The following is a 69,767-nucleotide window of genomic DNA, read 5'->3' as shown; positions in this document are numbered from 1 at the left end:
CTATATAAACACAGCGTAATTGCCCTCCGAAAATCTTCTTTTTCTTGTTCGTTTAAGAGACCTTGATCGAAACTGATTTTAGATGTCAGAAAGAATTTATTTTCTCTGTATTTCCTACATTGCTTTGTCAAGATTTTAACTTTATATCTAACTTTATATCTAGGCTCAGATTTCAACTATAAATCGTACAGTAATTAATAGCAGTAAATACTGATGTTTATACATAAAAAAGTCATGCCTTGGAGTATAGACCCCCAAAGGAATGCCATAGACTCAAACTGCAAAATAAACACATACAGAAAGAAAGTATTTGTATTGTAATTGCAAATCCTGGTACTGTATGAGTGATTGGTATGACTTTCCTCATTACAAATCTCTTATTAGAATTTAAATTTCTCTGTAACTCCAGGTCAGAACAGAGAAAATGTAACTGCCTTAAGGAGTTTACGATTATGAAAAATAGAAGGATAAGCATGATACGCATGTCTTCTGTCATTTTCTAAGTCATGTTACTGAGCACCAAATCTTATTGAGAATATGAATCCATTTAAGGTTTATACCATTAAAGTAACAGTTTATTCCATGCTGAAAATGTTTGTACCAGACTTTTTTGAGGCCTGTTTAATTGTGTCTGAAGTCTGATGTTGTAAATTTTATTGTTAAAAAGATCCATGAAAATGTCACTACTAAAGTTAGCTGGTACTGTTGGTACTGTAAGTGGCAAGTAGAGCTCATATTTTAGATTTTGTGTAGTTGCTAGCGTTGAACTGTGTGTTGGATGCACATGAATGAAGCGACGGACACAAGGCAGAATACACCCTGGACATAGCGCCAGTCCATCACAGGACAGACACAAACACACACACACCAGGGCCACTTTAAATCTAACCTCAGAACCTTTCTTTTCAGAAGACTTAGTGTCTGTATCTGCTTCATTTTCTAATTTTGGTAGCACCTCTACCTGCTTGTCTTTCTTATATGCATTTACTTTGTAATCTGTGGTCCTTTTATCTGTTTTTACATCTACTGTATTGCTTTGAGATGCCACCTTTAATGGTGATATATCAAATAAAGTTTTTTATTATTGTTATAGGGAAACATGATCAGATTGTCCCTGGTTCAGAAAAAAAGATCTAAAGTATACTAGTTTGTCACTCTTCTAATTCCCTTTGCTAAATGACTTTTCATACTAATCTGATCAATCTAACTGCCAGTTTTCTGTGCTTTCTCTATCCTGCTAGATTTGCAATTATTCTGAAAATTTTCATCTTGAAATAACTCATTTCTAAATACCTTTTTCACTGTTAACATCTTGCAGCAACTCTGCGACAAAATATACACTCTGACAGTGCATCCTGCTACCAACATTAAATAAAACAAATCTTAAGATTTCTATATTTATGTCTTTATTTAGTGGTTTCATTAGTGACAAAGGCTAAACTTTCTTGGAAAAATGTCTTTTATGTGTTGCGGAAAAAACTGACTTGCTTTAACAAAATATGTTTACAAATCCTTTCACCTGGCATTTTCGTAGTTAGAAATTATGGAGCGCTCTATTAAAAGCAAGGGAGTTTTTATGTCCGTTGCAGTTCTTTTGCAACATGAATATAATTATATCGTTATTAATTTCTTGAGATACGCGATTCCATATTATATTCCCTTTTAATCAAATTCTAAAAGTATGCTTGTTGACTCCGGTATCGCGGTAGTTAAAGACTTCGATGCTTAAAATGTTTAGGGAGAAATGGAATACTGGTGTGTATGTTTTCTTTAAAGTACCGATACCAGCCATATACTGTATGTTTAAGTTCCAAAATTAATATCGTTTATGGACTTCACACGCGTTGCAGTATGCTCCTATTCTTTTTATGCTCAGGCACAAAGTAAAAGGGGATGCTTCATATTGCTTGACTAATTTTAAAAACTAAGTTAGAAATGCAGACGCTCCCTCGGTGCGCTGCTCTGGTGCGCCGGCTCTTACACAGTGCCTGTCTGCCGTAAGCGTTACAATATACATACCCAACACTGCTTGTACCCATCTGTCATGCAAATAAAACACCTTGAATTGAATTGAATTGAGGGGAGAGGGGGGGAATACTAAAGCCAATACTGGCTCAATACCCTCGATGGGCTTTGACGTGCTAATGCGTTGGTTTAAGAGTCCGGGTGTGGCAGGCTTCCAATGTCAACTCGACTCGATTGGAAGACAATGAACATATTTTGTGATATTTAGAAATATAAATTTGTTTGGTGCGAGTGAGGTTTTATTTAATCTCTGACCAAGGGAAACGTTTCATTTTTTCAAAGAAATGTTTGTTAAAAAATTAAGTCATAGTTCTATGGGATTCAATCACAGACCATGTGACATGGGAGTCAGGAAACTACTGTAACACACAGCGCCACCAGATTTAATAACGCAATAAAAACGCTATAAAATAATGTGACTAGGCACAGAAAAAGTTTACAGCACAGTACGATAATAAATGCTGACCATGACTTTAGAAGCATAAATTACCTTACACTCAATTTAAACACAAGCTGTCTTTCTGTATGAACCTCTAAGCTGGTTCATACAGAAAATGTAGAAATGCATTAGCCTGATTATGATTAAAAAACACATAATTAAACACGCGTTTGCGATTTAAATCAGAACACGATTTAAATCAATATAAATGTTTATATTGTAACGCATACTGTCCAGCCTCCATTTCTCTATAAAAATTTACTCTGTTGCACACACACACACACAATAGAAGGAGGAACCGCTGTCAGAAGGGAAGATATGTTCAAAATATCGCAAATATCGATCATGTTGCGATATTTTGAAATATAAAAGTCAATTGATTGTCCATAATATCGCTATTCTATTTTTTCGAAGAAATGTTTGTTAAAAGAAAAGTCCGGTACCAGCTGGATTTGAACACACAACCTACCAGTTGCTAGGCACGCACCTAGACCAGTCGGCTACAACACAGCTCGCATGAACAGGCAGGCGAAACAGCCCTACACAGCCCTGTCGCAGCACACGAATACCATTATTAAATTCCTTAGATACGCGATTCCATATTATATTCCCTTTTAATCAAATTCTAAAAGTATGCTTGTTGACTCCGGTATCACGTTAGTTAAAGACTTCAAAGCTTAAAATGTTTAGGGAGAAATGGAATACTGGTGTGTATTTTTTTCTTTAAAGTACCAAGACCAGCTATATACTGTATGTTTATGTTCCAAAATTAATATCGTTTATGGCCTTCACACGCGTTACAGTATGCTCCTATTCTTTTTATGCTCAGCTACTAAGATTTCCCTTCATTGGTAAATTCAATATCTACAACGGGCACAGCAAAGATGTTTTTACTGTAAGTCTTTCTACGACAGACCAACGGACCACGAGTGCCCCTGTCGGTCAACCAATCACTTACTGCGGTGCCACGCGTCATCTTGCGTCATACTGAGCGACGTCACCTGCGGTACGTGTCTGTGACGCACACTTTGAATGGCTGCATCTGTATAATCCTCTCTGCTCCTGCCGCTGTCACTCTGCGTTCCGTAGGGCTACAGGTTGATTTCACAATGCCACATTTAATTAAATACAGGAGAAACCGCAAGGAAAACAATATGTTTTAATAAATCTTCTGGATTTATATTTCGGTCTTTCACCCTTGAATGCATAGCTTGTCGTAAATCTTTACTCGATTACAGGCAGCCCAAACAGTTCTTAAGGCAGAAATCCAAGCCTATTTGACTTTCTGCTAATAACCTGTAAGTGTTCACGAAGCATTTCCCTGCCCATCATGTGCCCGCAAACCGGTTTCTCCGTTTTTCTCTTCCTGTCGTTGTCAGCGAGCACAGCAAGACGGGAAAAATTGAAGAGAGGGAAAAGAGAGCGGCTGTCAGGAGATGGATTTGAACCCACGCCTTGATTCAGAGACCAGAACACCCAAGCAATAGAAAGACAGGAGACTTTGAAGCTGGCGCCTTAAACCACTCGGCCATCCTGACGAGGTATCTAAGTTGGTGTGTTAAAAGCACCAGTAGTTCACAAAACTGAGAAATGCTTTGCTGGAGAAGCGCCACGTTGCCTGTTGTTGCCTAAATGGATCGCGGAAATCAAATATTCGGATCGATTCAGAGTGTGCTTTACAGCCTTTGTGTAATATTTTAAATTGTTTAAAAAAAGTGTGTACTGTGTACTACGTTTAGGACTAGTTAGTGTGGTAGAATATGTAGATCATCTCCAGCTCTGAGCTCAACCGCAACAAGAAGTCGTGCTAAACAAGTGAGAACCCAGCTGATCGTGTGCTAAGTGTGGTGCTCAGGACTCAAGAGTATTGTTGTGGTTCTAATTTGGACGAACTGCAGGGGCTCTGAATCAGAACATTTCAATGTATCTCTTCAGTAAGTTAAAATGCAGGACACGTTAAAATAGGATTATTATTTTGTCTCTGTCCCGTTTGTAAATAACTGAACGTCCCTTACATTTTTAAGGACACATACCTACTAATGTGATACTCATTGCAAATAGTCCTAAAACAAGCACGTCCGGCAGCTGCGGGGTTAAAGGTGAACATGTATCATATTCTAATGGCTTCTATTTCCATGGGTGAAAGAGACAGATTCACAAGGAGATCCTTCACACGATTAAGCGAACACATTGCCTTTTCTGTCTGAAGTAGAGGCTACATTTGTGTCAGCAGTACTATACAGGTAAGTCGAATACACTTTCAGGGGCTACATCTGTAGCGCTTCATCTAAGAGGATTGTTAGAGCACAGTTACATTCACCCACCCAACTTATTCTTTGATCATCTAAGAGGATTTTTTTACTTTCGCACACGGTTACATTCGCCCACACAACATATAATCTCTGAATGTCCAATGGCTCAATAACCCCGTTTTCCCTTGGGAACCACCAGTGTACAGTCCCATCCCATTCAAAAATATAACAGATATACTCAATTGATATATTCAATTAAGAAATATAAAAAGATATTATGAACAAGAGAACTCATGTTCATATAGATCCAGGTTTACACAATTAGTTTCATGCATACTCGAAGTGCCTGAAGTCTTGCTCTGCTGTTTTAAAAATACCTCCAAAGCATTTAGTTGTGTTAACTACCAATTATTCGAACTAATTTAACGTCATATTCAGGAAATTCAGAGGAAGTCTTCAGACTTGTCATGGCTGTTGAAGAAGCCACCGGTTGAATCTCACCCGGGATTTCTTGAGAGATCGTTCAGCGAGCGAATTCTCCTTCTGCACTCCGCACTGAGCTGAAAGCTGCATCGTATAAAATATCCATGGTACAACTCGAGAAAAAACTGAAGGACTAAACAACGACTTTTGATGATTACAAGAGATTCAAGAAACACAACTGTCCACACACGGGCTTGGATCCTGAACGCTTAAGTTAAAAGACAAAACGAAGGATACGAATTGTAAACTCTCTTCACGTCTTACAGTTTATGAAATAAAACAATTTCTTACTTTCTTAATAATTTCTTACTGCTGATAGACGATTTATTGCATTTGAACAAAATCACAATTACAAACATTTTGGGTTAAACTGTTATTCACATACTCTAACAGAGAGAAACGTTAGTGTCTTCAGGTGTGTGAGCCCATTTAAAAAAAATAAAAAATAAAAGTTATATGAATTTAGTTGTTCTACTTTTTAGGCTTGCATAGCCTTATGAATGTTTCGGTTAAATCTTTCTTTCTGTAGTAATTTCAGTTGATATTAATATTAGTCATGATTTACAATTTTTGGACATGGTTCATCTTAAAAAAAATTGTAATTAGTTTCAGTTTTGGAAAATTGCACCCAGAAGCTACCAAAACTGGTAATGTTCATATAATGTGTAATGCAATAGCAGCATTTTGGGTGGGAAAACAAAAAGTATTTCTAGGTATGAATCCCAACACTTCATAAGCAGCGTTCGAGGACTTCTCGCTTCAAATAAAGCTGTCAATACATCATAGATTTTTACTCAATCAATATCAGCAGTGTTATCGCTACCGAACGCTAAATATAGATCCTGGCAATACTTCTTGAGATCTTCGTAAGAAAATCCAAAATACTACAGAAGCAATCAAATGTATACGCTTCTTTTGGATCGAGAAGAGGATAATTATGAGACTCAAAATATGCCTGTCTTTTCTTTTTTCGAGGACAAATGGATTATTGAGGTGTAAAGATGGGTTCAAAACCAAAATCATCTGCTGTTTCTTTAATAGTTTCTTCAAATCCTTCAACTGATCATCGATATCAATGAAAAATATTATACAAGTTGTGGTTTTCTGTTAATTGCCAATTTTATTGTAATTATATCTTCGTTTACAGATGTCTTGCATTTAGTCCTCAGCTAAAATGTTTTAAAAAGTACGACAAAAGTACAATATGCTTAACAACATTTATGGTTATATCTATATTAAAATGAAGGTAAATATACCAAGATATTAAAATACAATTTTACAATCCTAACCTAATAATGCTTGTGAAGTTTTCCAATACATCCGAACTGTAATTTTGAAATATTATTGCTGAGAATGCAAAGAGAGTACAACGATCAAATTCAATGAGTGAAAATACAACAGTAGTTCACTAAACTGAGTTTCTTCCTGAAGAAACACTTGTGAAGCACTAAGCAGCCTTGAACGGATCGTGGAATCAAATATACAGATGGATTGAGAGTGTGCTTTCCAACTTTTGTGTAACATTTTCTTTTGACAGGGCGGAGTTGTTTTCACAATCTGGGTTATATTAAAAGGAGTAACGTCGGTGTAAAAAAGCTTTCATTCTAATAATTTTGGTTTCAAGATCGCAATATAGTGTGAAACATAAATGCCAGCTTAATAAATCTGTTGCACGTCGTATACAATGGTCTTTCAACTAATAGCCCGTGTAGGGATCAAACCCCAGCTGTTGGGACGAGGTGCGTAAGGCTCTGCAACATGCAGATAAGAAACTAACCTTCGCTTTTACATTATATACACAGTGAGCTATGTTTACGAGCCTGCTGCCTTCTACGGGCAGTAAGTATTTGAATGCGGTACAAGACCGGCCATGGAGAAATGAAGTGAGGAGGGTGTGTTCATTAAAAGGCTCATAGTGTCCCTGGGAAGGCTCAAACCACCACCCTTTTGGTTAACAGCCGAGCCACAAAGACTCATAAACAGCTTAACACTCCTCGGTCTCAGTGAAAGTGATACACTCCGTAAAATTTTTACTACTGGAGTTTTTTACATTCTATACTGCGTTTTCTGAAGGGTACCCTGTGAAAATACGAGTTTTTACGAGAAGGGATGGGACATATAAGGTCAGCAGGCTTAGGGAATTGGACTTTAAGGTGAAGACTGTGGGTTCAGCAGCAGCAGAAGAACCTGATCTGTATCAGTTGACTCCCATGTACTTTGAAAACTTAATTTCGGGATTTAGAGTCAGACGTGCTACCATTCCACCATGGGGTACTTAATTAAAAAAAATAGAATAACAATCAGTGTTCCTGGATCTGTTATCGAGAACAACACCTGCACAAGGGCTGCGCAGGAAGAATGAAATGTGGTCTGGGAAGAAGATACTCTCTTCAGAAGAGCGGTGCTCCTCACAGGAGAGAATGAAAAAAAAATTTGCGACGCTGATTTTTCTCCTCTGGGGGTTTAAAAGATGAGGCTTGGTGTGACCTCGTGGCGCAGCGGTAGCGCGTCTGACTCCCCATCTGAAGGCTGAGTGTTCAAATCACGTTGGGGCCAGTTCTTAGATTTTCAGGTTCTGCTGGTGCTGAATCTGGAATTCTCACCATGCGGTTGAGTTCTGTCTGTACACCCCATAGATAATCTAAATGAAAGAGCAGTACAGGACACACAGTGAGGAGCTCACACAGCGAATACCCTTGAACACAAGAGAAAAGGCACAGTTGACATCTGCGAAACATCACGTCCGACTTGAAAGACAGCTACATCAGAAATGAAATCCTGGAAGTTTCAGATGCCTTTTTATTGCAGGTTTAAACAAACCTAAAAGTTAGGTTGTTTCAGGATACTTTTGTTTTATTAAAAAGTGTCTGATGCCTGTAAATGTCACTTGAAAAAAAAAACCTCTATTGGACTTGAGCTGGAAAGAAAACAGACCCAGCGTTTGCTTTCAGGTGCATTTCATTACATAATAGACATCTATTACTGAGGAGCTTGAATAACATTTACACGAGCCAGGTAGAAGCCTACAATCTTAGAAATTTACAATCTCAGTGTCGGGGCTGCTATGTAAAAGAGGCAATTTGCTCTGAGAGCAGGGTCAGCGCTTACTGAACGCAGAGCGGTCTGTCCAAGTGGCTGTAAAAGGACAGCAGCAAGAATACGTAAAACAGGTGTAAAATAAAAAAAAACAATTTAAAAATAAATACTAAATGGGTTTAAAATTCAGGAATGTGATTGGTCAGATGCTTACGATGAGTGTTGTTGGTGTTTCTTGTGACTTAGCGAATTGAAAAAAATATTCAATTTAAAAACGGCAAGAGCTCGTAAGGAAAAAAAAATAGTTTGTAAGTATCAAACAATAGTTTGTAAGCACTTGTAACTGCTGCCCCAGAACTATTCAGATAAATCAGAAAAGTACCTGAACTTGACTGGTTTATATTCAGTAATGTGCATTGGGAACGAAAGGAAGACTTACATGGATTTTATTAGGTTTTAGGAATCAGAAAAGTTATTTTTACACGTTATTGCCTACGAGCAGAAATAACTTCCTGCTTTCAACGCTTTTATTGTTTCTGCTTGTAACCTCAAACAGAAAAACCCAGTACTGACTCACAAAAACGCCTCGGAGTTTCTGTGTTTCTGGGATTTAAGAGGGATGTATGAAGACAGTAAAGGGGAGTTTTTTTCCCCCCTGTAGAGTATGAAGGCGGTGTGACAAGTCAGGAGGGAGGAGACGCGCATTCCGCACGGGGAACGCAGAGCAAAGAGTTTCACCTGCAGCTCGCCGAGTCCTGTCCTATATAACCGCTGAGCCCGGACACAGAGAGTCTCCAGCCAGTGTTGGAGAATTATAGGGTTAAAGCCCAGAAGTCGAGAGTAGAGTTTTTGTACGAGTATAAGATTAAGGGAATAGGGTTTGGTTTTTGTTTAGTTTTGACACATTTGTAACGGCCATGGCGGCCTGTAGGGTCGGCATGCGCCGTTACTTTTGCGCGCGTTTGGTGTTCAAGTGTGGTGAGGGCTCGGTTCACTCGGGTGATATTTCACGGTTGGACTTTTCAAGGAAGGTGTTACAGAAAGAGTTAAGGATTAGGGCATTAGATGTCAATTGCTTAATTACTTTGCCGAAGGGAATTGGTTTTGACGTTAGTTTCAAATCGGCAAAGTTATTGGAAGAATTTTGGAGAAAAATAGAAGAGAAAAAAGATGTGGGCCTGATTAGAATGTTTGAATGGCAGAAGCTGACGGATCTTTCTAATAGGACTGTGATTGTTCGCATGTTTAATGAGATGGTGATGAAGGAAGATATTGTGACATGGTTGTCTAAGTATTGTTTAGTGAAAGGTGAGCCTCAGAAAGTCTTGGATGATGATGATGGTGATGATGATCTGGAACTGTGCATGGAGAGTACCTGTTTCGTTGCATGAAGACAAAACTGGTTATGGTGGATTTAAACACATTCCTTCTTTGATTGGATTAGGTGAAAATAGAGGCCTTGTGTTCTACCAAGGGCAGCCAAAACTGTGCAGGAGGTGTGGGGAGCTGGGTCACTTTGTGGATGCCTGTACAAAGGTGGTGTGTGGTAAGTGAAAGGAAATTGGACATGCATATACTGAATGTACAAGCGTGAGGAAATGCAATCTATGTGAGTGTGAAGGTCATGTGTTTAAAGACTGTCCAAATTCCTTTGCAAATAGAACAAAACTGGGAAGACTGATGCAAAAGCAGCTTCAAGAGTTTGAAGAGGCATTTAGGGCTGGAGCAGTGGTTCTGGATCAGGAACTGGATGTGGTTGACGTTGAAGAAAGTAGTGGAAAAGAGAGTGAGGGTTCAGAATGGAGTGAAGGAGATGAGGCTGAGGTAGAAAAGAATGATAATAATGTGGAAAGTGAGGTGGACTCTGAATTGAGTGGTAGCATCTCTCCTGATCGTCTGCCACCCGTGGAGACTGAAAGCGCTCAAATGGAGTGTATAGAACAGAGGTTGCAGTCTAAAAGGTCTGCTGAGACATTTGATATAGAAAGTGATCTAACTCCGAGTGGAAAAGTGAGGGAAGATCATTCTCAGAGTCCTCAGATGGCAGGTTCTCCCATGGGATTAGTTCTCTCCAATCCTGCTGATCCAGCTTTAGAACTAGAGACTCAAGGAGGGCAGGTGGAGAACCATCCTATTGATGGCGGGGGTGGTGGAGGAGGAGGCAAGGAGAGCAAATGGAATAAGAAAAAGGCCTGTATAGTAGGTGTCACAGACTGAACGATTCTAGCCAGAGTTTTTAGTCTCCCCTGGTCTAACTTTAAGTATGGCTCTGAACATTGTGTCCATAAACGTGAGAAGCATTCGATCCAAGTTAAGGGCAAGGACTATATTATCATTTGTGAGTAAGGTAAATGCTGATATTATGTTGTTACAGGAGTGTGGATTACCTTTTAAAAACAGCTATAAGGATATGGAAGAACTGTGGACATTGGGCCCATCAATCTGGAGCGGGTCCAATGAGAATAAATCTGATGCTGTTTTAATTAAAAATAAGATGGTAGAGGTACGTCAGTACCTTGTAGTGAAACCAGGGAGAGCACTGGTGGTGTATCTGGGTTTCATGAATGTCAAATTTAAACTTTTAAATGTGTATTGTCCGAGTTGCCCACACGACAGATATGTCCTCATTCAGGAATTGAGAGAATATTTATTGGGATGGGAACCACTGGTTTTAGCTGGGGATTTTAATTGCCTTTTAGAAAGAGAAGGCAGAATGAGGGGTGAGAGACGGGTCCAATTTGATAAATCATCAATATTATTGCAAACGGTATGTAAAGATTTTAAACTGAAAGATGCCCTCAAACTTCATAGTCAGGGGAGGGCAGGTTTCACATGGCACAAGTCTAATGGGACCCAAGCCTCACGTATAGATTTTGTTTTGATACGTGATTTTACTTGCACAACTGCAGGCTTAACCCCTGTTTTTTCTTTGACCATTGTTTACTGTCATGTACACTTGCTATTCCAACGGTTGTTACTGTGGGGAAGGGTGTGTGGAAGCTGAATATTTCACTTCTGGAGGATGAGGAAGTGAGGAGCAGGTTCAGGGAAAGATGTAAGGAATGGCAGACTTTGTACGACCTGTTTGGCACAAGAGCACAGTGGTGGGAGGAGGTAAAGGAGCGTACAAAAGCATTCTTCATAGAGATGGGGAGGAGAAAACAGGCTAGGATACGAAGGGTTGAAAACGGATTACAAAAGAGATTGCAGAGGTATGTTAAGTTATTAGAAGAGGGCTGGGACTTCAGTGAGGAAATCAAAGAATTAAAGAATGAGCTTTTAAATCTCTCTAGAGAAAAGATTAAAAAAATCATGTTTCAAAGCAAAGTGAAAGAGCTTGAAGAAGGTGAAAAATGTACAAGATTCTTTTTCAAGAAAAGGGTTGCAGGGAGGGGACTAATGTCTGCATTGAAGGGACGAGAGGGGGTTTTGCAAACTTGTATGGAAGACATGTTGACTGTAGCTGAGGATTTCTATGGGGAGTTGTTTGGAAAGAAACAAGTGTCTAAGGATTTGTTAGAAAAATTTGTGCAAGTTATTCCAAAGAGTGTAAAAGACGATACTGTGTTATCAAAAGGCCTTTCTGTAGAAGAGTTAATGGAAAGTTTGAAGACCTTCAAAACGGGCAAGACTCCAGGGTTGGATGGTCTACCCATCGAGTTTTACAGGGCCTTTTGGGATAATTTAGCATTGGATCTTTTAACCATTTTTAAAGAATTTGAGTTTTTAGAAGAACTGCCGGACAGCTTTAAGACGGGAGTTGTGATCGTACTATTCAAAAAGAATGATCGCACGGACCTGGCAAATTAGCGACCGATAACTTTATTGAATTGTGATCTTAAACTGCTTTCCAAGTGTTTAACGCTTCGATTAAAATCTGTCCTGAGTGAAGTCATTCATCCAGATCAAGCTTGTAGTGTGGCAGAGAGGAGGATCACGGACAGCCTAATACTGATAAGAGATACCATAGGTTATGCGAGAGAGAGGAATATTGGATTAGCGGTCTTAAACTTGGATTTTGAGAAAGCTTACGATCGTATCTCTTATGAGTATATGTTTAGAGTACTACAAAAGATGGGGCTTTCAACCAGGTTCCTCACTTGGGTAAGGTTATTATATAAGGGTATAGGAAGTAGAATAATGATTAATGGCAGCATGTCAAATGTGGTTAATGTGAATTGCGGTGTTCGCCAAGGCTGTCCGTTATCCCCACTCCTTTTTGTTTGCTGCATAGAACCACTGGCACAAGCCTTAAGAATGGAGAATGGGATTGAAGGCATTAAAATCCCTGGGAGTGGGGCCCAAGAGGTGAGAACTGTACTATACATGGACGATGTAAATGTTTTTTGTACAGATTATAAGGGAGTCAGAAATAGCTTGGAGGTGACAACCCAGTTTTGCGGAGCATCAGGGGCCAAGCTGAATAAAAACAAATGTGTGCTGATGCAATATGGAAACTGGAGTGAAGAGGAAAATGTGGGAATCACAGTTCGTAGAGATGAAATAAAGATCTTGGGAATAAACTTTGACAGAAATGGGATAGGGAGTAGGAATTGGGAGAGGGTGGTAGGGAAAGTCGAAAGCAAGATCGGTCTGTGGAGTTTACGGGAATTAACAATGGAAGGCAAGGCTTTAGTTGTCAAGACTGTAATTTTACCATTACTGTTGTTTGTCAGTGCTGTTTTTATGCCATCAAGGTCTGTTTTACTGGTTTTAAAGAGGGCTATTTTTTATTTTTTCTGGAGGTCAAAATGGGAGAGAGTAAAGAGGGTGGTTGTAGAAAAAAAGGTGGAAATGGGTGGAAAAGGCATGCCTGAACTGTTCACTTTCCTAATGTACAAATATGTATCATTACATTTGTCTTTAGCGGTAGGGAACAGGGGGAAAGTATCCTTTATGTCTCGCTTTTTGTGTGGTTTTTATTTAAGGACATTGAAAGTTTTAGAGATCCCTTTAACAGCACCTGTTGCTTTTAACCTCCCATATTCATATTTTATCATAAAGACATTTTTAAGGGAATGGAATTTGGAAAATGAGGCACTGGATGTGTTGACAAGTGCAAGAAGGTTGGAACTTGTTGTGTGGGGTAGAGGTGCAGTATGTAGTATGTCATATTCGTGGCCTCGTGGCTGGGGATCCCAGCCATGTTTGGAAAAGGGTTGGCCACACGGTTTTGTTGAATAGACACAGAGACATGTGCTGGTTGATTGCACATGAAGTTTTACCAACAAGGGCTGTGATGCATTCGAGAGGCATGGGGAAGACATCAAGGTGTCCAGTGGAAGGATGCGGACAAGAAGAATCCATCCGGCACGTCCTATGGGACTGTGGCATCGCAAAAGAGGTGTGGACATTGGCTAACAGCTGGATAAGGTGCTTTCTGGCTTGCGGTATAAGTGACCCCCAGGTAGTGCTCTATGGATATGGACTTGAGAAGCTATTGAAATCGGAAGAAAGCAAAGCCTGGCAGGTCATCTGTTGCCTAAGGGAAGCTTTATGGAAGACTAGATCTACATTGGTATATAGAATGGAAAAAATTCGGCCTCTGTCAGTGATACAGAAGGCTGTGTCTTATTTGAGAGACTACATTTTGATCCACCGGAGAAGATTTGGGGAGAAAGAGACTGAGAGGGTCTGGAAGTTGACATTATGGCCCAAGCATGTTGCAATCAAATGGTGATGGATCAAAAGTCATGTTTCAGCAGGTCATGTTGGAAACTTTTTTTGTGATGCCTCTTGCCTTGCACAAAAACTGTCTAGTGTTTTTATTCTTCGCTTTTGTATCTTATTTAATTTTATGTAGAACTTAATACTGTAAATTGGTTTTGCTTGTGTATCAATAAAAACTTTAAAATGTATTTATTATTTTCCTTTTGAGCAGAAACTGGGTTTCTTTCTCTAGTTAAAGTTATTGGCGTTGTGGTTACTGTGCTAGACCGTTGGGAATAGCGCTTTTATTTATTTATTCAAGCAGTCTGCTGTATACTGTACGTGAAATAAAGATAAGAGTGCTTTCTTGATACTTCACAAGAGTATACATAATTCACGAGCTGTATTAAAAAAAATGAACTGGAAGAAAAGCAATAGGGCTGGAGTTTATAGACTGTGATGCAAATACAAGAGTAGGAGAGGAGGGGACTAGTTCAGGAGCACAACCGCCCCTCCCCTGCCCATTCTCCCACCAGGGTCTGTTGTAACCCAGTGTGGAATTCAGCTCCTTGCAGATCAGCTTTGGATCACTCAGCTGAGAAGCCCTGGGAATATGGGGCAAATACAGAAGATTCTCCCACCAGACTAGAGGGAGAGTTTGTATTCCCAAGGGATGACTTGTTTTTCAACATAAACAAAAACCTCTGTTCTGCTGCTCCAGGCTTGTTCCACTGGGAACAAGTGCGGCCAGGAGCTCATGAACAGTAATTGGGGGTTGTTTCCACAAGGGGGGCTGGAGTAAGTTGATGTAAATTGTCCAGTCTTGTTGAGGGCAATAAAATTCATTAGATCTGATTGACCAGTTAAAATGAATTGTTCTGCTTTATTCACAGAAGCCAGTGCTCTCTTCTCAATGTGTGGGTGAGTCTGTCAGTGATATAACAGCTAGGCAAGACTGCTACTCTTGTGTGATCTATTTCATCTCCTGTGACCCCATCTTCCAATGACAACAGTCCAGTCTAGCATGGAGTTTCCCAGACTGCTCTGTCAGTGACAGTGGGAGGTTTATCTTGTCTCTTGTTCAGCCAGAATGTGACAAATAGTGACCCCTTAATGGAGGAAACTTTAACTTTACACCACTTGACAATATTACAGGTGTTGGTGGGGGGGGATCCCCAGTGATCCCACAGTCTCACATAGACAATGGCCAGTCTACACAAACCTCCAGTAAACACAGCCCTGACCCCTGTTATGTCACCCAGGTCTTCACTGTGAGACAATGATTATTTATATTATTCAATGGAAGTATGGAATTAAAATAGTCAAGTCTTGATAAATAGAGTATATTGTCTATTTATTATACTTTTACATTGTGACAAAAATGAATTTCAAGTCCATCATGAGCACATGCAGCATATTAAAAACAGGTCTCTGCACTGCAAAGGAATCTCAGTTCACTTATAAAAACTTTAGCTAATAAACCTGAAATTTCATTTTTTTACTGCTTGTTCTTTAAGGTACTAACTCATTGACATTATGTAGATTAAAATAAGACTATTCACAAAGAAAAAGCATTTATCACAAATGTATCATGCCAAATACACTCTAGTAATCAAGAGCAATTAAGAAAAGAAAACAAAACCATCTTTTGAGGATGCCAGATAGAAATGTAAACACACACACTCGCACGTGGGGCCAATTTTACCAGAAACCAATTAACCCACCAATGATCTTGGACTGATGTCTGAAAACCAGAGCAAACAGAACAATATTAAAGTACTACAGCTATCAGTAGATAGCTTATCAATATAATACTTATGTCTGAACTTCATTGAATGGTGACACTTCAATCTTTAATATTCAATGTTTTTCACAAAATCAACAGCTGAGAAGAGACCGTCATATACATTTATCCAGTGGTTTTCAGAGAAGAGACATCCGTGTGGGCAAGAGTCCTTTCCCTGAGGTCCACTGCACTTCAGCTAGCTACATTCTGGCTGGGTCGTGTGTACTCCTGGGAACGTGGCCTTTAATGAATATTGGGCACTATGTACAAATTAATAATGTGAGCATATTAATATGATTTGTGTTGAAGCCAAACATAGACAATCACTGTTAAAACTTGAATTCAACCTCCAGTGTCTGCTTTTGAAATGCTGATCATCACCTGTCTTCTGGCTTAATGGATATTTCTTGTCTTCTTTTTTTTCCCCCAATATGCTCTTCTCTGTATTATTAAGTACAGTACTTCTGGGTCATCTCATGTACCTTGTGGCATCTTGGCTGGTGCTGAATGGCAAGCAGCTGCTATAAAAATAACATGCCTATTAATATGATGTTGAAGACAAAACCAAAACAATACAACTTTGTTTTATACTTTAAAATTTATCACAAGCTTGTCATATTTACAGTCACCAACTGATTTAGGCTGCTGTTCCTGTGAAAAATGTCCTTTGTTTAAGAAAGATTCAATTTAAAATCTTTAGGTTTTAAATATAAACCACTGGCAATATGGTAATCACTTTTACAACTTTTAAGAAGTTGCAAGATAGCTCTACAACTATGTTGTCCTTAACCTATTCAGAAACTACCACTAATATTATAAGAAATTGTTCTCTAGACTCATCTTGTGGGCTCTCTTCTCGATGAATTGGAAAGGTGTCGTTCATGAAGTCCAGTACTGTCGATGTCTCTCTTATCAAGAGACTACCCATCTAACGCTGCAGGAAACTCCAGTGCCTGGTCTGGGAATGCTGTGCTATTCAGATTCTATCAATAAATTTCAAGAATGGTTCACCTTTTTGTTTACACTGTGGCATTTCTTTGCAGTAACAATTGAGTGGGATAGTTATCTGCCTTCTATACTCTTCTGAAAATCATGTATCTTTTTAGCAGTCCCATATCCCTTCCTTATATCCTTGCTGATGAGAATGAGAAATGCTATTTTCAAGACATTAACACGAATATAATTTTTACATTAATTCCAAGGTACAAGAAAATGAATATCTTCAAAATATGAACTTTAATATACTTAGGAACAAGTAATAGGTTTATTCCATGCTGAAAAAAAGAAGAAAGAGAACACAACGTTTCGGCCGTGGAGCCTTCTTCAGGTGTGAGAGAGACAGGGCAGTAGGCAAAGGTAAAGTAGCGGGAGAACAAAGGTTAGGAGGGAGGAGGAGTGAGAGGCGGGAGTAGGGGACAGAAAGAGAGGCCAATCAAGAGGTGTGAAGTCAGAATGGCTGCAAAGAGGTGTGAAATGAAACTTCCAATGAATGGAGAAAATTTAAAAGAACATTAGTCTGTCGTTAAGGGAAGGGAGAATGTGTGATCCTAGCTGCAGAATAATTTTAGTTTCGGTGGTCTTTCTGATTTATGAGTTCGGAAAACCGTCTTTGAGAACACAGACGGAGAGATTAGAGTGGTCGTGGCCATCAGAGGTGAAATGAGAAACAATGGGCTTGGAGAGATCTTTAATCTTCACAGCCCTGACGTGTTCTCTGAAGCGGTCTCCGAGTCTTCTTCCTGTTTCTCCAATGTAAATGGCTGGGCATTTACTGCAAGAGATACAGTAAATAAGGTTGCTGGAGGTACAAGATGCTGTCTGGGTGATCCGGAATTGTCCTGAGGGGCCTTGAATGAGTGTGGTGGTGGCTGTGTACTTGCAGGTGATACAGCGAGTTCTGTTGCAAGGAAAAGTGCCAGGTGTGGATGGTTGTTTAGGGCGGTCAAGGGAGCTGTGAACAAGGAGGTTACGCAGATTAGGTGGTCGGCGATATGAGATGATAGGGCGATCAGAAAAGAGGGCCCCAATGGAGGGATCATCCTGTAGGATGGAAAAGTTGTGGTTAATGGTCCTGGGGATAGGAAGTGTGTTAGGGTGGTAAGGAAGCACCAAAGGAATGCGGTTGTTAATATACTTAGTTTCTTTTTTGGAAATGGTCAGTGAACCAACCACTCCAGAGCTTGTCCTTCATTTTGAAATGATTTCCTGGAAATGCTGTAATCACAGAGGAGCTCTTCTTCACAGACAAAATTATGACAGGCTGTTCGTTGATTATAATTGACTTTCTTATAGCCCTTACATTGTCTTTTCTCTTTGATGGATTTATCCATCTTCTGATTTGTCTCCTTATCCGGGAGGCAGGCTCAGTGTTTTTCACGAGCATCAATGCACAGTTTTTGTGCAGGTTCAAATTATTCTTACTGTCATGTTCTTTACCACCCCTGGGTGCTGCAGGTGCTTCAGGTGGAGAAAGGCCTGCAGGTAATACAGTACAAGAAGCTGCTCAGGCAAGGTGATGTCTTGCCCAGTCTGTGCAACACATCTTTCTCTTTGCAACCATCAACACCTTCCAGCAATCCTTCGTACTTGGTTCTGGACTCTGCAACTGTCTATATCTGTGGGAGAAATTAATACTCATCAACTTTTTTTGTATTCAGATTAAAAGTACAACTGAAAGAAGTTTTTAAAATGAAAATGACCTATTTTTAGTAATCTCTTGGCAACATTCTTACTGTTCTTCTTCTGAATATCCTTTAGGATACTTTGGAAGTTGATGATGAGGTTAGCCAGGCTGGGATCCTCTACTTTCACACTGATATCATTTACGATGTAGCCCAGAAAATGGTTTATGTTTTTAATATAATTAGCAATGATTTGGTGAGACAGTCCAGTGGTCTTCATTTGGTTACAATAATTGTTGTTTTGGATAGGCCCTTTACAAAGTTTAAGGAAGATGCAGATGAATCCATAAAAACAGGAATCTGGAAACATTTTCTACCTGACAAATTGTAGAGTCACTATGTTTATGGCTGACATTTCACATGGGTGAATTTTAAGCTAAGGAGTAAAAACATGTGGTATGGAAATATCACTGCTCAATTTTAAATGCCTTTAAAAAATAAATACCTCCTGAGAGCAATCTGCCACTCCAAGATCCTTGGTAAGGTCCTGTTTAAACCCAGCCCGGTGAGGAGCATCCAGGGAGTGCTTCCTGTCCAGTCCAGCCTGGGCCACCATCTTCCTGAGAGCCTGCTGATGGCTTTTAAGAACTGGGGGACAGTAGGAATACAAAATACACATTTAAACATTTTTACTTATACGACAAACTAGAATACAAGTATAAAACACGTTCCTTCTGTACGTTTCTGTGTGAGTAGGTGCAGTTTCAGTTGGTGAATGGGTTTCTGCTTTCCCTGCTGGGGATTATGCATGGACCATTTACATCTCAATAAGCAATCAGGGTCTTTTGTTTACCTGCCTAGTAGGACTGTGGGAGCTGTACGAGTTTCCATAGCTGATTGGTTTCAGTTATTCTTCTGTTTGGTGCCTAAGTGTTAGTATGGTGACGATGAAGAGTTCCAGTCCCTTTAGGATCTGGCTAGTTAGGAGAGGGAAACAAAGCTCTTTCTCCCAGATTTTATCCAAGAGGGGACCATCTGGGACAAGGAGAGCACTCTCCTTCCAATGACTAAAACCTTCCCAGTTCTTCTGATGTTCAGGCCTTGTGGAAAGATAGTATCAAGCCTTTTGATCTACTCCCTTTCCTTTTTCTTTCTGTCTTTGTCCAGTCCCATAGTTCCTGATGTACCTGTGTTGTGCCTGTCGGGTTCGGATGGAGTTACCTGTTTCCCCCACATAGGTCACCCCGCACTTTTTGCACTGGATGCTGTAGATGGCGTTATTGATGTTTTCTGAGAGTGCCCTTTGCAACTGGAAGATTTCTTTAGTTTTGTTGTCTTGGATCATTGTTTTCTGTTATGAAATGTTTGGCTCTTGGTGTATATGATCTGTTTTGTACAGGTTTTAGCTTGCTTTGGACTAATTCATCCTGAAGGTTTTTGTTTTTTTGTGCTCCCTCAGTATGTTTGTGTTTTCTAATGTCATGGTTTTTGGTTGGTTTTTAGGCTGTGTTGAGAATATGATGTGTTCAGGGGTATTATTCTGTCATCTGGAGTTTTTCTATTCAGAAATGTTTGTGCCACATTTTTGAGGAAACTTTGTATGTATCCTCTCTGGTGTAAAGCTTGGAAGAGTGTGTATTTGGCTTCCTCAAAGTCTTGTTGTTGTGTACAGATTTTGTGGAACTGTAGGAGTTGTGATTTTACCAGTCCTTTGGAAGTATGTTTTGGGTGGAAGCTATCCTTGTGCAGTAAGCCGTGTGAATGTGTCTTGGAAAAATACCTTGATGTCCAGTTTGTCTGTGTTGTTGAAGGAAGAAACCTTGTATATGGTGGTGTCTAGGACGTCTATCAGGCTACCATACTTGGTGTATTTGAGTTTAATGGACCTGTGGTGTGTGTTGAGGGTGTTAATGATTTCTTGTAAGGCTTGATATGTGCTGCCTATATGTTTATAGGCAGCACTGTCGCACAGTTACTCTAAACTCGGAAGTAACACAGTATTGTTGCCTCAGCCTTGGGGCCCTGGGTTCAATTTGAGCTGTCTGAGTTCTTAGTACTTAGTTTTGTTCTCCCTGTGTTCAAGTGGGTTTCAAATAGGAGCTCTAGTTTCCTCCCATAGTCCAAAAGCATAGTGGTAGATTAGTGGGCTTCAGGTAAACCTGGACCTCCAGGTGAGTGTGTTTGTCTTTGCCCTGTGATGGACTGGTGTCCTTTCCAGGGTGTAAACTGCCATGCATCTATTTCTTGCCAAGTTTAAAAGTAAAGTTACAATCTTACTATTTTTACAGTTTTAAATTGACATTTACAAATGTATATTAAAGCAGCTACCCACCTGAACTAAACTACGTCAGCATGTGTAGTCTTCAAAAGAACAAGTAATAGGTTTATTCCATACTGAAAAGAGAAGAGAGAAAACGCAACGTTTCGGCTGTGAAGCCTTCTTCAGGTGTGAGAAAGGGGAGATTACAAAAATTAAATAGCACAGAAGATCAAAAGCTGGGAGAGGGGAGGAGGCAGGAGCGGCAGAGAGGCCACTCAGGAAGTGCAAAGTGCAGAGAGGTGAAGAAAGGTGTGAAGTCAAAACCTGCAAGAGAATAGAGAAGATTACATTAAAATAAGTCAGTCATTGAGAGATCATGGCCATTTGAGGTGAAAAGAAAAACTATGGGCTTGGAGAAATCTTTAACCTTCCCAGCTCTATGGGCATATGTCCCGCCCCCTCCAGAGCAGCCCCGGGTCTAAGGGTCCAAATGCCCACCACCGCATCCCCCTAGATTTATAAATAAGTGTATGAAAGCACGTATTAGCAACGAGGGTTGGAAGGCAATCATGTCTGCTGCAGGTTTGAGCGCGCTCTATCATAACCCTAGGGAATCGGCGGTGTGGGAAGTCTGGTGAGGGCCACGAGTTCATGGGGTGTGAGAGCCAGCCGCGGCCGGGTGTCAGACTGGTTGACCCTGATAGCATGTCTCAAAAAACATCAAGCACACACACACACACTGACTGAGTAAAGTGTCACAGAAAGAACTTGCAAGACAAATAGCATGGACAAATAGCATGTGAAATGTGAACCACTTTATTTCATCAGTAGGTTTTAAAATAGAGAAACATCCCAGTATACACTTTTGAACTTTTCACACACATTACAGTGTAGTGGTTTGATGGGTTTACTGAGACAATTATTAATTGTAGCAGTAATCACGAGGTTGTTCGTTGGGGCTTTTAGAAAATCAATCGTCAGAACAACTAACAAGGCACACACACGGGTACAATACACGGGATACATTTATTAATATAAACTGTGCACCAAACATATACTAGTCTGCCTGGATATGAGTGGCAGACCTTACTGTGAGGGTTATCAATATACAAGGTATATAATCTCGAAGAGATGCCAACACAAAGAGATACACAACAGAGAATATATATTAATATATATCGTTCGGTTACCAAATCGCTAATCAGTGTTATTACCCACTGTTACTCTAAACTCAGAAGTAAATACATTACTCATGAATTAAATTGATAACAACTTGTTTTAAGGTACAATTGAATTCTCGAGACGCAATGTAGAACATGGGGTTTACTTATCCACTGTGTATGGATTTGGAATTTCCCGGCACGAACACCAAACCAGCTGACAGGCTCTGTTGCAGTCTCTGTTCCAGCGGTTGTCCAATGGGCGTTGTCCCGGCGTCCTCTGGCTACCGGCCAACCAGTCGAGGTGCAGCTCGGAGTAGGACGGGCAGAGGAATCTGACTGCGGCACGCAGGGCAGTCGTTGCTCCGAGGGGATCTACCAGCAGTCCGGCTGGCTAGTAGAAAGTCTCTATGCACAGTGTGTGACCGCGAGTCCTCACAAGTCACTCTTTTGCCTGGGAAGAAGCTGGTTCGTTCCCGGTCCAGCGCTGCTTCTGAATAAGCTATTCAGGTTGTCAACGAGGGTCCAACTGTAGGCTGCCGTTGATCAAGCGGCGCATTCACGTTGGTAGAATTCTGAGTACGTACGGGATCCGCGGCCTCGAGCTTAGAACAAAGTCCAAGTCCCTTTGCAGACAACAGCAGTTGTCACGTGATTGTCTCTGAGGATGCTCGAAAATGGCCAAGGAGAGCCCAGAACTGAGCTTGCGCTCCCTTTTTGACCAAGACCCAGATGTGTGCTGATTGGTTGAGAGTTTGGCGGGCATTGGAGACCCACGTGGTATTACCACGCCCTGCCAGTCCCTGATTGGTTGGTCAAGGTGAGATATGAGTCACTTACTCTTGACACTTAGGAATGCAGTCCAGATGTCCATTCGGCACTCCCTAGACAGATAGGCGCCAATGGATGACCATTGATCATGATAGCCAGGCTTAGCTAAGTGCATCCCCATCTGGGAGCTGTCCCTTATCAAAAGAAAACATCTTAAATCAGCCTGCATGAATACTTTCTCTGTGGCTGCACCACAGAGATGGGGGGTGAGATGGGGCCTCATTTAGGACAGCATACCACCGCTTAATTCTGTCTTATTAACAAGCATTGCTGCTACAACGGCATCTCTCCTCTCAAACTTCCTCCTGACGTGTTTGACATGATCTGGGCCGTGGTGAACAGTGGGAAAGACGTCCTGTGGAAAGTGAGGAACATGGGACTGTTCAAAGGCATCGAGGTCCCAGTCAAGGCAGCAGGTAGCCTGGCCCTGTTCATCACCCAAGAGAACTATTACCTCAGAGATCTGTGGAGAGAAGGGATGGAGGAAGCAGAAAATCTGTGGGAAATAGAGAGCATAGGTCAATATCTCAAGAAACTGTGAAAAACATTATCATGTTTAAGTAAAGAATGTGATTTGCACCAGAAAAAAAGAAATTGTTGCTACGCAACTGGTACCGTGTCAAAATGTAATGAGATGTGATTATATATACTGTTTTAAGTATGTATATTAATGTAAAGCTTTCTAATTTGTGATGTCCTGTATTTTTTTGTGAAAAGAAAATAAAGTTCTTAAAAAATCGATTCACCCAGAGCGAGGCTCGGCCATTGCACTCCGGCTGTGCTGACCCCTGCGAATTCCCCAAATGTGGGAATCTCGACTGCCTAATTTCTGGTAGTGGGGGACTGCGTTCGCGCTCTCCCCTGATGTGCTTGGTCCAATATCAGATACGGAATAGTTATGACACCACGAGCTGCGATAGGATCCCAGTTCGAAAGGAGTCGATGCCACTGCTGGTTCTCGGTTTCTTTTAGTTAGAGGTCCGGAGAAGCATTTCAAGCTGGTTACGCTACTCCTTCCGGACATTCATCCCTTTTCAAAGTCAGTCATTTTGCTGTAGTCTGCATTATTTAGGCTGATTATCGAGGTTAGCCTTTATTTGGTCATGGGAGCCTCGGTACTGTATGCTAATTCTCAAGACAGTTTCACCCATTTTCTGATTGCTAGGTTCTGTACCAGTGCAGACATGTCAAACAGTGAATGGCTGTACCTCTATTGTATCCGTGCTCAATGAATGAAATCAGTAATAGATGAATATATGTATAGTTATACGAAAAACAAGTGGTTTATCGACTCATCTTCATTTGCAGATTTAGAGGCAGCTTCGATATTCGTTTTACAAATGTTTTTTTTTTTATATGGGTCACACACATGCCATAGCAACAAAACATCTCTAGAGATGAGGCTATAGATCACCTTTCCATCCTCCAGGTTTTCCTCCCAAAACCTACGGTACCAACGGCGACCCCTGCTGGCCGAGAGAGCAAAAGCTTGCAGCACCTGATATTCCCAGGCAGTCTCCCATCCAAATACTAACCAGGCCCAACCCTGCTTAGCTTCCAAGATCAGACAAGATCGGGAACATCCAGGGTGGTGTGGCCGCAAGCAAAAGCCATGGCGCCTGACTCGCTACTTGAAGCTGTGTGTGGCTGGGGCTCCGCGCCCCCCTAGCGGGACTGAAGGATCGTTCGTGTGCAGCTCTTTGGAAAGGAGCTTCTTTCCAAATCGCATTGTGTACCTGGATGTTGGCGAATGTGCTCCCTTGTGTTGACTTGTCGCGCACTGGAGGAGAACAAACAAACTGCTCGGAGGAGCACAAGGCAAGTTTTCACAAGACATAAACCTCCAATGCACAGCACTCAAAACATTTCTGGGCTGTCGCGTGTTTATTTCAGCACATAAAGCGCACCAATCCAACACGTCGGCCTGGCGCGCGGCGCCTCTGCCCTCTTGTGGCCTTGCGGCGTCAGAGCAAGAGGCTCCTTCTCGCTGCCTTTCCGCTGTGTTGCAGAGCCCTGAGAGGGAACCTGGAGCGCACACTTTGTGGGGGGCGGGAGACCGCGTTCGCGGTCTGCCCCCGATCTCTTGCGCGAGTGCTAAATCTCACGGTGCCAGCCAGCGGCCAGGAGACAAGTGCAATATCGCGGGACAGGGGGGCCTCGTCATTGATTCTTACATATGAGACGGGGATTAGGAGGAGACCCCGACTGATTGGTAAAGGGGAACACTAACACCAGAGTGACACCCGCGGCGTCTCATTTTGAGAGACGCCCTGGGATTTCTTAATGGCCAAGGAGGGTCGGGACCTCGGTTTTACGCCTCCCCCGAAGGACGGCGCCTGTTTGTGCAGCAGAGTGTCGCCATCAGGATGCTGGGGCATAAGAAAGCCACACAGACCGCAGGGTGAGCGCTCCCTACTGGTCCCAGTCACACGTCTTGCAGGAGCAGCAGCAACCTGAGCTTTTCCGGGGGGAATCTCCCATCCGGGTGCCGGCTAGGCTCACACCTGCTGGGCTGCCGTGGGTGAGCCCAGTCGAGAGTCGCAGGGTGAGATCTAGTCACCGGGGAGAAACGATACAAGCGAAGGATTACTCGGCTCCCAGCACTTGAAAAAGCCGACAAATGACTTTTTCCCGCTGGAGCTGAATGTACCTGCATGTGTCGTGTCATCTACTTCCCCCGCCCCGCTGTGTTTGCTGTATTGTCTTTGAAGCCGGCCCCCGAGACGAGACGGGCTGTTCCTGTGCCCCAATTAACACTTTACAGGTGCCATTCCCCGGCATTGTGGCCATTGTCAGTGGTCACACGCGATAAGATAAGGTGGAGGAGAGCGGGGCATGCCCAGCGCCAGACATTCAAGGAGGGGGCTGTGCGAGGTGAGGTGAGGTGCGACACGCTGGAGCCCCGACGCTGCTAATGCGGAGCACTTGTTGAACTGGCATTGAAAGGACGTGTGCGCACGGAGCGAGCCTTCCCTGCGGCGGAGCGTGGAAACTTTCTCCCCGCGCTGCAGGAGTTGTGTGCGCTGCAGCGGTGCCGAGAGAACAGCACAGAAGGCAGCAGGCTCTGGAGAGCGGGTAAGAGACAAACCTTGTGGGCAGGCGAGCAGGCCCGTTTTTTGGAAATTGCTGAAAAGGCTCCGGTGTTTGTTCGGTGTGTGGCAGGCGCACGACGCGAGCTTGCGTAGCGATCTGCCGGTCTGGTGTTATGCAAATGAGGCCGAATATCGTCCCGGGACATGCTGCGAATGCGCATTGGCGACTGCAGATGTGTAGGAAACGGCGCGCTCATTTTCTCGTTTTGCCCACCCTTTTGAGTGTTAGTGTGGCGTGTGAGTGTGCGAAACAGTGGGCCCAGCAGGAGGCGGTGGTGTGCGGGGCGAGGAGCTGGCCTAGGCTGCGCGCTTTGTGCTGTGGGTGCGGGCCGCTTGCAGGGGCTTGTACAGCTCATACTTACCTGGCAGGGGAGATACCTTGATCAGCCTGTAGGTGGAGTTGTTGGATTGTTTTCTTGTTTTGTGGAAGCAGTGTTTGTTTTGCAGTTTACGAAATGGCAACTTTTGGATCCCGCAAGAATGCTGTGCGTTTTGAGCTTTTGGATGATCTCTTCATGGATTGTATGCAGTTCAGCAGAAAAGTGTTGCAGAAGGAACTTGGCTTTGAACCTCGGCACTTGGATTTTATCTTCGCTCTCCCAGGTCAGAAAGCATTTGAGGTTGTATTTGCTACCTATCCTCTGTTTGAACAATGTGTGGATGTGTTTGAGGCAAAAAGAGCAAAAGTTCCTGCTCTTGAGAAGATCAACTTGCAGCCTTTGACACAGAGAGAGAGGAAAACCGTGCATGTTGTTATGTTCTCGGAACTGGCAAAGACGGAGGACATTCACACCTGGCTTAACCAGTACTGCACCGTCCACCATGGAACTGAGGTTACAGATGTTGACGGTATAAAAACAGGAGCAAGGAAATTTGAGGTTCGCTTGCTACCGGACAATGTAAATGGAGGCTTAAGGCACCTGCCCTCTACAATCCGGCTGGGCGCCTGCAATGGCTATGTTTTTTATGTGGGACAACCAAAGGTGTGTCGGCGCTGTGGTGCTGTGGGACACCTGGCATCGTCCTGCACTGTGAAATGCTGCAAGACCTGTGGCAAACAGGGACATTTAGCCTCTGACTGTTCAATGCTGCCAAAGTGCAATTTATGTGGCTCGGAAGGACACGTTTTTAAGAACTGCCCTCACGCCTACGCCAATAAACTCAAAATGAGAAAGGATGAGGCAGTGCTTGTTTCAGCCAAACCGGCCCGAAAAGCCAAAGCAAACAACAAGTCAAACAAAGAACCCTTGTTGGACAAAGACTCTCAGCCTCCAGCCAGGATCAGTCCTGCTGTGGATCCGGGGCCGGTGGAAGAGAGATCCACTACGCCCCCACAACCGCAGACTGCACCAGACAAGCACGAGGGTTTGAAAACCCCCGAGAACAGCGAGGACCCCTCCCCCACTCCTGCTCCTCAGAACGAGGGCCAGTGTGGGGCCCCCCGGTGGAGCGGGTCCAGCGAGGATTTTTTCTTATAAAATATACTTTAATCAGAAAAAAAAACATTGCAAAAGTACACATCTCACACAGTAACTCTCCGAAAAACGACGGCGGAACGGCGGTGATTGTCCGTTATCAATCGTTGCAAGGGTGGGCGGATTTGCGCTATTGTGAGAGTCCATCCAAACCTTACCACTTGCTGTTAATCCTTAGTCCCTGTACAGGGTCCATAGTCCTTTCCAGCGCTCCTTTGCCGTAGGGAAACCCCATTTGGCAACGTCGCGCTTCATCCTCCTCCTGAGGTCCGCCAGGATCCTCTCCTCCAGCTCCCTCGCTCCCCACTCGATGTTGTGCCGGATGAGATTGTTCCTTACATCCCACAGGCTTTTCTTTGTGAGGGACAGCAGCAGCCACATCAGGAACTGCGTCCCCTTGTCATCTCCGGTAGGTGCCAGCCCCAGCAGAATGTACTGGTAACTGAGCACCGCACCCGTCTCCAGGAGTTGCATAGTGTTGTCCATTCTGCCCCACACCGCCTTGGCGAAGGGGCAGCTCCAGAACACGTGCTCCTGAGTCTCCTTGACGAAACACGTGTCCCGGGGGCAATGCGGATTCCTGGTAAGTGAGTGTCTGTAGAGAACCTCTCTGGTGGCCAGTCTCTTGTGTACGGCCATCCAGTTGAGGTCCTTTAGTTGATTGTCCAGTTCTTTCGGCTGCGTCCTTTCCCAGACTTGTCTGGGAACTTGCAGCCTTTCGTCGGCGACCAGATGCCCCCTCACCTCTTTGTACAGAGCTCTGTGGTTGGTGCAGAGCTCCGGCTGTCTCGTGGCCTCGTACTTCCTGCTCCACTTGACAGCATGGGTGTAGAACTTCGGTCGCCTCTCTGCCTTGGGCCCAGTGTTTGACCACTGGACCAAGTGCCTCATCGGGATGGAGAGCCACAGCCTGACAAAGTACTGGTACTTGTGGCCGATGGGCTCCCGCAGCGCCCGACAGAGGTTGCAGAAAAAGATGCAGTCGAGTGATGAGCCCGGAGCTGAACGGGCCACACCGGCTTGTTTGTGAGGCCAGGTGCATTGCCAACCACGACCGGTAGGGCAGAGGCTTTGGAGGCGGCCTGGGCTCCTGCAGCTGGGTGGCCACGCACTCTGGTTTCTCTTCATCTCGTACAAATCTTTCGCCTTTTACTAAAGATTTCCGTGGAGAGTAGCATGAATGAGTTCCATGCAATTTTTGTGCTTCCCTGCCTTCGGGTGGGGCGCAGCTGGGCTGGTCAAAGAAAGAAAACAATCGCTGGCAATCGCTCTTGTTACTGCGGTTGTGGCCATCTGTCCCGTGAGTCCTGGATCTCTGGCCTTCTGATTCCCGCTCTTTTCACTGGCGGGCGGGATGTGTCCGGCCGCCGGGGATCTTGGGAACTCGATTTGCATGGCGGCTTCCCAGAGTGCGTCGTTTCCGTACAGTGTGGCCGGTTGTTTTCCGAGTCATCGCGTCGCCGCAGCACGGATTGGGCACGCCCGCAAGCCGAGAGCCGCAGGCGATGAGCCCGGAGCTGAACGGGCCACACCGGCTTGTTTGTGAGGCCAGGTGCATTGCCAACCACGACCGGTAGGGCAGAGGCTTTGGAGGCGGCCTGGGCTCCTGCAGCTAGGTGGCCACGCACTCTGGTTTCTGTTCATCTCGTACAAATCTTTCGCCTTTTACTAAAGATTTCCATGGAGAGTAGCATGAATGAGTTCCATGCAATTTTTGTGCTTCTCTGCCTTCGGGTGGGGCGCAGCTGGGCTGGTCAAAGAAAGAAAACAATCGCTGGCAATCGCTCTTGTTACTGCGGTTGTGGCCATCTGTCCCGTGAGTCCTGGATCTCTGGCCTTCTGATTCCCGCTCTTTTCACTGGCGGGCGGGATGTGTCCGGCCGCCGGGGATCTTGGGAACTCGATTTGCATGGCGGCTTCCCAGAGTGCGTCGTTTCCGTACAGTGTGGCCGGTTGTTTTCCGAGTCATCGCGTTGCCGCAGCACGGATTGGGCACGCCTGCAAGCCGAGAGCCGCAGGCGATGAGCCCAGAGCTGAACGGGCCATACCGGCTCGTTTGTGAGGCCAGGTGCATTGCCAACCACGACCGGTAGGGCGGAGGCTTTGGAGGCGGCCTGGGCTCCTGCAGCTGGGTGGCCACGCACTCTGGTTTCTCTTCATCTCGTACAAATCTTTCGCCTTTTACTAAAGATTTCCGTGGAGAGGAGCATGAATGAGTTCCATGCAATTTTTGTGCTTCCCTGCTTTCGGGTGGGGCGCAGCTGGGCTGGTCAAAGAGAGAAAACAATCGCTGGCAATCGCTCTTGTTACTGCGGTTGTGGCCATCTGTCCTGTGAGTCCTGGATCTCTGGCCTTCTGATTCCCGCTCTTTTCACTGGCGGGCGGGATATGTCCGGCCGCCGGGGATCTTGGGAACTCGATTTGCATAGCGGCTTCCCAGAGTGCGTCGTTTCCGTACAGTGTGGCCGGTTGTTTTCCGAGTCATCGCGTCGCCGCAGCACGGATTGGGCACGCCCGGAAGCCGAGAGCCGCAGGCGATGAGCCCGGAGCTGAACGGGCCACACCGGCTCGTTTGTGAGGCCAGGTGCATTGCCAACCACGACCGGTAGGGCAGAGGCTTTGGAGGCGGCCTGGGCTCCTGCAGCTAGGTGGCCACGCACTCTGGTTTCTCTTCATCTCGTACAAATTTTTCGCCTTTTTACTAAAGATTTCCGTGGAGAGTAGCATGAATGAGTTCCATGCAATTTTTGTGCTTCCCTGCCTTCGGGTGGGGCGCAGCTGGGCTGGTCAAAGAGAGAAAACAATCGCTGGCAATCGCTCTTGTTTTTTTTTTTCTTCTTATAAAATATACTTTAATCAGAAAAAAAAACATCGCAAAAGTAATACATCTCACACAGTAACTCTCCGAAAAACGACGGCGGAACGGCGGTGATTGTCCGTTATCAATCGTTGCAAGGGTGGGCGGATTTGCGCTATTGTGAGAGTCCCTCCAAACCCTACCACTTGCTGTTAATCCTTAGTCCCTGTACAGGGTCCATAGTCCTTTCCAGCGCTCCTTTGCCGTAGGGAAACCCCATTTGGCAACGTCGCGCTTCATCCTCCTCCTGAGGTCCGCCAGGATCCTCTCCTCCAGCTCCCTCGCTCCCCACTTGATGTTGTGCCGGATGAGATTGTTCCTCCCGTCCCACAGGCCTTTCTTTGTGAGGGACAGCAGCAGCCACATCAGGAACTGCGTCCCCTTGTCTATTCCGGTAGGTGCCAGCCCCAGCAGAATGTACTGGTAACTGAGCACCGCGCCCGTTCCCAGGAGTTGCATTATGTTGTCCATTCTGCCCCACACCGCCTTGGCGAAGGGGCAGCTCCAGAACACGTGCTCCTGAGTCTCCTCGGCGAAACACGTGTCCCGGGGGCAATGCGGATTCCTGGAAATCGAGTGTCTGTAGAGGACCTCTCTGGTAGCCAGTCTCTTGTGTACGGCCATCCAGTTGAGGTCCTTCAGTTCGTTGTCCAGTTCTTTCGGCTGCGTTCTTTCCCAGACTTGTCTGGGAACTCGCAGCCTTTCGTTGGCGACCAGATGCCCTCTCACCTCTTTGTACAGAGCTCTGTGGTTGGTGCAGAGCTCTGGCTGTCTCGTGGCCTCGTACCTCCTGCTCCACTTGACAGCGTGGGTGTAGAACTCCGGTCGCCTCTCTGCCTTGGGCCCAGTGTTTGACCACTGGACCAAGTGCCTCATCGGGATGGAGAGCCACAGCCTGACAAAGTACTGGTACTTGTGGCCGATGGGCTCCCGCAGCGCCCGACAGAGGTTGCAGAAAAAGATGCAGTCGAGTTTCAGGGGGAAATGTGGGACATCTCGACCCCCTTCCTCGACCGGCTGACACATCCGGTTCCTTGTGATGCTCTCGTACCTGCCGCCCCAGACGAAGCCGAAGATCATCCCTTGCAGCGCTCGTCTGAGTCTGGCTGGCAGCGGGTACACCACCGCCAGGTAAACCAAAGCCGGCAGGACGTCTGCTTTCAACACCGTCACTTTCCCCGTGTAGGACAGCGACCGCGTTTTCCACAGACCCAGCTTCACGTTCACCTTGGCGATCCTCTCGGTCCAGTTGTGGGTCTCGTTGTCCTGGCTCTGGAAGGAAACCCCCAGTATTCTGAGGGGCTCCGTGCAGAGCTCGAGACCCTCCGGCGCCGTCGTCCTGTGCTTCCAGGGCCCGAAGAACTTCAGTTTGCTCTTTCGGCGGTTGAGCTTCGACCCCGAGGCTCTGGAGTATTGCTCCATGACCTGCAGGGCCCTCCTCAACCCCCTGTCCGACCTCAGGAACAGCGTCGTGTCGTCGGCGTACTGGGAGATCTTCAGGGTTTCCCCCGCGCCTCCCGGTATCTCCAGGCCGTCGATGACGGGGTCCCGTCTCACCGCCTCTGCTAAGGGCTCTGTGAAGAGAACATAGAGAAGGGGTGAAAGGGGGCAGCCCTGTCGTACTCCGGATTCCTGGGGAATGAAATCCCCCAGGTTTCCGTTCACGTTCACTCTGCTGCCCACGTCAGAGTACAGAATCTGAATCCAGCGGCTGAAACTCTCTCCGAAACCGAAGCGTTCCAGCACCCTGAACAGATAGCTGTGGTTCACTCTGTCGAAGGCTTTCTCCTGGTCCAGGCTGACCACCATCATGGGCACGTTCCGGTCCTCGGCCCAGGCGATGGCGTCTCTGGTCAGCTGGAGGTTCCAGCTGACGGATCGCCCCTCCACCCCACACGTCTGGTCGCTGTGGATGATGTGGGGGAGGGCGGTTCTCAGTCTGCCGGTCAGGAGCTTGGACAGGATCTTTACGTCCACGCAGAGCATCGTGATCGGCCTCCAGTTTTTGAGGTCGGCGGCGTCTCCTCCCTTGAAGAGCAGGGAGATGACGCCCTCCCTCATGGTGTCTCCGAGTTTCCCCCGGCGGAAGATCTCCTGCGCCACTTCCACCAGATCTGCCGCCAGGATGTCCCAGAAGCAGGTGTAGAATTCCTTGGGGAGTCCGTCCGGCCCCGGCACCTTGCCATTCTCCATGGACAAGAGCGCCGCCTTCAGCTCCTCGGCCGTGATCGGACCCTCCAAGTCCTCCCTCACCTCCTCCGGTACTCGTGCCGTCAGCCCCTCCAGAAAAGCATCGCCTGCCTCCACCTCCGTCTGCTTTTCTGAAAAGAGCTCCGTGTAGAAAGCGGTGGCCGCCTCTACTTTGTCGCTCTCGTCCAGCACTTCCTCTCCATCTCCCCGTCTCAGGCTGTGGATCACCCTCTTTTTCTGGGCTCCCCGGACCTGGTTGAAGAAATAGGAGGAACAGGTTTCATTATTTTCATAATGCTCCCTCTGTGCTTTGACGAGGAAAGCCTTGGCTTTCTCCGTGTGCAGTCTGCGGAGCCTCTCCTTCAGGTCCCGTGCCCGGGCTGAATTGAAGGCTCCTCCCCCGTTAGCCGAGCTGTACTCCTCCTCAAGTTGCCTCTGGAGTCGTGCAGCTTCCTTCCTCTCCCTGGCCGCCTTCCGTCTGCAGTACGTCTGCGCCAGGGTTCGGGTCCTGTCCTTCACCGACTCCCACCATTCCACCACGGAGCTGTAGCCGTCCCTCAGGTCGGCCCAGCTCGCGTAGTCCTTCCGGAACAGTGCCCTGAAGTCGTCTTCCTCCAGTATCTCCCGGTTCAGCTTCCAGTACCCACGACCGAATGCCGGCAGGCTGGTGTTAGCCACCACCGTCAAGCGCTCGTGGTCGGAATACCACGCCGGGGACACCGTCGCCGACTCCAGGGAGCAGGTGGTGTGCAGGAAGATGTAGTCCAGGCGGCTGCACACTCCCCGGGAGTTCTTCCAGGTCGTTCCGGCGTCGTTAGGGCGGCACCGTCTGAAGCCGTCCACCAGGGAGAACTGCTTGAGTAGCGACTCCAGCTCTGCCGAGCTAGCGTCGCTCCCCTTCTCCCGGTCGACGTTGAAGTCCCCGCCGAGCACCACCTGTCTGTTGGTGGTGCAGCAGCTGGCCAGGTCAGCAAACACTTCCTTCCGGGTTGAGGGTTCCGTCGGAGCGTAGACGTTAATCGCTCTCAACTTCTGCCCCCTCCAGTCGATGTCTGCGACCAGGATCCGGCCCTGCACCACCGAGAAGGAGGAGACCAGCGCCATCTCTGGGTTTCCAAGGAGGATTCCCACTCCGGAAGAGTGGACCCCTCCTACGCTCCAGCATGATTCTCCCTTCGTCCATTCCCTGGAGAATGTCAGCTTGTCGCTTTCATCCTTCAGGTGGACCTCCTGTAAGAAACAAACTGAGAAAGCCTTTGAGGCCAGATCATTAAAGACTCCCCGTCTTTTCACTGGGTCTCTCAGCCCTCTCACGTTAGTTGTAAGGAAGGTTAGTTTCACAGTCATGATTAAACTAGTGAAAATTAAACCTCCTTTCTTTACTTACAGTTGAAACCTGGGAGTCTACATCTGGGCACTGTTTAGCCTAGATGTAACTCCTCTCGTTCGGGTCCTGGGGGGAATATGCTGGGCTCCCTCCAGGTCTCGCCGGGGACTGAAAAGTAAACATGCTGGACAGGTCCAGCCCTACCATCAGTCCGGGCTCCAGGGCGGCCTCGAAGTAATCCTCGTCTTCCTCGAGGATACTCTCCGCCACCGCTTCGGGAAGACTCCTTTCTTCCCTTTTTCTGGGGGTTTCGGGAACCTCCGGTTTCTCCTGGGCCTCGGGGGAGGGGGGCTCCAATTCCTGGGCTTCCTCTTCCTGTTGTTGTTCCTGGGCCTCGGGGGAGGGGGTTCCGACTTCCTCTGCTGCCTCTTCCTGTTGCCCCTGGGCCTCGGGGGAGGGGGTTACCTCTTCCTGGGCTGCCTCCTCCTGTTGTCCGTGGGACTCGGGGGAGGGGGGTTCCGTCGTCACTTCCTGTCGTCCTTGGGCCTCGTGGGGGAGGGTTTCCATGTCCTGGGCTGCCTCCTCCGGTTGTTCCTGGGCCTCGAGGGAAGAAAGTTCCGTTTCCTCTAGAGCGAGGAAACGGTTCTCCCTTACCACTCTTTTCTTTTGTCCTTCCGAAGGTGGGTCCATCCTGGGTCTCTTCTCCCGCTTCCGCTTTCCCTTTTTGCTGGGAGTTATCCAGGGCCCTTCCTCCGGTCGGCCATCTTGTCCCTCTTCCTGGCGGCCATCTTGTGGCACCGATGCGGCTGGGGGTGTGGCCTCGGCAGTTTCGGGTCTCAGCGGGGGAGGTGCGGGTTCTTTGTTCTCAGCCCTCTCCCTTTGTTTGGAGACCGGTTTCTGCCTGCCAGCTTCCACCACCTGCGCAAACGAAGGTTTGCTTACCTTGCATTGGCGAAGGAGGTGTCCCTCGGCGCCGCATCCGTCACACTTTTTGGCTGCCCGGCAGGTTTTTGCCAGGTGCCCGTCCTCATTGCAGTTGTGACATCTGACGATGTCACATGTGTTTGTCTTGTGGCCGGACCGTCTGCACTTGCTGCAGAAATCCGGCATCCTGGGGTAGTAGAGGTACCCCCTGTCGGCTCCGATGTTGAAGCGAGCCGGGGGGTGCTGGAAACCGTCAACGCCCTCTGGGTCCTCCTTCAGGAGGACTCGGTACTGGCGTTTGCCGTACCAGACGCCTTCGTCCCTGACCTCTGTCGGTTTTCCCACTACGGTTACATACCTCCCTAGGTACGCTGTTACCCGCTCCGCTGGTACGTAGGGATTGTATGTGCAGACCGTAATGGTCCTCTGGTTCGTCTTCCTCATAGGCTCCGGCCTGAAATCAGAGAAACCAGGGTGCTTACCTTTCTCCCTGATCAGTCTCGTTGCCTTTTCGTACGCCGTGTCCGTGGCCATGTAGGCCTCCATATATCTCTCTGCCTTGTTGTCCTGGAGGCAGTAGAGATCGCCGGCCACCAACTGCAAGATCCCTCGCAGGAAGGTCATGAAAAAGGCCTTTGCAGTCGGCATCGGCTCCGTCTTCTTTGTCCAGTGGAACCGGATCAAAGTCCTCTTGTCCGCCATCTCTGAGGGAGAAAAAGGGAACAAAAAGGGAAAAAAAAGGAGGGAAAGAGAGAGAGCAAAGGGAGCAGCGAGGGGGCCCTGGCCTTTGTCCTTGCGGGCAGAGCCCAGCTAGGTGCAGGCGCAGGAGGAGAGAGAGAGAGAGGAGAGGAGAGCGGATAGCGCTTCCGAGTCTCAAGGAAGAAAGCAAGCACCGCGGGCAGGCCACGTGTACCTGCTCCCAGCCAAGAGGCCAAGGAGGCAGAGAGAGAGAGAGCGAGAGAGAGAGAGGGAGCGGATAGCGCTTCCGAGTCTCAAGGTGGAAAGCAAGCACCGCGGGCAGGCCACGTATACCTGCTCCCAGCCAAGAGGCCAAGGAGGCAGAGAGAGAGAGAGAGAGAGGGAGCGGATAGCGCTTCCGAGTCTCAAGGAAGAAAGCAGGCACCGCGGGCAGGCCACGTGTACCTACTCCCAGCCAAGAGGCCAAGGAGGCAGAGAGAGAGGGAGAGAGAGAGCGAGAGAGAGAGGGAGCGGATAGCGCTTCCGAGTCTCGAGGAAGAAAGCAGGCACCGCGGGCAGGCCACGTATACCTACTCCCAGCCAAGAGGCCAAGGAGGCGGAGCAAGAGAAAGGGGGAGGGGAGAGGAGAGGAGAGAGCAGAGAGAGAGAACGTTGCTGCCGGATCCCACCCAGCTCAGCTGCTGCTTGGCCTTAACCCCCTAGGCTCAACCTAGAGCGATACCAGCTCAAGCACTCTTCAGGATCTTCGATCGCCTTCTAGGCCTTTGGAAAGACAAGAACTGCGGGCATGCCACTTGAACTTGATCTTAGCCAAAAGGCCGAGAAGCGGCCGCCGGGGATCTTGGGAACTCGATTTGCATAGCGGCTTCCCAGAGTGCGTCGTTTCCGTACAGTGTGGCCGGTTGTGTTCCGAGTCATCGCGTCGCCGCAGCACGGATTGGGCACGCCCGGAAGCCGAGAGCCGCAGGCGATGAGCCCGGAGCTGAACGGGCCACACCGGCTCGTTTGTGAGGCCAGGTGCATTGCCAACCACGACCGGTAGGGCAGAGGCTTTGGAGGCGGCCTGGACTCCTGGAGCTGGGCGGCCACGCACTCTGGTTTCTCTTCATCTCGTACAAATCTTTCACCTTTTACTAAAGATTTCCGTGGAGAGGAGCATGAATGAGTTCCATGCAATTTTTATGCTACCCTGCCTTCGGGTGGGGCGCAGCTGGGCTGGTCAAAGAGAGAAAACAATCGCTGGCAATCGCTCTTGTTACTGCGGTTGTGGCCATCTGTCCCGTGAGTCCTGGATCTCTGGCCTTCTGATTCCCGCTCTTTTCACTGGCGGGCGGGATATGTCCGGCCGCCGGGGATCTTGGGAACTCGATTTGCATAGCGGCTTCCCAGAGTGCGTCGTTTCCGGTACAGTGTGGCCGGTTGTTTTCCGAGTCATCGCGTCGCCGCAGCACGGATTGGGCACGCCCGGAAGCCGAGAGCCGCAGGCGATGAGCCCGGAGCTGAACGGGCCACACCGGCTCGTTTGTGAGGCCAGGTGCATTGCCAACCACGACCGGTAGGGCAGAGGCTTTGGAGGCGGCCTGGGCTCCTGCAGCTGGGTGGCCACGCACTCTGGTTTCTCTTCATCTCGTACAAATCTTTCGCCTTTTACTAAAGATTTCCGTGGAGAGGAGCATGAATGAGTTCCATGCAATTTTTGTGCTTCCCTGCCTTCGGGTGGGGCGCAGCTGGGCTGGTCAAAGAGAGAAAACAATCGCTGGCAATCGCTCTTGTTACTGCGGTTGTGGCCATCAATCCCGTGAGTCCTGGATCTCCGGCCTTCTGATTCCTACTCTTTTCACTGGCGGGCGGGATGTGTCCGGCCGCCGGGGATCTTGGGGACTCGATTTGCATAGCGGCTTCCCAGAGTGCGTCGTTTCCGGTACAGTGTGGCCGGTTGTGTTCCGAGTCATCGAGTCGCCGCAGCACGGATTGGGCACGCCCGGAAGCCGAGAGCCGCAGGCGATGAGCCCGGAGCTGAACGGGCCACACCGGCTCGTTTGTGAGGCCAGGTGCATTGCCAACCACGACCGGTAGGGCAGAGGCTTTGGAGGCGGCCTGGGCTCCTGGAGCTGGGCGGCCACGCACTCTGGTTTCTCTTCATCTCGTACAAATCTTTTGCCTTTTACTAAAGATTTCCGTGGAGAGGAGCATGAATGAGTTCCATGCAATTTTTATGCTACCCTGCCTTCGGGTGGGGCGCAGCTGGGCTGGTCAAAGAGAAAAAACAATCGCTGGCAATCGCTCTTGTTACTGTGGTTGTGGCCATCTGTCCCGTGAGTCCTGGATCTCTGGCCTTCTGATTCCCGCTCTTTTCACTGGCGGGCGGGATGTGTCCGGCCGCCGGGGATCTTGGGAACTCGATTTGCATAGCGGCTTCCCAGAGTGCGTCGTTTCCGGTACAGTGTGGCCGGTTGTTTTCCGAGTCATCGCGTCGCCGCAGCACGGATTGGGCACGCCCGGAAGCCGAGAGCCGCAGGCGATGAGCCCGGAGCTGAACGGGCCACACCGGCTCGTTTGTGAGGCCAGGTGCATCGCCAACCACGACCGGTAGGGCAGAGGCTTTGGAGGCGGCCTGGGCTCCTGCAGCTGGGTGGCCACGCACTCTGGTTTCTCTTCATCTCGTACAAGTCTTTCGCCTTTTACTAAAGATTTCCGTGGAGAGGAGCATGAATGAGTTCCATGCAATTTTTGTGCTTCCCTGCCTTCGGGTGGGGCGCAGCTGGGCTGGTCAAAGATTAGATGAGATTAAGATTAGTTGAGGCCATAGATCACCTTTCCATCCTCCAGGTTTTTCTCCCGAAACCTACGGTACCAATGGTGACCCCTGCTGGCCGAGAGAGCAAAAGCTTGCAGCACCTGGTATTCTCAGGCAGTCTCCCATCCAAGTACTAACCAGGCCCAACCCTGCTTAACTTCCAAGACCAGACAAGATCGGGAACATTCAGGGTGGTGTGGCCGCAAGCAAAAGCCATGGCGCCTGACTCGCTACTTGAAGCTGTGTGTGGCTGGGGCTCCGCGCCCCCCTAGCGGGACTGAAGGATCGTTCGTGTGCAGCTCTTTGGAAAGGAGCTTCTTTCCAAATCGCATTGTGTACCTGGATGTTGGCGAATGTGCTCCCTTGTGTTGACTTGTCCCGCACTGGAGTAGAACAAACAAACTGCTCGGAGGAGCACAAGGCAAGTCTTCACAAGACAAAAACCTCCAATGCACAGCACTCAAAACATTTCTGGGCTGTCGCGTGTTTATTTCAGCACATAAAGCGCCCCAGTCCAACACGTCGGCCGGGTGCGCGTCGCCTCCGCCCTCTTGTGGCCTTGCGGCGTCAGAGCAAGAGGCTCCTTCTCGCTGCCTTTCCGCTGTGTTGCAGAGCCCTGAGAGTGAACCTGGAGCGCACACTTTGTGGGGGGCGGGAGACCGCGTTCGCGCTCTGCCCCCGATCTCTTGCGCGAGTGCTAAATCTCACGGCGCCAGCCAGCGGCCAGGAGACAAGTGCAATATCGCGGGACAGGGGGGCCTCGTCATTGATTGTTACATATGAGACGGGGATTAGGAGGAGACCCCGACTGATTGGTAAAGGGGAACACTAACACCAGAGTGACACCCGCGGCGTCTCATTTTGAGAGACGCCCTGGGATTTCTTAATGGCCAAGGAGGGTCGGGACCTCAGTTTTACGCCTCCCCCGAAGGATGGCGCCTGTTTGTGCAGCAGAGTGTCGCCATCAGGATGCTGGGGCATAAGAAAGCCACACAGACCGCAGGGTGAGCGCTCCCTACTGGTCCCAGTCACACGTCTTGCAGGAGCAGCAGCAACCTGAGCTTTTCCGGGGGGAATCTCCCATCCGGGTGCCGGCTAGGCTCACACCTGCTGGGCTGCCGTGGGTGAGCCCAGTCGAGAGTCGCAGGGTGAGATCTAGTCACCGGGGAGAAACGATACAAGCGAAGGATTACTCGGCTCCCAGCACTTGAAAAAGCCGACAAATGACTTTTTCCCGCCGGAGCTGAATGTACCTGCATGTGTCGTGTCGTCTACTTCCCCCGCCCCGCTGTGTTTGCTGTATTGTCTTTGAAGCCGGCCTCCGAGACGAGTCGGGCTGTTCCTGTGCCCCAATTAACACTTTACAGGTGCCATTCCCCGGCATTGTGGCCATTGTCGGTGGTCACACGCGATAAGATAAGGTGGAGGAGGGCGGGGCATGCCCAGCGCCAGACATTCAAGGAGGGGGCTGTGCGAGGTGAGGTGAGGTGCGACACGCCGGAGCCCCGACGCTGCTAATGCGGAGCACTTGTTGAACTGGCATTGAAAGGACGTGTGCATACGGAGCGAGCCTTCCCTGCGGCGGAGCGTGGAAACTTTCTCCCCGCGCTGCAGGAGTTGTGTGCGCTGCAGCGGTGCCGAGAGAACAGCACAGAAGGCAGCAGGCTCTGGAGAGTGGGTAAGAGACAAACCTTGTGGGCAGGCGAGCAGGCCCGTTTTTTGGAAATTGCTGAAAAGACTCCGGTGTTTGTTCGGTGTGTGGCAGCCGCACGACGCGAGCTTGCGTAGCGATCTGCCGGTCTGGTGTTATGCAAATGAGGCCGAATTGCGTCCCGGGACATGCTGCGAATGCGCATTGGCGACTGCAGATGTGTAGGAAACGGCGCGCTCGTTTTCTCGTTTTGCCCACCCTTTTGAGTGTTAGTGTGGCGTGTGAGTGTGCGAAAGAGTAGGCCCAGCAGGAGGCGGTGGTGTGCGGGGCGAGGAGCTGGCCTAGGCTGCGCGCTTTGTGCTGTGGGTGCGGGCTGCTTGCAGGGGCTTGTACAGCTCATACTTACCTGGAAGGGGAGATACCTTGATCAAGAAGGAGTTTTACCCAGAGCGAGGCTCGGCCATTGCACTCTGGCTGTGCTGACCCCTGCGAATTTCTCAAATGTGAGAATCTCGACTGCATAATTTCTGGTAGTGGGGGACTGCGTTCACACTCTCCCCTGATGTGCTTGGTCCAATATCAGATACGGAAGAGTTATGACACCAGGAGCTGCGAAAGGATCCCAGTTCGAAAGGAGTCGATGCCACTGCTGGTTCCCGGTTTCTTTTAGTTAGAGGTCCGGAGAAGCATTTCAAGCTGGTTACGCTACTCCTTCCGGACATTCATTCCCTTTTCAAAGTCAGTCATTTTGCTGTAGTCTGCATTATTTAGGCTGATTATCGAGGTTAGCCTTGCCCAATGAATGAAATCAGTAATAAATGAATATATGTATAGTTATACGAAAAACAAGTGGTTTATCGACTCATCTTCATTTGCAGATTTAGAGGCAGGTTCGATATTCGTTTGTTCGGTGTGTGGCAGGCGCACGACGCGAGCTTGCGTAGCGATCTGCCGGTCTGGTGTTATGCAAATTAGTCCGAATTACGTCCCGGGACACGCTGCGAATGCGCATTGGCGACTGCAGATGTGTAGGAAACGGCGCGCTCGTTTTCTTGTTTTGCCCACCCAAACTGAGCACGGATACAATAGAGGTACAGCCATTCACTGTTTGACATGTCTGCACTGGTACAGAACCTAGCAATCAGAAAACGGGTGAAACTGTCTTGAGAATTAGCATACAGTACCGAGGCCCCCATGACCAAATAAAGGCTAACCTCGATAATCAGCCTAAATAATTCAGACTACAGCAAAACGACTGACTTTGAAAAGGGAATGAATGTCCGGAAGGAGTAGTGGTACCAGCTTGTAATGCTTCTCCGGACCTCTAACTAAAAGAAACCGGGAACCAGCAGTGGCATCGACTCCTTTCGAACTGGGATCCTTTCGCAGCTCGTGGTGTCATAACTCTTCCGTATCTGATATTGGACCAAGCACATCAGGGGAGAGTGTGAACGCAGTCCCCCACTACCAGAAATTATGCAGTCGAGATTCCCACATTTGGGGAATTCGCAGGGGTCAGCACATCCGGAGTGCAATGGCCGAGCCTCCCTCTGGGTGAACCGATTTTTTAAGAACTTTATTTTCTTTTCATAAAAAAAATCAGGACATCACAAATTAGAAAGGTTTACATTAATATACATACTTAAAACAGTATATATGATCACATCTCATTACATATTGACACGGTACCAGTTACATAGCAACAATTTTCTTTTTTTCTGGTGCAAATCACATACTTTACTTAAACATGATAATGTTTTTCACAGTTTCTTGGGATATTGACCTATGCTCTCTATTTCCCACAGATTTTCTGCTTCCTCCCTCCCTTCTCTCCACAGATCTCTGAGGTAATAGTTCTCTAGGGTGATGAACAGGGCCAGGCTACCTGCTGCCTTGACTGGGACCTCGATGCCTTTGAACAGCCCCATGTTCCTCACTCTCCACAGGGCGTCTTTCCCACTGTTCACCACGGCCCAGATCTTGTCAAACACGTCAGGAGGAAGTTTGACAGGAGAGATGCCGTATATGACGAAAGCAGCGGTCAGGGTAAATTGGAGCGAGAGAGCTTGCAACCAATCTTCAAACTGTGCCCAGAAGGCCTTAGCCAAAAAGCAGGACCACAGGAGATGGGTCACAGTCTCCTCCTCGCCGCAGCCCACCCTAACGCAGTGTGGGCTGGGGGTGAGGCCCCTACGGTACAAGAAAGTTCGAACCGGTAAGCACTGGTGGACGACACTCCAGGCTAAATCTCTGTGAATGTTGCACAGAAACTTAGAGGATGTGTGTTTCCACACCTTCCTTGTTTGGGCTGATGTTAAAATGCCCACAGGGGTCTGCCTATTGTTCTGGGGTGCAACGAAATCTTCCAGTTTTTGGACGCTGACATCTCGGAGGGGAATATGGCCAATTGGGTGAGATCTTAGAAAACTTTTAACTGTCCCATAAATTGCAGGGCATGTGTCAGAGAGTGGGACATCCAGCTTGGGTCTGACACCCCACACTCTGAACACCTCCCTACCTATCCAGAGCCTGGAAAAATAAGTCCAGGTACGCGCTGCAGGTGCTGTTGCAAAGCCTCTCAGCACAGAGGCCAGGAAAATGCACAGCAGCTTCGTAGCAATATCTGGGACAGACTTCCCCCCTGAGGGTAGCGGCCTGTACATTATTTCCCTTCTGAGTCTTTCCTGCTTCCCACCCCATAGAAATTGAAACATCAATCTCCTCAGCACCGCCGCAACACGGTGTGGGATTGGGAAGGTAGAAGCCAGAAAATTCAAGACAGGCAAGAGCTCAGCTTTGATGACCAGCACCTTCCCTGTCATGGTGAGGTCTCGGTCCTTCCATTGCATCAGTTTTTTGTTTAAGATTGGCAATTTGTTCTGCCAATTTTCTGTTCCCATCTCTTCTCCAAAATACACCCCCAGGACCTTAATTCTCTTCTCTTGCAGCCTGAGATCATGTCCTTCTTTTGGCTCCCTCCAGTTCTGATAAAAAATCTCACTCTTAGATTTGTTAATTTTTGCAGAGGAAGCCAAAGAGAAACGATCACAGCACTGCAGAGCTCTGCTAATTGAGGCATTGTCAGAGAGTAGCAGGGTGACGTCATCCATGTATAGAGATGTCTTTACCTCTCCTCCCCCACTTCCAGGCACTGGTATCCCATTAATGGCCTGATCCTGGCGCAAGGCACAGGCTAAGGGCTCCATAGCCAAAACGAATAACAAGGGGGATAATGGGCAGCCCTGCCTCACCCCTGAACAGACTTCAAAGGGGCGTGATCTATTGCCATTAACCATTACTCTGCTGTTGCTACCTGTGTACAGCAGGTTAATCCACTTTCTCATGATGGGGCCAAACTTCATGTGCTCAAGTATCGATGTTAAGTACTGCCGGTTTAGGCGGTCAAAGGCCTTTTCTAGGTCTACACCTAAAATGCACAGAGGGAGGGAGCGATCCTCCGAGTACAGACAGACATCCCTCAACAAGGCCAGGTTGTCGCTCATCAGGCGTCCTGCTATCCCACAAGTCTGTTCTTTCCCTACCAGTGAGGCCACTACATTTTGTAGGCGCAGGAAAAGGGCTTTGGACAGGATCTTAGTGTCCACGCCTAACAGGCTGAGGGGTCTCCAGTTCTTTATGTCATTCTTTGCTCCTTTCTTAAACAAGAGAGAGATAGTGCCTTCTCTTAAGGAGTCAGGCAGCAATTCTGTCTTATAGCTTTCCTCGAATAGGAGCAGTAGCGGATCCTGAAGCAGATCCCAAAAGGTGCAATAAAATTCTTTAGGGAGCCCGTCAGCACCCGGAGTTTTCCCCTTCTGTAAGCTCTCCATAGCCTGTCTCAGCTCTTCTACTGTCAAATCCCTCTCTAGTACTTCCCTGTCTTCTTCACTCAAAACGTTTTCTAGCTTTGAGGTGAAAAAATGAATTTCTTCATCCTTTACCTCTGTAGAGCTGTACAGTCTTGAGTAGAAGGCCTCGGTGCAGGAGAGGATAGCACTCGGCTCTGTTCTCTCTCGTCCCTCCTCATCAACTACACTTTCCATGACAGACTTGGAGCCTACCACTTTCCTGAAAAAGAAGCGAGTACACTTCTCATTTTCTTCTAAGAACTGCACTCTGCTTCTTAACAGCACTCCTCGACTACTTTCTTCGGCTATGCTCCGGATGTCCTTTTTTAAAAGGGTGATATCCTCGAGCACATCGAGGCCACTGTGCAGCATCGTGTAGAGACGTTGCAGCTGCCTCTGTTTCCTAGCTAGCACTCCTCTCCGTCTGGCAGCAGCCTTCCTTCCCTCAGCCATGAAAAAGGCCTTTGTCCTCACCTTCACCTCCTCCCACCACTCTCCTACTGACCCGTACAGACACTGCAAGGACAGCCACTGTGATAGTTTCTCCTTGTAGCGGGATACTACCCCCTCGTTCTCTAGCAGCTTTGTGTTGAGTTTCCAGAGGCCTGGGCCAAAGACAGTCCCGCCCTGGAGTTCCACTCTACACCCTAAAGCCTGATGATCTGAGAAGAAGACAGGCTGAAGAGTGACCCCAACAACTTTCACTCTCGCTGAGACAAAGCAATAGTCAATTCTGGAGCTGCTATTCCTCCCTGACCATGTATATCCTGCTGTTGTGGGATATATACATCTATATGTGTCTGAGAGTTTAAAGTCTTGAACTAAGTTTTGCAGGGCCAGTGAGCTGGAATCCAATTTTATCGGAGAGCTAGACTGCCTGTCTGTGTGCTCTAAGATACAATTAAAATCCCCTCCCACTATCACGTCTGTGCTACATAACAATAGGGGAGAGAGTGCCTTGAGTAGCTCCACCCTTCCTCCCACGTCAGTAGGACAATACACATTGATTAGCCGCAGGTTAACGGTCCCCCATTCCACATCCACACACAGCAACCTGCCATCTATGACCCTCTGAATACTTTTCAATTTGAAAGCCCATCCTTTGAAAAGAATGGCCACGCCAGAGGCTCTGTTGTTATTGTCCCCTGACCAAACAGAAGGCCCTTTATCCCACCTATCTTCAAAGCTTTTATACCTCTCTTGATAGGCTAAAGCACACTCCTGCAACATCAACACATCTCCCTCTCTCTGCTGGAGGTAATCAAAGACAGACTGACATTTAACTCTGTCATTGATACCTCTGGTGTTAAGAGAAATTATGTTTAGAGCCATATTACATAAGAAAGTGGAACCAGTCTTTACAAAACACATTTCTCTTCTGTCTCACCTGTTACCTTCTTCTTTTTCTTTTTCTTCTTACCAATTTCCTGCCAGCCATCCTCTGAATGAGCCTTCATCAGGGTGGCAGCAGTAAAAGCGTTCACGGAGTCCCTTTCAAGGAAGGGGGTAGAGGGAGGGGTGGAGGGGTTCCAGCTGTCCCCATCGCCATGCTCTCCTTCCTCCTCGCTCGGGGAGAAAACAGAGTCATTTTTCCTTTTCCTCACGTCCAGCTCCTGGGAGCACTGAGGGGAAAGGGGTGCAGCAGATGCACCAGTCTCCTCTTCCCCCTCACCCACCAGCTGCTGCAGATCCTCCGTGATGGACTGGATGGAGGAGAGGAGGGCATCTGTAGCACTTGCAGAGTCTGGGAAAAGCAGCTCCGCTGAATCCTGGGTATCCTCGCTGGACCCGCTCCACCGGGGGGCCCCACACTGGCCCTCGTTCTGAGGAGCAGGAGAGGGGGAGGGGTCCTCGCTGTTCTCGGGGGTTTTCAAACCCTCGTGCTTGTCTGGTGCAGTCTGCGGTTGTGGGGGCGTAGTGGATCTTTCTTCCACCGGCCCCGGAGCCACAGCAGGACTGATCCTGGCTGGAGGCTGAGAGTCTTTGTCCAACAAGGGTTCTTTGTTTGACTTGTTGTTTGCTTTGGCTTTTCGGGCCGGTTTGGCTGAAACAAGCACTGCCTCATCCTTTCTCATTTTGAGTTTATTGGCGTAGGCGTGAGGGCAGTTCTTAAAAACGTGTCCTTCCGAGCCACATAAATTGCACTTTGGCAGCATTGAACAGTCAGAGGCTAAATGTCCCTGTTTGCCACAGGTCTTGCAGCATTTCACAGTGCAGGACGATGCCAGGTGTCCCACAGCACCACAGCGCCGACACACCTTTGGTTATCCCACATAAAAAACATAGCCATTGCAGGCGCCCAGCCGGATTGTAGAGGGCAGGTGCCTTAAGCCTCCATTTACATTGTCCGGTAGCAAGCGAACCTCGAATTTCCTTGCTCCTGTTTTTATACCGTCAACATCTCTAACCTCAGTTCCATGGTGGACGGTGCAGTACTGGTTAAGCCAGGTGTGAATGTCCTCCGTCTTTGCCAGTTCCGAGAACTTAACAACATGCACAGTTTTCCTCTCTCTCTGTGTCAAAGGCTGCAAGTTGATCTTCTCAAGAGCAGGAACTTTCCCTCTTTTTGCCTCAAACACATCCACACATTGTTCAAACAGAGGATAGGAAGCAAATACAACCTCAAACGCTTTCTGACCTGGGAGAGCGAAGATGAAATCCAAGTGCCGAGGTTCAAAGCCAAGTTCCTTCTGCAACACTTTTCTGCTGAACTGCATACGACCCATGAAGAGGTCATCCAAAAGCTCAAAACGCACAGCATTCTTGCGGGATCCAAAAGTTGCCATTTCGTAAACTGCAAAACAAACACTGCTTCCACAAAACAAGAAAACAATCCAACAACTCCACCTACAAGCTGATCAAGGTATCTCCCCTGCCAGGTAAGTATGAGCTGTACAAGCCCCTGCAAGCGGCCCGCACCCACAGCACAAAGCGCGCAGCCTAGGCCAGCTCCTCGCCCCGCACACCACCGCCTCCTGCTGGGCCCACTCTTTCGCACACTCACACGCCACACTTACACTCAAAAGGGTGGGCAAAACGAAAAAACGAGCGCGCCGTTTCCTACACATCTGCAGTCGCCAATGCGCATTAGCAGCATGTCCCGGGACGCAATTCGGCCTCATTTGCATAACACCAGCCCGGTAGATCGCTACGCAAGCTCGCGTCGTGCGCCTGCCACACACCGAACAAACACCGGAGCCTATTCGGCAAATTTCCAAAAAACGGGCCTGCTCGCCTGCCCACAAGGTTTGTCTCTTACCCGCTCTCCAGAGCCTGCTGCCTTCTGTGCTGTTCTCTCGGCACCGCTGCAGCGCACACAACTCCTGCAGCGCGGGGAGAAAGTTTCCACGCTCCGCCGCAGGGAAGGCTCGCTCCGTGCGCACACGTCCTTTCAATGCCAGTTCAACAAGTGCTCCGCATTAGCAGCGTCGGGGCTCCGGCGTGTCGCACCTCACCTCACCTCGCACAGCCCCCTCCTTGAATGTCTGGCGCTGGGCATGCCCCGCCCTCCTCCACCATATCTTATCGCGTGTGACCACCGACAATGGCCACAATGCCGGGGAATGGCACCTGTAAAGTGTTAATTGGGGCACAGGAACAGCCCGTCTCGTCTTGGGGGCCGGCTTCAAAGACAATACAGCAAACACAGCGGGGCGGGGGAAGTAGACGACACGACACATGCAGGTACATTCAGCTCCGGCGGGAACGAGTCATTTGTCGGCCTTTTCAAGTGCTGGGAGCCGAATAATCCTTCGCTTGTATCGTTTCTCCCCAGTGACTAGATCTCACCCTGCGACTCTCGACTGGGCTCACCCACGGCAGCCCAGCAGGTGTGAGCCTAGCCGGCACCCGGATGGGAGATTCCCCCTGGAAAAGCTCAGGTTGCTGCTGCTCCTGCAAGACGTGTGACTGGGACCAGTAGGGAGCGCTCACCCTGCGGTCTGTGTGGCTTTCTTATGCCCCAGCATCCTGATGGCGACACTCTGCTGCACAAACAGGCGCCGTCCTTCGGGGGAGGCGTAAAACCAAGGTCCCGACCCTCCTTGGCCATTAAGAAATCCCAGGGCGTCTCTCAAAATGAGACGCAGTGGGTGTCACTCTGGTGTTAGTGTTCCCCTTTACCAATCAGTCGGGGTCTCCTCCTAATCCCCGTCTCATATGTAACAATCAATGACGAGGCCCCCCTGTCCCGCGATATTGCACTTGTCTCCTGGCCGCTGGCTGGCGCCGTGAGATTTAGCACTCGCGCAAGAGATCGGGGGCAGAGCGCGAACGCGGTCTCCCGCCCCCCACAAAGTGTGCGCTCCAGGTTCCCTCTCAGGGCTCTGCAACACAGCGGAAAGGCAGCGAGAAGGAGGCTTTTGCTCTGACGCCGCAAGGCCACAAGAGGGCGGAGGTGCCGCGCGCCCGGCCGACGTGTTGGACTGGTGCGCTTTATGTGCTGAAATAAACACGCGACAGCCCAGAAATGTTTTGAGTGCTGTGCATTGGAGGTTTTTGTCTTGTGAAGACTTGCCTTGTGCTCCTCCGAGCAGTTTGTTTGTTCTCCTCCAGTGCGGGACAAGTCAACACAAGGGAGCACATTCGCCAACATCCAGGTACACAATGCGATTTGGAAAGAGCTCCTTTCCAAAGAGCTGCACACGAACGATCCTTCAGTCCCGCTCGGGGGGGCGCGGAGCCCCAGCCACACACAGCTTCAAGTAGCGAGTCAGGCGCCATGGCTTTTGCTTGTGGCCACACCACCCTGAATGTTCCCGATCTCGTTTGATCTTGGAAGCTAAGCAGCGTTGGCCCTGGTTAGTACTTGGATGGGAGACTGCCTGGGAATACCAGGTGCTGCAAGCTTTTGCTCTCTCGGCCAGCAGGGGTCGCCGTTGGTACCGTAGGTTTTGGGAGGAAAACCTGGAGGATGGAAAGGTGATCTATTGCCTCATCTCTAGAGATGTTTTGTTGCTATGGCATGTGTGTGACCCATATAAAAAAAAACCCATTTGTAAAACGAATATCAAAGCTGCCTCTAAATCTGCAAATGAAGATGAGTCGATAAACCACTTGTTTTTCGTATAACTATACATATATTCATTTATTACTGATTTCATTCATTGAGCACGGATACAATAGAGGTACAGCCATTCACTGTTTGACATGTCTGCACTGGTACAGAACCTAGCAATCAGAAAACGGGTGAAACTGTCTTGAGAATTAGCATACAGTACCGAGGCTCCCATGACCAAATAAAGGCTAACCTCGATAATCAGCCTAAATAATGCAGACTACAGCAAAATGACTGACTTTGAAAAGGGAATGAATGTCCGGAAGGAGTAGCGTAACCAGCTTGAAATGCTTCTCCGGACCTCTAACTAAAAGAAACCGGAAACCAGCAGTGGCATCGACTCCTTTCGAACTGGGATCCTATCGCAGCTCGTGGTGTCATAACTCTTCCGTATCTGATATTGGACCAAGCACATCAGGGGAGAGCGCGATAGCAGTCCCCCACTACCAGAAATTATGCAGTCAAGATTCCTACATTTGGGGAATTCGCAGGGGTCAGCACAGCCAGAGTGCAATGGCCGAGCCTCGCTCTGGGTGAACCAAATTTCAATTTTTAAGAACTTTATTTTCTTTTCACAAAAAAGTACAGGACATCACAATTTAGAACGCTTTACATTAATATACATACTTAAAACAGTATATATGATCACATCTCATTACATTTTGACACGGTACCAGTTACATAGCAACAATTTCTTTTTTTCTGGTGCAAATCACATTCTTTACTTAAACATGATAATGTTTTTCACAGTTTCTTGAGATATTGACCTATGCTCTCTATTTCCCACAGATTTTCTGCTTCCTCCCTCCCTTCTCTCCACAGATCTCTGAGGTAATAGTTCTCTCGGGTGATGAACAGGGCCAGGCTACCTGCTGCCTTGACTGGGACCTCGATGCCTTTGAACAGCCCCATGTTCCTCACTCTCCACAGGGCGTCTTTCCCACTGTTCACCACGGCCCAGATCCTGTCAAACACGTCAGGAGGAAGTTTGACAGGAGAGATGCCGTATATGACGAAAGCAGCGGTCAGGGTAAATTGGGGCGAGAGAGCTTGCAACCAATCTTCAAACTGTGCCCAGAAGGCCTTAGCAAAAAAGCAGGACCACAGGAGATGGGTCACAGTCTCCTCCTCGCCGCAGCCCACCCTAACGCAGCGAGGGCTGAACCTCCTTCTTGATCAAGGTATCTCCCCTGCCAGGTAAGTATGAGCTGTACAAGCCCCTGCAAGCGGCCCGCACCCACAGCACAAAGCGCGCAGCCTAGGCCAGCTCCTCGCCCCGCACACCACCGCCTCCTGCTGGGCCCACTCTTTCGCACACTCACACGCCACACTAACACTCAAAAGGGTGGGCAAAACGAGAAAACGAGCGCGCCATTTCCTACACATCTGCAGTCGCCAATGCGCATTCGCAGCATGTCCCGGGACGCAATTCGGCCTCATTTGCATAACACCAGACCGGCAGATCGCTACGCAAGCTCGCGTCGTGCAGCTGCCACTCACCGAACAAACACCGGAGCCTTTTCAGCAATTTCCAAAAAACGGGCCTGCTCGCCTGCCCACAAGGTTTGTCTCTTACCCGCTCTCCAGAGCCTGCTGCCTTCTGTGCTGTTCTCTCGGCACCGCTGCAGCGCACACAACTCCTGCAGCGCGGGGAGAAAGTTTCCACGCTCCGCCGCAGGGAAGGCTCGCTCCGTGCGCACACGTCCTTTCAATGCCAGTTCAACAAGTGCTCCGCATTAGCAGCGTCGGGGCTCCGGCGTGTCGCACCTCACCTCACCTCGCACAGCCCCCTCCTTGAATGTCTGGCGCTGGGCATGCCCCGCCCTCCTCCACCTTATCTTATCGCGTGTGACCACCGACAATGGCCACAATGCCGGGGAATGGCACCTGTAAAGTGTTAATTGGGGCACAGGAACAGCCCGTCTCGTCTCGGGGGCCGGCTTCAAAGACAATACAGCAAACACAGCGGTGCGGGGGAAGTAGACGACACGACACATACAGGTACATTCAGCTCCGGCGGGAACGAGTCATTTGTCGGCCTTTTCAAGTGCTGGGAGCCGAGTAATCCTTCGCTTGCATCGTTTCTCCCCGGTGACTAGATCTCACCCTGCGACTCTCGACTGGGCTCACCCACGGCAGCCCAGCAGGTGTGAGCCTAGCCGGCACCCGGATGGGAGATTCCCCCCGGAAAAGCTCAGGTTGCTGCTGCTCCTGCAAGATGTGTGACTGGGACCAGTAGGGAGCGCTCACCCTGCGGTCTGTGTGGCTTTCTTATGCCCCAGCATCCTGATGGCGACACTCTGCTGCACAAACAGGCGCCGTCCTTCGGGGGAGGCGTAAAACCGAGGTCCCGACCCTCCTTGGCCATTAAGAAATCCCAATGCGTCTCTCAAAATGAGACGCCGCGGGTGTCACTCTGGTGTTAGTGTTCCCCTTTACCAATCAGTCGGGGTCTCCTCCTAATCCCCGTCTCATATGTAACAATCAATGACGAGGCCCCCCTGTCCCGCGATATTGCACTTGTCTCCTGGCCGCTGGCTGGCGCCGTGAGATTTAGCACTCGCGCAAGAGATCGGGGGCAGAGCGCGAACGCGGTCTCCCGCCCCCCACAAAGTGTGCGCTCCAGGTTCCCTCTCAGGGCTCTGCAACACAGCGGAAAGGCAGCGAGAAGGAGCCTCTTGCTCTGACGCCGCAAGGCCACAAGTGGGCGGAGGTGCCGCGCGCCCGGCCGACGTGTTGGACTGGTGCGCTTTATGTGCTGAAATAAACACGCGACAGCCCAGAAATGTTTTGAGTGCTGTGCATTGGAGGTTTTTGTCTTGTGAAGACTTGCCTTGTGCTCCTCGGAGCAGTTTGTTTGTTCTCCTCCAGTGCGGGACAAGTCAACACAAGGGAGCACATTCGCCAACATCCAGGTACACAATGCGATTTGGAAAGAAGCTCCTTTCCAAAGAGCTGCACACGAACGATCCTTCAGTCCCGCTCGGGGGGCGCGGAGCCCCAGCCACACACAGCTTCAAGTAGCGAGTCAGGCGCCATGGCTTTCGCTTGCGGCCACACCACCCTGGATGTTTCCGATCTCGTCTGATTTTGGAAGCTAAGCAGTGTTGGGCCTGGTTAGTACTTGGATGGGAGACTGGCTTGGAATACCAGGTGCTGCAAGCTTTTGCTCTCTCGGCCAGCAGGGGTCGCCGTTGGTACCGTAGGTTTTGGGAGGAAAACCTGGAGGATGGAAAGGTGATCTATAGCCTCATCTCTAGAGGTGTTTTGTTGCTATGGCATGTGTGTGACCCATATAAAAAAAAACCCATTTGTAAAACGAATATCAAAGCTGCCTCTAAATCTGCAAATTAAGATGAGTCGATAAACCACTTGTTTTTCGTATAACTATACATATATTCATTTATTACTGATTTCATTCATTGAGCACGGATACAATAGAGGTACAGCCATTCACTGTTTGACATGTCTGCACTGGTACAGAACCTAGCAATCAGAAAACGGGTGAAACTGTCTTGAGAATTAGCATACAGTACCGAGGCTCCCATGACCAAATAAAGGCTAACCTCGATAATCAGCCTAAATAATGCAGACTACAGCAAAATGACTGACTTTGAAAAGGAAATGAATGTCCGGAAGGAGTAGCGTAACCAGCTTGAAATGCTTCTCCGGACCTCTAACTAAAAGAAACCGGGAACCAGCAGTGGCATTGACTCCTTTCGAACTGGGATCCTATCGCAGCTCGTGGTATCATAACTCTTCCGTATCTGATATTGGACCAAGCACATCAGGGGAGAGCGCGAACGCAGTCCCCCACTCCCAGAAATTATGCAGTCGAGATTCCCACATTTGGGGAATTCGCAGGGGTCAGCACAGCCTGAGTGCAATAGCCGACCCTCGCTCTGGGTGAACCTCCTTCTTGATCAAGGTATCTCCTCTGCCAGGTAAGTATGAGCTGTACAAGCCCCTGCAAGCGGCCCGCACCCACAGCACAAAGCGCGCAGCCTAGGCCAGCTCCTCGCCCCGCGCACCACCGCCTCCTGCTGGGCCCACTCTTTCGCATACTCACACGCCACACTAACACTCAAAAGGGTGGGCAAAACGAGAAAACGAGCGCGCCGTTTCCTACACATCTGCAGTCGCCAATGCACATTCGCAGCATGTCCCGGGACGCAATTCGGCCTCATTTGCATAACACCAGACCGGCAGATCGCTACGCAAGCTCGCGTCGTGCGCCTGCCACACACCGAACAAACACCAGAGCCTTTTCAGCAATTTCCAAAAAAAGGGCCTGCTCGCCTGCCCACAAGGTTTGTCTCTTACCCGCTCTCCAGAGACTGCTGCCTTCTGTGCTGTTCTCTCGGCACCGCTGCAGCGCACACAACTCCTGCATCGCGGGGAGAAGGTTTCCACGCTCCGCCACAGGGAAGGCTCGCTCCGTGCGCACACGTCCTTTCAATGCCAGTTCAACAAGTGCTCCGCATTAGCAGCGTCGGGTCTCCGGCGTGTCGCACCTCACCTCACCTCGCACAGCCCCCTCCTTGAATGTCTGGTGCTGGGCATGCCCCGCTCTTCTCCACCTTATCTTATCACGTGTGACCACCGACAATGGCCACAATGCCGGGGAATGGCACCTGTAAAGTGTTAATTGGGGCACAGGAACAGCCCGTCTCGTCTCGGGGGCCGGCTTCAAAGACAATACAGCAAACACAGCGGGGCGGGGGAAGTAGACGACACGACACATGCAGGTACATTCAGCTCCGGTGGGAACGAGTCATTTGTCGGTCTTTTCGAGTGCTGGGAGTCGAGTAATCCTTCGCTTGTATCGTTTCTCCCCGGTGACTAGATCTCACCCTGCGACTCTCGACTGGGCTCAACCACGGCAGCCCAGCAGGTGTGAGCCTAGCCGGCACCCGGATGGGAGATTCCCCCCGGAAAAGCTCAGGTTGCTGCTGCTCCTGAAAGAGGTGTGACTGGGACCAGTAGGGAGCGCTCACCCTGCAGTCTGTGTGGCTTTCTTATGCCCCAGCATCCTGATGGTGACACTCTGCTGCACAAACAGGCGCCGTCCTTCGGGGGAGGCGTAAAACCGAGGTCCCGACCCTCCTTGGCCATTAAGAAATCCCAGAGCGTCTCTCAAAAAGAGACGCCGGGGGTGTCTCTCTGGTGTTAGTGTTCCCCTTTACCAATCAGTCGGGGTCTCCTCCTAATCCCCGTCTCATATGTAACAATCAATGATGAGGCCCCCCTGTCCCGCGATATTGTACTTGTCTCCTGGCCGCTGGCTGGCGCCGTGTTATTTAGTACTCGCGCAAGAGACCGGGGGCAGAGCGTGAACGTGGTCCCCCGCCCCCCACAAAGTGTGTGCTCCAGGTTCCCTCTCGGGGCTCTGCAACACAGCGGAAAGGCAGCGAGAAGGAGCCTCTTGCTCTGACGCCGCAAGGCCACAAGAGGGCGGAGGCGCCGCGCGCCCGGCTGACGTGTTGGACTGGTGCGCTTTATGTGCTGAAATAAACACGCGACAGCCCAGAAATGTTTTCAGAGTGCTGTGCACTGGAGGTTTTTGTCTTGTGAAGACTTGTCTTGTGCTGCTCCGTGCAGTTTGTTTGTTCTCCTCCAGTGCGGGACAAGCCAACACAAGGGAGCACATTCGCCAACATCCAGGTACTCAATGCGATTTGGAAAGAGGCTCCTTTCCAAAGAGTTGCACACGAACGATCCTTCAGTCCCGCTCGGGGGGCATGGAGCCCCAGCCACACACAGCTTCAAGTAGCGAGTCATGCGCCACAGTTTTTGCTTGCGGCCACACCACCCTGAATGTGCCCGATCTTGTTTGGTCTCGGAAGCTAAGCAGGGTTGGGCTTGGTTAGTACTTGGATGAGAGACTTCCTGGGAATACCAGGTGCAGCAAGCTGTTGCTCTCTCGGCCAGCAGAGGTCGCCGTTGGTGCCGTAGGCTTTGGGAGGAAAACCTGGAGGATGGTAAGGTGATCTATAGCCTCATCTCTAGAGATGTTTTGTTGCTATGGCATGTGTGTGACCCATATAAAAAAAAAAAAACATTTGTAAAACGAATATCGAAGCTGCCTCTAAATCTGCAAATGAAGATGAGTCGATAAACCACTTGTTTTTCGTATAACTATACATATAATCATTTATTACTGATTTCATTCATTGAGCACAGATACAATAGACTGTTTGTGACTATTCACTGTTTGACATGTCTGCACTGGTACAGAACCTAGCAATCAGAAAACGGGTGAAACTGTCTTGAGAATTAGCATACAGTACCGAGGCCCCCATGACCAAATAAAGGCTAACCTCGATAATCAGCCTAAATAATGCAGACTACAGCAAAACGACTGACTTTGAAAAGGGAATGAATGTCCGGAAGGAGTAGTGTAACCAGCTTGAAATGCTTCTCCGGACCTCTAACTAAAAGAAACCGGGAACCAGCAGTGGCTTTCGAACTGGGATCGTATCGCAGCACGTGGTGTCATAATTCTTCCATATCTGATATTGGACCAAGCACATCAGGGGAGAGCGCGAACGCAGTCCCCCACTACCAGAAATTATGCAGTCGAGATTCCCACATTTGGGGAATTCGCAGGGGTCAGCACAGCCGGAGTGCAATGGCCGAGCCTCGCCCTAGGTGAATCGATTTTTTAAGAACTTTATTTTCTTTTCACAAAAAAATACAGGGCATCACAAATTAGAAAGCTTTACATTAATATACATACTTAAAACAGTATATATGATCACATCTCATTATATTTTGACACGGTACCAGTTACATAGCAACAATTTCTTTTTTTCTGGTGCAAATCACATTCTTTACTTAAACATGATAATGTTTTTCACAGTTTCTTGAGATATTGACCTATGCTCTCTATTTCCCACAGATTTTCTGCTTCCTCCCTCCCTTCTCTCCACAGATCTCTGAGGTAATATTTCTCTCGGGTGATGAACAGGGCCAGGCTACCTGCTGCCTTGACTGGGACCTCGATGCCTTTGAACAGCCCCATGTTCCTCACTCTCCACAGGGCGTCTTTCCCACTGTTCACCACGGCCCAGATCCTGTCAAACACGTCAGGAGGAAGTTTGACAGGAGAGATGCCATTGTAGCGGCAATGCTTGTTAATAAGACAGAATTAAGCGGTGGTATGCTGTCCTAAATGAGGCCCCATCTCACCCTCCATCTCTGTGGTGCAGCCACAGAGAAAGTATTCATGCAGGCTGATTTAAGATGTTTTCTTTTGATAAGGGACAGCTCCCACTTAGCTAAGCCTGGCTATCATGATCAATGGTCATCCATTGGCGCCTATCTGTCTAGGGAGTGCCGAATGGACATCTGGACTGCATTCCTAAGTGTCAAGAGTAAGTGACTTATATCTCACCTTGACCAACCAATCAGGGACTGGCAGGGCGTGGTAATACCACGTGGGTCTCCAATGCCCGCCAAACTCTCAACCAATCAGCACACATCTGGGTCAGATCGGGGCTCTCCTTGGCCATTTTTGCGCATTCTCAGAGACAATCACGTGACAACTGCTGTTGTCTGCAAAAGGACTTGGACTTTGTTCTAAGCTTGAGGCCGATGATCCCGTACGTACTCAGAATTCTACCAACGTGAATGCTCCGCTTGATCAACGGCAGCCTACAGTTGGACCCTCGTCGACAACCTGAATAGCTTATTCAGAAGCAGCGCTGGACCGGGAACGAACCAGCTTCTTCCCAGGCAAAAGAGTGACTTGTGAGGACTCGCGGTCACACTCTGTGCATAGAGACTTTCTACTAGCCAGCCGGACTGCTGGTAGATCCCCTCGGAGCAACGACTGCCCTGCGCGCCGCAGTCAGATTCCTCCTCCCGTCCTACTCTGAGCTGCACCTCGACTGGTTGGCCAGTAGCCAGAGGACGCCGACACAACGCCCATTGGACAACCGCTGGAACCGAGGCTGCAACAGAGCCTGTCAGTTGGTTTGGTGTTCGTGCCGGGAAATTCCCAATCCAAACACAGTGGATAAGTAAACCCCATGTTCTACATTGCGTCTCGAGAATTTAATTGTACCTCAACACAAGTTGTTATCAATTTAATTCATGAGTAATGTATTTACTTACGAGTTTAGAGTAACAGTGGGTAATAACACTGATTAGCGATTTGGTAACCGAACGATATATATTGACATATATTCTCTGTTGTATCTCTTTGTGTTGGCATCTCTTCGAGATTATATACCTTGTATATTGATAACCCTCACAGTAAGGTCTGCCGCTCGTATCCAGGCAGACTAGTATATGTTTGGTGCACAATTTATATGAATAAATGTATCTTGTGTATTGAACCCATGTGTGTGCGTTGGTAGTTGTTCTGACGATTGATTTTCTAAAAGCCACAACGAAGAACCTCGCGATGACTGCTACAATTAATTATTGTCTCAGTAAACCCATCAAACCTCTACATTTAATGGCGTCCCTGGGTGGGCGAGTTTAGAATGAAATGAGAATCAATCACACAGAATAACTGATATTGCTGTGAGTTCAAGTTCAGCACAGCACCGCGGCTTCTATACGCGAATACCGGATGTGCTGATAACTGCGTAAAGAAATCCCCCTGTTTTCTAGCGTTTAGTGTAACATGTGCTGATTGGAAATCCATCTGCTCGGGTGTTTAGATTCCATACTGTATTTTGGTAAAAGAAAAAAAAAGGTAATACTCTTAAAGTTTCTCTGACGTAATGACAATGGCTGCTAAAATGTCTGAAGTGGAGTCGCTTATAAGTACTATTTCTAGTGACGACAATCCTGGTTACTGGAGCGGTATCGAAAAGTTGAACTTTGATGATATTGAGAAGCTGCAAGTAGATTTAGTAGCTAAGGTAGCGAACCAGCTTAACACAGGAGGGTCTGTGAACGCAGTTCAGGTCCTATCTAGTTTCGCCTTAAATCTAGCTAAACATCTGGAACTGTCTTTGTCCGAGCTGACAAAGTTTCAAAAGCTTCAGGGAAAGCTAGAAAGATATAAGGCGGAGCGAGTTGAGTTGTTGGATATAATCAGAGAAAAGAGAGTGAAAAATGAGGAAAGTGAAGACAGACTCAGGGAAGTTTTAGGTAAATTAGATGACCTGTCTGCTAGAGAAACTGCGGCTGAGGTAGCTAGGAGAGACCTGGAAGCGAGCTTGAAAGAAAAAGAAAAAGAAATTGAGAGTTTAAATGAGCTCAGCCAGGAAAGGCAAAAGGTGTTAGATGTTGCCGTACTGGAAGCAAAACAGGCTAGATCCCACTTGCATGCCAGCCCACCTAGCAGCCTGGAGCCTAGCAGCCCCAGCGTGCCGGGAGGAGGTTTCTCCTGGCCAGGGTCTGTGGTCATATCGGCATGGGGGAGATCGCAGAGTCCTCCGCGAGACGCAAGGGCGATTCAATTCAGGCATAGACCCCCTGCTCCTGATCACGGCCTTCTCCCTGCCCGCGGAGAAACCGTAAAAATTAACCTCCACTCCCTGAGGCAGTTAGCCAAAGATGTAGAAAGGTTTGACCCGTCAGCGTCAGGGAATAATGTGGAGACCTACGTCGATGAGCTGAGATAAACTTTGCAGTTTATGCCCGAAGCGTCCGAACAGGAAAAGGCTATGTTAGTAAGGAAAACTACCAGTCGAGCGGTCCACGAGTGGATGTCTAGACAAGGACCGGAGGTCTGTAATAGCTTTGAGGAGCTGTGTCAGGCAATGATCGGAGAATTTTCGGCTTTTATTGATCCCATATCTGCCGTGGCCGCTGTGCACCATATTAAGCACGAAAAAGCTGAAGCCCCTCGCGACTATTATGAGAGGCTTAGGCGCACTTATTTTGCAGGGCGGAATGAAGAGGGTTGTGAAGAGAACGTGAATTTCAAAGGTTTATTCATTGCTAATTTGCATCCCTCAGTCAGGAAAATGATTGTGATGCACACTGATGCAAAAGCGATGAAAATGGCTGACATTAGAAGGTTGGCTCAAAAAGCCTGGGGAGCTGAAGTCTCTGCTTCCTCAGAGCGAAAACCTGCTAAAACGGCCATGTTCGCCACTAAAGCCAGCAGGGTTGACGACTCGCCTCAGCTCGAGGGAGCTGAGGTTCCTGAGCCCGCTATGCCCAGGCGCAAAATAGGCAGGCAGGACCGCACTAAGCGTCAGAGCCGCCGTGAGCGCTACGGGGAAGGCAAGGGCTCAGGCAGAGCCTATCATAAGGCTGGACGAAGGGAGTCGACTGCAGCCTGCCTGGCCAGGCTTGAACAAGCCCTGCTTGAGAGATCAGGACAGGGTAAACCTTCCGCTCCGAATGCCGGAAGCGTGAATGAGCTTAGGGGGACCACGCCCCTTCTCACTGGTGGAGGCGGGGATCCATCCCAAACCCCTCCCTCAGTCTATCTGATTGGGTGGGAGGGTTCCTGCCTGGAAGAAGCCTGTGACTCTGAGTTGGGCGCTGACCCCGCCCCTGAAGTCAAAGAAAAGGCAGGCTTCCAACAATTCTTAGGGAATCTCAGCCAGAAAGGCAAAGCAAGGCGTATTTATATCAAGGTTTCTCTTGAAAAAGTCTTAGAAAGAGAAGCACTGATTGACACTGGGGCTGAAATTAGTTTGATGTCAGCCGATCTACTCAGCGAGCTCAAACGAGTAGCGAAAGGAAAAGGCATCAGACTTAAGGTAGAACCGTGTAAGATAGATATTTCCATCTATACCCAGGATCATGCCAGGATCACACACCGAGTGTGGGTGGCACTTAGGTTCGGGCCAATGAACGTGGTGCATCCTGTTTACATCTCTAGGTTTAAAACAGAGCCACTACTCATTGGCCAAGACCTGCTTGACAGGCTGGAGCCTCTGGTGGACTGCCAGCGTGGAAAATTGTGGGCTCAGGTCAACCCTGTCACACAGCAAAAAGGGGGGTTCAGTGGTTATGCTGTGCTCACACAGTGCCCACTGAACACTATAGCTGAGTTGGAGGTTCCTCTGAACAAGAAATAAATGTCTTTTCTTGCTTTCCAAAACTACAAGGAAGTCCTGCCCAGGCCAGCACCACGGTCTCCCAACTACAGGAGCAGTGCTCCGAGCAGCTGCTTGACCCGACAGGTAAAGCACACCCCTTTTTCATCCCTGAAGAAGAGTGGATCTCCCTGTCCGGTTATGAATGGGAGTCCTTTCGGTGCGCCCTGGCACCTCAGGGGGACCAGGACTACCACCCCATGGTGGTGGGAGGGGTCCAGGTGGCAGAAGTGCAGGTTGATGATGTAATTCTCAGCCTCAGCTCTGAGAAGTCCATAATCAGTGAAGGTCTGTTCGAGAACCTGTCACGAAGCCGTCAGGTGATCCTGATGATGCAGTCACAGGTTCTGTGTTGGGCACCCCCACCTCATAGGTCCATTTGGAGCAAAGGAAGCTGCGTAGCTTCCATCTCCATCGGAAAAAGGAAGTTTGCTCACTACTTCCAGGTAGCACCTCAGCTAACCCATTCGGTCTGTATTGGTGCAGACTTGTTGGTTCGACTGGCCGCCCAGTTGGACACAGTAAACAGTGTGCTGTGGACACGGGTGAACCCAGATGCCCACTCTCTAAGCGGTGACCCCGAGAACATTCGGTCAGGTCAGATGATTCCTCAGGCCTGCCAGGTAGTAAACGAATCGGACCTGATCGTTCCTGCGTCAACAGCACGGTTTCCGGTACGCCTTGTCCTAAAGAAGGGACAGAGAATGGACGCTGAGATGGTTTTCTTCCAACCATCAGCTCAGTTTATCACACTGAACCTAGCAGTCTGTGGTACCCCCAGACTGGAACGGAATGGCCGAGCCACCTGCCTGTTGGTGCAGAACATAGCAAAACAAGATGTCAAAATCCCTGCTCGCACTGACATGGGACTGGTAATTGACAATGGTTTCTATGATTTCGAACTGGCCATCCCAGTACTGGGGCAGCTCCCTGGTCCCTTGGCCAGGGAGGGGGGAACCGAGCAGGTGTAGTACACCTACCCCCGGCGGATGATTGCAATTATGCCAATAGAGGGATTCTGCAACCAGGAGGTGTGCAGGGTGGACCTTATCGATAAGGATGAGATGGTTGTGTACACAGTACACGCAGGTGTTCCGACGGACCACTCAGCCGAGAGTGCGACCCGGGATACCGCCATGCCATCAAAAGTGGGGTTCCTAGAGCAGGTACAGGAACAGGTTGGTAAGGCAGATGCCCTGGAAACGGAAAGCCAGCATCAGCAGCTGCGTCAGATCTTCCAGAATTTCCAGGAAGTGTTGACTGAGGGTGACGGATTTGCACACAGTGCGCATTCCCACGGCCCCTGGCGCCCGCCCAACCTATGTCAGGCAGTATCGCATTCCCCTCACGGCATACGAGTCCATAAAGCAGACGTTGGATGCTCTATTAGAGCGTCAGATCATAAGGGAGTGTAACTCTACTTATAACTTCCCACTGTGGCCGGTGCTGAAACCCAGTGGTAAGTGGCGTCTGACCATTGACTACCAGCAGCTGAATAAACAGGTTCCTTTGTCACGATGGCCAATGATCTACCTAGATCAGGAGTTAGCCAAGGTGACAACAGCGAAATATTTCACCACAGTGGATGTGGCCAATGGGTTCTGGACCCATAAGGTAGAACCGACAGACCAGTACAAACTGGCCTTTTCCTTTGGAAACAGGCAGTTCACCTGGAATCGATGCCCCTTTGGGTATTCCAACTCCCCAGCGGAGTTCAACATATTTCTGCACAAAGCCATGAGTGATGCAGCCGCCAGGGGCAACCTGGTCTATGTGGAAGATATTCTGATGCGGAGTCAAACCTGGGAAGAACACATGGCCGAGATCAGGCATGTGTTGACCCAGCTCTCCCGTGCAGGGGCCAAACTGTCCCTGGCTAAGGGACAGTGGTGTAGGACCCAAGTGGAGTACGTGGGACTATTGGTTGGAGCCCAAGGCATACAGCCACAGTCCAGCAGAGTCCAAGCTATCCAGAATATGAAGTCGCCCACTAACCTGTCTGAACTGCTCAGCTTTCTGGGAGTATGTAATTATTCCCAGTAGTTCATTGAGGATTACGCTGAAATAGCAAGGCCCCTCCACAAGCTGTTGCAGAAAGACGTGCCCTTTGAGTGGGGGCCTTCCCCAGAACAGGCTGTGAAGCGCAGACTCGGTAGTGCGCCGTGTTTGGCCTACCCTGACAAAAATAAGGTCTTCTACCTTGAAGCAGGGTTCTCAGAGCACTGCCTTGGGGCTGCTCTGAGTCAGGAATATGACCAAGAGCGAAGGGTGGTGGTGTATGCCAGTCGAGCCCTGAGCCCAGTGGAGCAAAAGTTCTTGGACTGCGAGAAGGCCCTGTTGTCTACGGTCTGGTCGGTAGAACACTTCAGTAGTTATGTTGGGGGACAAAAGATCCTCATCGAAACCTGCCACCAACCTGTGACATTCCTGCATAGCCAGAGACTGAAAGCGGGCAGGGTGTCAAATAGCAGGATTGTGGCATGGATGATGGCCCTACAAGGCTATGAGATAGAGGTACGTTACAGATGCAGCCATTCAAAGTGCGCGTCACAGACACGTACCGCAGGTGACGTCGCTCAGTATGACGCAAGATGACGCGTGGCACCGCAGTACGTGATTGGTTGACCGACAGGGGCACTCATGGTCCGTTGGTCTGTCGTAGAAAGACTTACAGTAAACGTCTTTGCTGTGCCCGTTGTAGGTATTGAATTTAACCACTGAAGGGAAATCTTAGTAGCTGAGCATAAAAAGAAAAGGAGCATACTGTAACGCGTGTGAAGGCCATAAACGATATTAATTTTGGAACATAAACATACAGTATATATCTGGTCTTGGTACTTTAAAGAAAAAAATACACACCAGTATTCCATTTCTCCCTAAACATTTTAAGCTTTGAAGTCTTTAACTAACGTGATACCGGAGTCAACAAGCATATTTTTAGAATTTGATTAAAAGGGAATATAATATGGAATCGCGTATCTAAAGAATTTAATAACGGTATTCGTGTGCTGCGGCAGGGCTGTGTAGGGCTGTTTCGCCTGCCTATTCATGCGAGCTGTCTTGTAGCCGACTGGTCTAGGTGCGTGACTACCAACTGGCAGGTTTTGTGTTTGAATCCAGCTGGTGCCGGACTTTTCTTTTAATAAACATTTCTTCGAAAAAATAGAATAGCGATATTATGGACAATCAATTGACTTATATTTCAAAATATCGCAACATGATCGATATTTGCGATATTTTGAACATATCTTCCCTTCTGACAGCGGTTCCTCCTTCTATTGTGTGTGTGTGTGCAACAGAGTAAATTTTTATAGAGAAATGGAAGCTGGACAGTATGCGTTACAATATAAACATTTATATTGATTTAAATCGTGTTCTGATTTAAATCGCAAACGCGTGTTTAATTATGTGTTTTTTAATCATAATCAGGCTAATGCATTTCTACATTTTCTGTATGAACCAGCTTAGAGGTTCATACAGAAAAACAGCTTGTGTTTAAATTGAGTGTAAGTTAATTTATGCTTCTAAAGTCATGGTCAGCATTTATTATTGTACTGTGCTGTAAACTTTTTCTGTGCCTAGTCACATTATTTTATAGCGTTTTTATTGCGTTATTAAATCCGGTGGCGCTGTGTGTTACAGTAGTTTCCTGACTCCCATGTCACATGGTCTGTGATTGAATCCCATAGAACTATGACTTTATTTTTTAACAAACATTTCTTTGAAAAAATGAAACGTTTCCCTTGGTCAGAGATTAAATAAAACCTCACTCGCACCAAACAAATTTATATTTCTAAATATCACAAAATACGTTCATTGTCTTCCAATCGAGTCGAGTTGACATTGGAAGCCTGCCACACCCGGACTGTTAAACCAACGCATTAGCACGTCAAAGCCCATTGAGGGTATTGAGCCAGTATTGGCTTTAGTATTCCCCCCCTCTCCCCTCAATTCAATTCAATTCAAGGTGTTTTATTTGCATGACAGATGGGTACAAGCAGTGTTGGGTATGTATATTGTAACGCTTACGGCAGACAGGCACTGTGTAAGAGCCGGCGCACCAGAGCAGCGCACCGAGGGAGCGTCTGCATTTCTAACTTAGTTTTTAAAATTAGTCAAGCAATATGAAGCATCTCCTTTTACTTAGTGCCTGAGCATAAAAAGAATAGGAGCATACTGCAACCCGTGTGAAGTCCATAAACGATATTAATTTTGGAACTTAAACATACAGTATATGGCTGGTCTCGGTACTTTAAAGAAAACATACAGACCAGTATTCCATTTCTCCCTAAACATTTTAAGCATCGAAGTCTTTAACTAATGCGATACCGGAGTCAACAAGCATACTTTTAGAATTTGATTAAAAGGGAATATGATATGGAATCGCGTATCTCAAGAAATTAATAACGATATAATTATATTCATGTTGCAAAAGAACTGCAACGGACATAAAAACTCCCTTGCTTTTAACAGAGCGTTCCATAATTTCTAACTACGAAAATGCCAGGTGAAAGGATTTGTAAACATATTTTGTTAAAGCAAGTCAGTTTTTTTCCGCAACACATAAAAGACATTTTTCCAAGAAAGTTTAGCCTTTGTCACTAATGAAACCACTAAATAAAGACATAAATATAGAAATCTTAAGATTTGTTTTATTTAATGTTGGTAGCAGGATGAACTGTCAGAGTGTATATTTTGTCGCAGAGTTGCTGCAAGATGTTAACAGTGAAAAAGGTATTTAGAAATGAGTTATTTCAAGATGAAAGGCAGCGACCTTAATCAAGCCCAAATCACAATTGAACCCATTCAGAGCCTACATTACATTTTAGCGTTTCATTCTGAGCAGAAGACCCTCACACCTGAAGAAGGGGGAGGTGTTTTTCGCTGGAAATCTCGCCTGCTTCTACTTTACAACCGGAGTGCTGGCTGTGACGAATTAAACCGGTATTACAGGTTTCAATCACAGACCATGTGACATGGGAGTCAGGAAACTAACAGCGGCACTGGATTTGATAACGCTATAAAAACGCTATAAAATAATGTAATTAGGCAAGAACAAGTTACAGCACAGTACAAAAATAAATGCTGGCCATGACTTTAGAAGCATAAATTGCCTTACACTCAATTTAAACACAAGCTGTCTTTAGCCCTCTAATCTGGTTCATACAGAAATGTAGAGATCCAGGCTCAGAACACACAGCTTCATTAGCGAATACATATGCAGGACAACTAGAGAAGACGTTTTACAGAGGTTGGATTTTTAGAAACATCCCATCAGTGACATCACTGAAGTCAACTCCTAGGTACTGTAACTGTCGTGTGGATAGTTTCACAAGAATCAGACAAAGGTTTAAGCATCGCTTGTTCTAGATAAAACTGCAAAAAAAAACCAACAACCCATAATGTACTTCTTTGCGGCTCTGTTTGCCCAAATCATATATTCACAACGTGAAATCTAGAAAATAATATTACGTAACCAAAATCCGCAATATGGAAACAGAACCTGTGTAATTGTTGATAGATGATGTACTCGTAACATTTTTTCAAGACGAACTACAACATTTAAAAAATGACTTGTATGTACTTGATATCTCTAATCAATCCACGGGTCCCAGCACGAAACGAAACTAAAACGCATACCGTTTCGCGCTTCTTATTAGTTGCTCAAAAGTAATTTGACCGTATGAAATGCATAATATAAACCTAGAAACATATACGTGAGTAGTACTTAAGCACTGTAGTATCGGTGTTAAGACATACCTCTCAAATACTGTAAATCAAGTTAAAAATATCTCAAGACAGATTCTGGTCATAATGAAACCATGTTTCGTGTATGTTTTCTTTAAAGTACCGAGACCAGCCATATACTGTATGTTTATGTTCCAAAATTAATATCGTTTATGGCCTTCACACGCGTTGCAGTATGCTCCTATTCTTTTTATGCTCAGCTACTAAGATTTCCCTTCAGTGGTAAAATTAGATATGAATATTCAATACTTAAACGGGCACAGTTAAGACATTAAATATACATATACATACTGTATACAGTACAGTTTGCATACGGTAATATGTTTATGTTCCTAAATCAATCTCTTTTATGAGCATGTGAAAGGTATGGTGAATCGATTCTCAAAAATTACTGTACTTTGCATGATTGGAAAAAAATGCGTGATTGCGAAATGCTGCGGTGTTACTTTTACAAAGACGGTCAATGAAAAAAAGAATGTGGACCAGGGCAATACTTTGAGTTTACAGCTTGTCCAAGGTCATTTATTATTAATACTATTATTAATATCTTCGTTAAAGACTTTGATGGCTACAGCTCAAACATGAGAGGTTGAGCTTTATTAGCTCCACCTTGCGGAAATTCCGGATACTATTATTTTGCTAGCGGTATTTACCGGTAACTTGCGGTATTTACCGGTAACTTGCGGTAGACTGCGTACAGCATACCGGAAAATAATGCGGTATCGCCCGCGCATTTTGAATGGCTGCATCTGTATGCACAGAGCAAGAAAATGTACCTGGGACAGGGCCTGGCTTTGGGCCAAGTGTGTCACGGCTGTGACACTGACATAGAAGCTCCAGAAACAATTCCCGCTGCTGAGCTACCGAACAATCATCGGTACTACAATGAGAACATGGGCCAGGGCTTACCCATGGCCTATGTTGACGGTTGCTCTTTTCGCCACAAACAGCAGGTGCTAGCAGGGGTAGGAGTAGTCTGGCAAGACAATACTCCCTGTGGGCCGACCCGCTATAAGCTAGAACCAAAGACTAGTCAGTATGCGGAAGTAGCTGGGGTGCTGATCACCCTCCAGCAGGCCCTGACACATGGCCTTAAACAGTTTGTCATCTGTAGTGACTCGAACTACGCCCGACATAGCTTCGTGTCCCATCTTCCGTATTGGAAGGGTAACGGCATGAAAGTAAAGAACAAAGAGTTGTTCCTGGCCAGTGACAAGCTCACGACCGAGGCTGGAATGATTGTTTACTGGAGGAAGGTGAAGGGACACTCCCAGGTGAAGGGACCCGACAAAGACGGGAATGATGAGGCCGACCGGCTGGCCAAATCTGGCGCCTTAGAGGGTGAACCCTGGCAGTTCCAGCAGGAATGGCTACCCCCAGAAACCGTGGCTGAGGTCAAGGCGGTCACCCGAAGCAGGGCTAGACAGGATATCGGAGCTGGCCCTCAATCTGTAGTGCTTGGGTCACAGGGTTTTAACACCGATCTTGCGGAGATGCATAAACAGGACCCAGCAATTGGGCAAATGTATCAGCATATCGCTGACCCAGTGCGTCAACCTCTTTCCAAGCAGGTGCTGAGCCAGTCTCCGGAGCTGAAGGAGCTGGCAGAGGTGAAAGACAACCTAAAAATTATAAAGGGGTTGTTGGTTTGTGTACCAGTTGCACAAGGTGTCCCAAAGTGGGTAGTTCCCCGCTGTCATCGGGGGGTCATGATCCAACATGCTCATGACGAACCCTGTGGGGGTCACCGGGGAATCAAGGCCACGTACGACACTATCCAGCAGGTGGCATTCTGGCCTCACATGGGCCAAGACATCGCCGCGTATGTAAAGGGGTGTCTGACGTGTAGCCAGTTCCAACCATCACTGCCCTTGCACCGTGCACCACTCCAGAAAAGGGGCATGACATTCCCCTGGTCCAATCTACAAATGGATTGGGTGGGGCCGCTGGTGAGGTCATCCAGAGGGAACAAATATTTCCTCACTGTTACGTGTGCATTCACAAAATGGATTGAGTGCCTCCCAGCACCCAACGACACAGCAGAGACAACTGCAGTGCTGTTGGTGAACCATGTGTTCAGTCGATGGGGACTCCCCCTGACTGTGGACTCGGATCGGGGAACCCATTTCATAGCTACAGTAATGGCAACCCTGTGGAATATGCTTGGGGTCAAGGCCCAGTTGCATATCTCCTACCACTCCCAATCCTCGGGCCAGGCAGAAAGGGCAAACCGAACGGTGGTTAGTATGCTCAAAAAGTTTGTCTCCACCAGCAGTAGGGACTGGGACATTAAGCTGCCCCTGGTTCTGATGGCCATCCGAGCTACACCCCATTGCTCTACGGGGGTCCCACCTTTTGAGATGATGACAGGTCGGAAGATGACTCTTCCCCTACACTGTCTTTATGGGGTTGTAATCATAGCCGGACCAGGGACGCCAAAATGTAACGTTGCCATAGCCAAAATGTAAATGTAGTGGCTCTCTGAAGGCACCAGTTCTGTAGGGTTTGGGCATTTACTGTGACAATTATTAATTGTAGCAGTAAATCACAAAGTTGATTCTTTTGATGGCTTTAGAATCCAACCATGCGACATAACTCAAACAACGCACACACACAGGTACTGATACACGAGGATACATTTATTAAAACATAAAATATGCATATAAAACTAACAGATCTTATCGAGAGGGTTATCAGAATACAAAAGATATATATTCAGTCAGTTACGAAGAGTTACATATATCAAGAGGACATACGTTCAGTATATCATTCATTTAGACCGTTTCGTAAATGAACTTGGTTATAACTTCTACATTAGATACTCAAAACAAGTACATAACTCTTAGGAATTAAATTGATATCAACTGGTTTGGATAACAATTGAATTCTCGAGCAGTAATGCAGTGAAGTTGAATACTCATCCAATCTCTGGGGATTCAGATCTCCTGCAGGCACAAAGAATCAGCTGCAGGCTTGTTGCTGTCCAATCCGCGCTCTCTGGCTCCGTGCCAGGCTGTGCTGTGCGGCTTGCGACGGTGCGCTGCTGATGCTCACTGACCGGCTAGTTAGTGTTGGCTTTAACTAGCACAGTTTGTGCACAGGAGAAAAGATGACTGTGGGTCCCAGCAAGTCAGGAAGAGGACCGGTTCGTTCCTGATGAAGCGCTAGTTCTGAATAGTGATTCAGCTGTCCACAGTTCCGACCTGTTCACGAGGCCTGCTGCTGTTGCTAACCTCGGGTGGATCCTCTGGTTATTCTCTGGCAACCTCCGCTCTAGACTCTTAGAACAAAGGAAAGTTCTGGCACACGGACACACTGGCCGTTCCGTGGTTGTCCTGGCTGAGTCTCAGGATGGTCAGGAGGCGCGCTGCGAGAATGTCCTGCCCTTGGGAGCCTTCTGCTCCTGGGCCGTCCTGCCCTGGAATTCTCCTTTGAATTCCCTTTAGAATAGTCCACAGAATCCTCTCCAGAATCCCTTCTGAATCTTACTGAATCTCCCCTTCTGAATCTCCCAGGCTCTCTGTGTTGCCTGTTTTTACCTGGAGGAACTTCAGCTTGTTGATTGGCTGAAAGTTCCATGGGCATCAGAGTCCCACGTGGGTTACTCGGCCCTACCAGTCCCTGATTGGTTGATCAAGGTGAGATATGAGTCACTTACTCCTGACACTTAGGAATGCAGTCCAGATGTCCAACTGACACTCCCTAGACAGATAGGCACCAATGGATGACCATTGATCATGATAGCCAGGCTTAGCTAAGTGCATCCCCCTTTGGGAGCTGTCCTAGGACCTTAAATCACCCTGCACTAATGGTCTCTCTGTGGCTGCACCACGGAGATGAACAGAGAAATGGGGCCTCATTTGGGAAGCTCAGAAACACTTAATTCTGCCTTATTAATAAGCCTTGCTGCTACAGGGTGGAGGACCTGAGCACGACAGGGGCGGCTATGGCCCATCAGTATGTGTCAGACCTGCGAGCACATCTGCAGGCAACCTTTGCTTTTGCCCAGAACAATCTGGGAAGGAGTGCAGAGGGTAGGAAAGCATACTATGACCAAAAGGCAGTTAACCAGGAACTCCAAGTAGGAGACAAGGTCCTGTACTTCCAATTTGCCAAACCCACAGGGGTGGCCCGGAAGTTCTTACTCAGTTGGACAGGACCCCACGAGATTGTCGATAAGGTATCACTGGTAGCTTATCGAATTCGGATTGAAAAGAGAAGGCAATCTCTGGTCTACAAGTGGGTGCATCGCAACCACCTCCGGTTGTATCGCCCACCTCAAATGGCGCCGGAGGACACAGAATAGGGTTAAAAGTCCAAACCCGATCAAAGAGGGGGGTGCCCCTTTGTAGCTGCAGGTAGTTAGGTACTGTAGTGTAGGTCCTGCTAGGAAAATATATTCAAAATTATACTGGAACTGTACCATGTGCCTCATCTGTGTTCCAGAATGGGAATCCTAAAACTGCCACGGCTGGTCCTGACAGTGCTGTGGATCGCCTCGACACAGCCCCTTGAAGTTGTGGAACCCGGTCCTCCTACCGGCATA

The 69,767-nt window shown here is 48.1% G+C and overlaps 14 non-coding genes and 5 pseudogenes across 14 annotated transcripts; 13 read left to right on the top strand and 6 right to left on the bottom strand.

The window, feature by feature from the left end:
- The first annotated feature begins 23,241 nt into the window (after positions 1-23,241).
- On the top strand, positions 23,242-23,406 carry LOC148825874 (U1 spliceosomal RNA). The gene has a single exon (XR_016092769.1). It is a non-coding gene; the product is annotated as a U1 spliceosomal RNA (small nuclear RNA).
- Positions 23,407-24,028: 622 nt separating this feature from the next.
- LOC148825873 (5S ribosomal RNA) lies at positions 24,029-24,147 on the bottom strand (annotated as a pseudogene).
- A 4,070-nt stretch (positions 24,148-28,217) lies between these two features.
- Positions 28,218-28,334, top strand: LOC148825872 (U5 spliceosomal RNA). Its single transcript, XR_016093182.1, has one exon. It is a non-coding gene; the product is annotated as a U5 spliceosomal RNA (small nuclear RNA).
- Positions 28,335-28,733: 399 nt separating this feature from the next.
- LOC148825871 (U5 spliceosomal RNA) lies at positions 28,734-28,850 on the top strand. The gene has a single exon (XR_016093243.1). It is a non-coding gene; the product is annotated as a U5 spliceosomal RNA (small nuclear RNA).
- Positions 28,851-29,249: 399 nt separating this feature from the next.
- LOC148825870 (U5 spliceosomal RNA) lies at positions 29,250-29,366 on the top strand. Its single transcript, XR_016093128.1, has one exon. It is a non-coding gene; the product is annotated as a U5 spliceosomal RNA (small nuclear RNA).
- Positions 29,367-29,765: 399 nt separating this feature from the next.
- LOC148825869 (U5 spliceosomal RNA) lies at positions 29,766-29,883 on the top strand. The gene has a single exon (XR_016093242.1). It is a non-coding gene; the product is annotated as a U5 spliceosomal RNA (small nuclear RNA).
- A 6,312-nt stretch (positions 29,884-36,195) lies between these two features.
- Positions 36,196-36,310, top strand: LOC148825868 (U5 spliceosomal RNA). The gene has a single exon (XR_016093229.1). It is a non-coding gene; the product is annotated as a U5 spliceosomal RNA (small nuclear RNA).
- Positions 36,311-36,712: 402 nt separating this feature from the next.
- Positions 36,713-36,829, top strand: LOC148825867 (U5 spliceosomal RNA). The gene has a single exon (XR_016093145.1). It is a non-coding gene; the product is annotated as a U5 spliceosomal RNA (small nuclear RNA).
- Positions 36,830-37,229: 400 nt separating this feature from the next.
- On the top strand, positions 37,230-37,344 carry LOC148825866 (U5 spliceosomal RNA). Its single transcript, XR_016093202.1, has one exon. It is a non-coding gene; the product is annotated as a U5 spliceosomal RNA (small nuclear RNA).
- Positions 37,345-37,746: 402 nt separating this feature from the next.
- Positions 37,747-37,863, top strand: LOC148825865 (U5 spliceosomal RNA). Its single transcript, XR_016093208.1, has one exon. It is a non-coding gene; the product is annotated as a U5 spliceosomal RNA (small nuclear RNA).
- Positions 37,864-37,992: 129 nt separating this feature from the next.
- On the bottom strand, positions 37,993-38,111 carry LOC148825864 (5S ribosomal RNA; annotated as a pseudogene).
- Positions 38,112-39,952: 1,841 nt separating this feature from the next.
- On the top strand, positions 39,953-40,116 carry LOC148825863 (U1 spliceosomal RNA). The gene has a single exon (XR_016091993.1). It is a non-coding gene; the product is annotated as a U1 spliceosomal RNA (small nuclear RNA).
- An 874-nt stretch (positions 40,117-40,990) lies between these two features.
- On the bottom strand, positions 40,991-41,154 carry LOC148825862 (U1 spliceosomal RNA). Its single transcript, XR_016093010.1, has one exon. It is a non-coding gene; the product is annotated as a U1 spliceosomal RNA (small nuclear RNA).
- A 6,977-nt stretch (positions 41,155-48,131) lies between these two features.
- Positions 48,132-48,250, top strand: LOC148825861 (5S ribosomal RNA; annotated as a pseudogene).
- A 623-nt stretch (positions 48,251-48,873) lies between these two features.
- On the bottom strand, positions 48,874-49,044 carry LOC148825860 (U1 spliceosomal RNA). Its single transcript, XR_016093019.1, has one exon. It is a non-coding gene; the product is annotated as a U1 spliceosomal RNA (small nuclear RNA).
- Positions 49,045-51,504: 2,460 nt separating this feature from the next.
- Positions 51,505-51,623, top strand: LOC148825859 (5S ribosomal RNA; annotated as a pseudogene).
- Positions 51,624-52,246: 623 nt separating this feature from the next.
- LOC148825858 (U1 spliceosomal RNA) lies at positions 52,247-52,410 on the bottom strand. The gene has a single exon (XR_016093584.1). It is a non-coding gene; the product is annotated as a U1 spliceosomal RNA (small nuclear RNA).
- Positions 52,411-54,253: 1,843 nt separating this feature from the next.
- On the top strand, positions 54,254-54,372 carry LOC148825857 (5S ribosomal RNA; annotated as a pseudogene).
- Positions 54,373-54,991: 619 nt separating this feature from the next.
- LOC148825856 (U1 spliceosomal RNA) lies at positions 54,992-55,156 on the bottom strand. Its single transcript, XR_016092090.1, has one exon. It is a non-coding gene; the product is annotated as a U1 spliceosomal RNA (small nuclear RNA).
- Positions 55,157-69,767: the final 14,611 nt, after the last annotated feature.

Source organism: Atractosteus spatula, chromosome 10, assembly GCF_055471065.1.
Source record: "Atractosteus spatula isolate fAtrSpa1 chromosome 10, fAtrSpa1.hap1, whole genome shotgun sequence".
Lineage (NCBI taxonomy): Eukaryota > Metazoa > Chordata > Actinopteri > Semionotiformes > Lepisosteidae > Atractosteus > Atractosteus spatula.
This window is presented reverse-complemented; position numbering and strand designations above follow the sequence as displayed.